The following is a 72,089-nucleotide window of genomic DNA, read 5'->3' as shown; positions in this document are numbered from 1 at the left end:
CTCAAAGTATTCTTTGGTTGTGGGATGGTTTTCAACCAGTTTTTGAATATTTTTATCGTCAACATCAAGATGTCCACGAAAAAATGGATGAAGGTAATGTCCTAGTGCAAATGCGGGTAATTTACGGCCTTTGTCTGGGAATCTCTTATTTAGTTCTGATAATAAATCCTCCAAAAATTTTTCTACTAATTTGTTGTTTCCATGAGTAACATAATTATTTTTTTCTTTCTCGATGAAGTTGATGAGTGCTGTTACTTTCCACAGTGACATGTCAATTCGGATCTCTGTGTCAGAAGATAAAAAAACTGATAATTCTTTGACAGATTTAAGCACTGGAACAATAGCTTCAAAGAGTAAGAACTGTTCATCTGTAGGTACGGTTTTCTTCCAATCATCACCTTCTGTATCGCGTAAGTATATGAGTGGAACCTTCAGTCGAAGCATGACGTGCAGCATATCGTAATGGCTGTTCCATCTCGTGGTTACTGTGGAGGGTATTTTGAGATAACTCACATCTAACCTAGAACAAGCATCTTTCAACGAAGCACTGAAGGCTGTAGATTTGTGAAGCCTGGTAGTAAGTGAGCTGGCTTTAAGAAAAGCATCTTTCAGTTCCGGGGTACCCTCAACTGTTCTTTGAAGTGCAGTGTTGAGTTTGTGATCACTGCATGTAACAGAACCTTCTTCTTTAGTTATTAAAGACACACTGTTGTTTAGAGCACATGCCATATTTGATGCCTGATCAATAACACACAGTTTATTAGGTACTTTTTTTAATGATTCAGGGTATGAGATTGTGTTATCAAGTGCTTTTGCAATGTTGATACCAGTGTGTCGCTCTTTAAATAGGCACACTTCTAATGTAAATTTTTTTAGGGCAAAGTCTGGCGAGATATAATGTAATGTCACGGACATGTATGAATCATTTGCCCTTGATGTCCAGTGGTCGGTGGTTATGGCAACCTGATTAAGATCTATGAGCTCTTTTTCCATAACTTCATGCATTGCTACCTTCAGTGTATGGTAAAGCTGAGGGAGTTTATTTTTTGAGAAAGTCGTTGAATGTTTTATTGTGGCATTTGGTAATATTTTGTTCATAAACCTCTTAAAATTTTCAGAATCAGCAAAACTGAACGGCAAGCACTCAGTAGCAATCAAAGTAATGATGTCATGATCAACTACTAATTGACGCCGATCTTGAAGTGGCCACTTTTTTGTAATCGCTTTTTTCGGGAGAGTGAGAGTTTTGAAGGCTACATCTTTTGCGGATCCAGAAGCACCTGCCTCGATTACGTTTAGTTCTTCATCTACTTGTGATCTCCTCTCGTCTTCTTTTTTTTGAAGTTCGATGAATAACTTCCCATGTTGTGTTTGAATATGCTTTCGCAAGCCAGTAGTATTTGCTTGCTTTGTTGCAAGCTTATTTCCACAAGTTTTACACAGAGCAGGTTCTCCTGAAAATGTAAAATACAGTTTAATAACAAACAAAATGATTTTACTTTTTTATTATTATTTTATTTTTATTAAAAACAACAGAGCCGGGACGCTTCGAACTCACTTGTGGCCTGAGGCAAAATTAAGTTTTGGGGGTATTTACTGTAAATTTTACCTCTAAAAAATGTCAAAAGAGTTAAATAATTTCAAAAATATTATTACCAAAAAAAGACCCTTGATTAGGTGTGAACTTAATTTATTTTTTTTACAATTAGTTACTAGGTATCTTTATATGAAACAAAAACAAATTCAGAGTGGGCAGGCATACAACCTGGCCATCAATTTAGCACACTGTGCTTTGCGATTTATGAATTATTGCTCCACCAATTAAATTAATTTTTTTTCAAATCTTAATAGTTAATAAACAATAATAGTTATAACGTAAAAATGTAGAAAAAAACCTGCATTTTTAGTTAAAAAAAAATTAAAAAATCTTATATTCTCATGAACCCAGAACTCCGCGCGTACGACTTGAACCCAGAACTCCGCGCGTACATGCCATAACTTTATCCGCTTGGCCACGCAAACGTACGAGAATGACAGTTAAGTTATTATATGTAGCAATAGTTCTGCCAGTAATTAATTTTAGAATTATTTCCCGAAATTGTCGGCAATTAACTTTTGAGATAAAGTATAAAAAATACTTAGTAAGTAGTGCTTACCTATATTTTTCTTGAAATAATCCCAGATTAAAGATGTTGTAAAAGGCATAACGAGTGAAGATTAGTTTTCTTTAATAACTAAAGTATACTTATGTTTAATTGTTTAAAACTAAAATTATACTTATGTTTAATTGTTTATAACTAAAGTTTAGTTGTTGAATGTTGAACACAGAACTAAGCGAGAATTACAATACCACGAGAGATTTAATTAAAGTAACTATACCAGAAGAGAATTTAAAATATGAATGCGATATTACACAATTAATTAAATTAAAATAACTGTAGTGACTGTTACGAAATCAATTCCCTTTGAACAATCATTTCTAATAAGCGTTTAGAATAATTATTAACGATTGCATCACAAGCAATTCCCTTTGGAGAATTATATGAAAAACTCTAATTAATGATAGTTACAAAACTAATTCCCTTTGAACAACCATTTCTAATACTCGTTTAGAATAATCATTAACCATTGCATCACAAGCAATTTTCTTTCAAGAATTATATGAAAAACATTCTTTAATGATTGCAAAACTATTCCCTTGGAGATTATATCCGCACAGAAAATTTTCGCTTGAATGGAATAAAAATTCGATAGAGTTGGAATAACGACATGGAAAATTACACATTGCAGGGGCTGATCCAGGTCATTGTTCTAAGGGGGTAGTCGGACCAAAAAAAATATAAAAAATAAGGTTTGCGTTTTTTCAAAATAAAACAACAGTTTCATTTGATATTTAGAATGATTTTAGAAAGGTTATAAGATAGTTAGTAATAATAAATATATTGAATGGTTATATAAATTTTTTTTAATTTTTTCTTATTTTTTTAATTTTATCAATAATATTTTGAAGTTTGGCTTTTCTTAAGTAAGGGAAGGGGGTAGTTACCCCGAATACCACCCCCCCCCTCCCTTACCTTTTTGTCCGCCTTTACACACTGTTTAACGTAATTTAATAATTTGTAAAAATTTCATATAAAAATAAATGTTGAAAAAATCTTTTCTTTCCTTTTAATCACGGTAGAAAAAGTTGTAATAAGGATAACAGATAAGAAATTAAAATACAGAAGTGATACCACACAATTAGTAAAATTAAAACAAAGATACCAGATGAGAAATTAAATGATAAACATGATGTCATACAACCAGCTTAGAGAATTTTTTTTTATAATAAATGAGCCATATATATATTTCATTAATTATACGAATTTACTATTTCAAATTACAAATCGTTTATAAAAATAACATGGAAGTTCTCATGATGACCTGAGTTGCAATGCCAAATGATACTATCGGTACCAAACAATACCAACATAACCGATAACTTTTGATATTAGTATCGATATCGATACCGTAAGGTATCGCACCGAGACCAAGCGATACCAACATAACCGATACTTTCGATACCAGTATCGCGTGATCTCGATATCTAAACTGTATGGTATCGCAGCGATACCAAACGATACCAACATAACCGATACTTTCGATACCGGTATGCATGATCTCGAAGTCGATACTGTAAAGTATCGCATCGAGACCAAACGATACCAAACAGTACCAACATTAACGATACTTTCGATACCAGTAGGGGAGACCGGGGCTAGTTGGCCGCAGGGGTAAGTTGACGAACTGCGTTTATCTTTAGAGCCTTTCATCAGAAAGTGACAAAAATTACTCAGAAACTTCCTCATTGACCATTTCATCATTCACTGTAGTATTGTCAGGATTTGCACATGCGCATGGGAGATATTGAGATTTATACGTTTTTTGAACAAAAACGTAACTTTTAGAACATCGCTTCCTTTTTACTCTACAAAGAAAATATTTAGTCGTATGAAAAAAAAATTATTGTAAAAGTTCCAGTCACAATTGGTTTACTATATCCAGTCAGACTTTTTTTTCAAAGCTGCCGTTTTTCAGGATCTATAGACTGTTTATTAAAAAAAAAGCTTTCGGGGTAAGTTGAGAAATTTTTTACGGGGTAAGTACTATGGAAAAAAATATTTATTTTTATAAAATTATTTTTTTTTATTTTTTTTATTTTTAACAATATTGAAAATATTTATTCTTACAAAAAAATTAAAAAAAAATTTTGTTTAGTTTTTTTTTTCCACAGATAAAAGGTGGGTTACTGTTTGGCTTTTATACGGACTAATATTTGGTACCAGCTAAAAGTAATATTAAATTTTGGGATAAAATTGATGCAAAAATTAATTTTAAAAAAATTTCTATTAATTTTGCACTTAATAGTGCATTAATAATCATTTTTATAGTTTGCGCCAACTTACCCCGTGGTGGGGTAAGTTGGCGCAAATTTTTTTTTTTTTTGAGGGTCCGGAAAGGCCCCAAGAATTTTTTTTTGTAAATGAATGCAAATTTTATAAGATACCCTAATCCATACTCTTTAAGACTACACTTTATTATTTTAAAAAAATGTACTGTTAGGGCTACAGAGCTCATAGAATAAAAACCGAGCCAACTAGCCCCGGTCTCCTCTATCGCGTGATTTCGATACCGATAATGTATGGTATCGCACCGATACCAGACGAGAAATCGAGACTCGAGACCGATTATCTAGTGTCTAAATAGAATGACATTTTAAAACAATTAGCTTTTTAAAATGATGCACGATTTCCGTAAACACCACATCAGAACATGCGCAGATTTTTTCTGGCACATGTCTTATGTTCATATTTTTAAAATTTAGTTTTATATACAGTTATTTTATCTCACGTTTGTATTAAGTTTATGTATATAATCTAATATAAATGTTTTAATTTATACGTATAAACTTTTTTTTTGTTCAATTATATAACATTTGTATATATAGTGTATTATAAACAAAATTTTATATTTGAGTTTATCCTCCAGTGCAACCCAGCCCTCAAATAAACCTTCGTTTTTAGCCCATTCCATATATTTAATTTTCGAGTTTTTTTTTTTATACAAACCAGTTACCCAGCTAACACAAAACGTTCTAGCACTTTCGACGAAGTTTGTGATCATTTCAGCACGTTTTATGAAAGTTCTGTAAAAATTCTGGAAAACTGTGTATACACAATTAACATTCAACGTTCAAGGAACATTGCCATAATGTTCATAAAGGTTCGCGTAATATTCGCTGCAAACGTTACACAAACCCATATGAACGTTATGGAAATGTTTCTTGAACGTTAATTGTTTGTTTTGTTTTCTTAAAATATTTTTTGTATGATTGATTAGAATTTCAATAGTTAAAACTTCTTTATCACCGTCAAAACACTTAAATCATTCCTAAAGCAATGCACAATCTTTACATAGATAAGAATTCCACCATCGCATTTATTATTTTGCTTCTCCAAAGAGATTAATTCAAAGTGAGGAAGATGAAAACTTGTGTTAACAAAACTTGTCGAATTAATCCAACTTTCAGTTAAACAAATTATATTAAAAAAGTTTTTAGTTTCTTCAATAAGATATGCTATATTTATTTTTCAATGTTATCAAACAGCTAAAAAATAAAGATTGAGTTGGTTCTCTCAAAGATACTTTAGGCAAAAATATTGAAACTCTTCCTAATATAACAAATCTTCTGAACTCTTAATTCAAATCTACGTTTACGCTTTAAAGCTCTGAATTAAGGGATTGTGAGAAAAGTTGGTATTATATTCTGATCGGTATTAATAACCAGTCATTCCGAAGTTATGATATTGAATTTGAAAGTAAGTTTTTCAAATATCAACACTTTCAAAAGTTCGGTATTTAACAGTATCTTTTGAAAGTGTTTAATAGTGTAAACTTAAATTATCACCACTATCAAAAGAAAAACACCTCTTTTAGTTAGCATGCCTACAAAACAAAATATATTATCTTAAATGATTGTTCATATTTTTTACAACACTCCACCGTTTTGAAATTTTTCAAAAAAAATTAAGATTTTTAAATTGGTTTTTATTTTCCCAGAGACATAATACGAATCAAGGCTTGATCAAAATTACATTTTTTTTTAATATTTTATTAGTAAAAATAAATATAGTTCAAACTCAAGTCTCCAACACTTGTGAGAAATATATTATCAACTCTTGGCATTATCAACTCTTAAGATGTCACTTTCTTCAAAATAATAAAACAATGTTATTCTCACAATTAATTATTTAATTTTATTACCAATTTTTTTTTTAATTGTTATTGAGTTTGGTAGTGGCAAAAGGGACTTCGGTAGTGATGGGAGCAACTTCCGTTATTGGAAAAATTGTTTCCACTTTCAAACACTCGATATTGAAATTGAGTTTTTTGATATTGCACTTTCAATATCATTACTAACGATAGTTCGGTATTTTTTGATACTTCAATAGTTCGGTAGTGATATCGCAATACCCTACTCTGAATATTTTCCATCGTTAAATAAAAGTGATATTAAACCTGAATGAACGTAGGGTAGAGCGGGGCATATAGGGACACTTAAGAAACAAATGCTAGTTGCGGATAAACTTATCATAGATAGCACTGTTTTTTATAAATTTTCATAAAATTCATTGATATAAAAAAATTAAAAAACAAAAAAAATTCCTAAAAACAAGTCACGTCAACCAAAATATCGAAAATCTAAACCAGCAAAACTTTTACATTTTGAAGTAGGTGGGGCAAAACGGGACAGATAAGAAGCAGCAGTTATTCGTCAATTTTAAAGCTTTAAAAATGATGAAAAATGAAGGCTATCTATTGTCAAAATATGTTCAGACATTAAACTTTAAAAAAGTAACATACCCATAAAAACTACACGCCCTTACACCCATATACCACAAAAAAGAAATAACAGTTGAAATAATTTTTTTTGTGTTTTATAATAAAATGTCTCCGCCTTACTCTAACCTATATATCATCAAATTGCTAACTACAACTAAATTTGAAATTAAACAAAAAATTTTATGGACCACATAAATCACACATAAAATATCCTGAAATTATTTAGCAACATTTTTGATGAGCTGGCTTATTAGTAATATGCCAATGTAGAGCAAACTGAAATATGCTATATATATCAGCAGCTTTTCTAGTTCTAAGTTCTTTTTTACTCACAGCTAAAACTGCATTTCATCCCATTTTGAATGATTGATCTTTCTTATATCATTTCTTACCTTATTTGTTTACATTAAACACTATTAATAATCGAAGTTAAGTTATAAAAATAAGAATTTCTTTGAATTTTTTACTAATAATATTTTAGATTAAAAATAAAATCATCAAACAGTAAACAGCAAGCAACTTTCGTGAAAAGAGTAGTAATATATTCAATTATAAAAATAACTTGTTTTCCCGATATGCCCCACCGAAGTCATTTTACTGAAATAAATACTATTCAAAAAGTTCGATTCCAAATAACTTTTTAAAACCAGATTCTAAAAATGGATAAAAGATACTGTCTGAAAAGTATAAATTTTTTATAAATAAAGTAATAGTTCAAGATAAATCTTTTGTCGTTGTATCGCTTAGGAAAATACGCAAATTTTGTTTTTCGCAAACTTACTGATGCATTTTGGTACTTTTAATGCATTTTGCTATTTCTATAAGTAATTTTTTTTACAATAATAAAGCACAATAGTTTAAAATGTTTTATCAAAAAAATTTTAAATAATTTTTAGCTTAGATATAAGGCTTCAGGTATAACTGTCCTGTTATGCCCTGCTGTCCCGATATGCATCACCCTACCCTATAATGACAACTTGGATTTTTCTATTTCAGATATTTTTAAGAAAACATACTGATCTAAGTCCCTATGAATCTTTTTTCCAGTAACAAAAATCTTTCATAAATCCTCTGAAGTACCATTCTCACCAACTCTAACCACTCTCTGGAAATTAACGAATTTTAGTTCGGTCTATAAAAAAATGGATAAAAAAAAGATAAATTACTTGCTTATAACTATCGATCTATTTCCCTAACCTCTATTGTCTGCAAAAATCAAAAACTTGTTATAAACAAAATCCTAAAACACATTAACAATAATAACATGTTTGCTACAAACCAACATGGCTTTCTTTATCATAAGTTGTATATCATAAATACAAACTGTCTATTTAAAAACTGATAAAACCTTAGCTCAACGTAAAGCAACAAAATAGGGTTCCAGCTAGAGGTATCTTTAATACTGAGAAAGACTAAGAAGATTAAATCTACCATCATTGAACAAGTATTTGGGTTGGGTCAGCGACAAGGTTAGGGTCAGGGGATATTTTCCGCACTTAACACATTTTCCCGCGTTTTACGCATTGAAAACTTCCACATTTTTGCATTTTATTCGTCTCCGCAACAACATGTTGTGATATAAGTTGCTCAGTCACAAATATAACTGCAGCACTTATGCTATATTTGACATTACATGTTAGCATGATGACTGCAATAAGATACTTAAGAACATTAAAAAGAATTTAAACACATGTAAGGACAACAATGGCGCAAATCATTTTGTCTGCACTAAACCTAATAGGTATTGAAGCAGAAACAGTAGCACAATTAAATTTAAAAGGTGTTATAGACCAATTTGCAGCTATGAAGACAAGAAAAAAACTTTCATTAGATTTTTTACTTACCAGACTTAATAGTATTACATACTGTTTTCTATTTCATTGAATTAAAATTGTATTTAAGAACAAGGTATTTTTTACCATGTATAATTTTTGTCAAGGAGGGGAAAGTTATCATTACTTAATTGTACAACGACAAACTAATGTAAATAAAAAAACAAAACAATAAAAAAAATAAAAATTTTTAAGCAGCAAACAAGCTTTATTTTTAAATTGCGAAATATTGCGAAATATTTCGGAAAGATTAATTGCGAAATGAATATTAAGGATTGTAAACAATATCGTTTAATTCAGTTTCCTCTTTACTAAACCTTCCGGTTAAAAACTCTTAATTATATTTCTTTTAAAAAATGTAGTTTTTAAAACAGTTTATAAACCCCGTTTTGTGTGAAAAAATTAATCAATAATTTTTAATCCCTTTGTAATCAAAATTAAAGGTTTTTTCATGGGTTAGAATGGATTAGTGTGGGTTAGATGGACCTTAGAAGGCACTCGCTTTTAACTTCCTTATCACATTAAATTAAGTAGATTTATGTAAGAAATATATGAGAGTAATTTAAAGTACACAAAGCATCTGGCATTTTGTTGAATGTAAAATAGAAATCCTTCAGCATGCTCATATTACTTAAATGCTCATATTATACCAATCTTCTCTAAATACTTTTTATACGTTGTTAAATACTATATTATTTTGCAATACTTAACTATATGTTATTCTAAACTATATTCAAATCCAGTTTTGTGAGTTTAACAGAAGTTTTTTTTTTTAAGTTTATATTTGCTGTTTATATTAAGCATCTGCGTCTTCTCGTACCCTCTCGGAAATTTGGTTTGACAAGGCACAAAACGACAACTTTAGTTTCGTGCCGTTTTTACGAAAAAAAATATCATATCGTTTTGTATCGTATTTTTACGAAACAAGTAAAGCTTGTTTCGATCTGTACTGTTTTTTTCACGAAACAAAAAAAAATTTGTTTCGTTTTGTACTTTTTTTTGCGAAATTGTATTAAAATTGTTTCGTTTCGTACCGGTTTTATCAAAATAATACTTTTTATCGTTTCGCCTTGTAACGCTTTAAGGCGCAGATGCTTAGTTTATATAATAAGAAATATAATTACAAAGAAACGTTTACATACAAAAAAAGTAGATATATAAAAAACAGACAAGGACGGATGACTAAAGTCACCACAATCTTTTCATAGAGCTCATAGAAAAACTAAGAATAAATTCATTTCGAAAAATCAAGAAACTTATTTATCTAACTAAATTTAAAAACTTCATTTTTTATTACAAACTTAAAGAAATTTGACGATTTTACCGTATTTAAAGTTTTTGTTTTTTGAAAATTGTTTCATAGTTTTGGTTCACGGTATGATATTCCATATTCAGAATACTACTAATTCTTAGTAATTTATAAGTATTCCATTGGTTTATTCTAACAGAATACTTTTTGTATACATTTTTTGTAAATTCATCATTAAAGTTTTTTGGAATCAAGCTGTTGCTACATTTATACATAAAAATTAGGTGTTGGTAAATATTGATTTCATATATATTCATCATATGCATGTCTTCCATTAATGGTTTTGCATGTTCATATTTTTTCTGCTTATAAATAAGTCTGCATGAATGTTTTTGTAGAGAAAATATTTTTTTAAGTTTTGTCACTAGCCCATGGGCTAAAAATGATTTTTACCAAGGCAATTTTATACTCATTAAATGTTTGACACTAAAGTTACTGTCGTTTCCAAAAATTATTTGTTATCAAAATATCGATTGTTTCATAAAAATTTATTTAAGCAAAAAAAGTTTATTACTCGGAAATTGTATGTCGTTATAGTTTTTAACTTAAAACACTACGACAATTAGATTTAGGTACAATAACACTTGCTTAACCGGTTTCCGTAAAAAAAAAAAAGTTTAAATTGATGTGTTTCTGTCGATACTATTTCTTTTTATAATTGCAACAATTCAAAAAATTGCAAAAAAAACTTAAGTTAATTAGAACCTAACGTTTGGTAACAAATCAACAACATTGGTAACATCAAGTTAATATGAGTGAGTAATTTTAATGTGTGTGTGTGTGTGTGTGTGTGTGTGTGTGTGTGTGTGTGTGTGCGTGTGTGTGTGTGTGTGTGTGTGTGTATATGTATATATAAATCGCTACAACAATTTTAGTTCAATCAAATAATTCAATCAAAGTTTACTGAAAAAGCTATAAATAAAATACTTAGGTTATTTGGATCTACTCAATTTTTCGTAAAATCATGTTGCGCTATATAAAAAGCTCTGTGGCTCATTCACAGAACTATTATATACGGTGCAATAACAACAATAAATCTTTATTAAAAAAAAGTTAATTAAAGGTTTACGTCGTCAAAGAAGTTGATGCTGAATAATAGTTTTACTCGGCTATTAAAAATTAAGTTTATTATGATTACTAATATTATTTTTATTCTGAAAAGTTCATTATGCCATCAATCGAATGGATAAGACCGATTAAATTTCTATTTTTGACTATTTTCCTCTTGCCCAATTCGTATGCTCAAACTGATGCGCTGTGTCTCTTGTAGTTCTGCCTTGTTCCATTGCACGCAATACCACTTCTTTAACAGCTAAACTTGTATATTTTCGTTTTGTTATTTTTAAAATCTATTCAAAACATCCTTTATTTAAATTAAAAATACTTTTTTATTTAATTATTGTTTTTAAAAATTAAATAAAAGTCTAAAAAAGTATTGGAATTATATTATTTTAGTTCTGCTTGGATACTTTTTCACGCGCATATTTCAATAAAATGAACTTTACGATTAGATTACTTAGGTTTAGTAAAAAATCATTTGTTTTTAGAATTGTAATCAATTTTTTGACATTCTAGTAAAAATTTGAAAGATATTGGGTCTTTCATCTCAATTAATGCGCTTGTCCGGTATATATATGTATATATATATATATATATATATATATATATATATATATATATATATATATATATATATATATATATATATATATATATATATATATATATATATATATATATATATATATATATATATATATATATATATATATATATATACAATATATATATATATACATATATATAGGTATATATATATATATATATATATATATATATATATATATATATATATATATATATATATATATATATATATATATATATTGTGATTACTATGGTGCTCCCATAAATCCTTAGGTAATGTAAATATTATTACAGTTCGTGTATATTTAGTCGGATATTTGGTTACCGACAACATAATTTTCATATAATTTAACAGAATTGCATGAAAAATACTTTGTACGCAACTAGTGGAATAAAAAAAAAAAACAATTTTGCGACCTATTTGAAAGCGTTTTGCGCGTTTACAACTTGGTTTAAATTATATATAATAATAAAAATATATTAATAAAAATAAATTTCGATTTGTAAAAAGTTGGACACCAAGCATTTTTGTTTAGACAGGGACAACCGAGACCCAAAAGCGTGGTTTGAAAAATAAAAATGACATCAAGTGAAGTTGACACTGTATCTCAAATTGTTGCAAATCAACGTGAAAACGAGTCAAAATTTAAATCTATTGATGTTTTTAAAGAAGTAGATCCAGTTATAGATCTAGGAAATCTACTATTATTAGATCTACAACCTGTTAATTCAGACGAATTAAAGTAAGATTTAAAACAACATTTAAACAATGATTTAAAAAAAATGTATCTGATACATAAAAGTTCGTAAAAATACCTGAACTACGTTTTGTATATCACAGGATATTGACTTATACATACAGTTTTTTGTTTTATAATACTATAAATTCTGTTACTATAAACTTTATAGTAAAGTATGTATAAATAGTTTACTTTAAAGTAAACTATGTATAATATAAATAACGTAATTTTTGGCGCTTCTTGACTTTCTCTTTTTTCTTTAATTACACAGCTCGGTTTTTATTGTTGTTATAACTGAAATTTATGTAGTTTTTAATTGAAATTCATTTGAATATTTTAATGTATTTTTATTTAAAATCTTTTAGACATAGCTTTTTAGATGTACACACATGGACTGACAAATAGGGATTATGGCAATTACATGTACATACATCGACTGACAAATAGGGATTGGCGTAAACAAAGCTACATGTTTAGGGTCAGGGTTAGGATCAGAACCAATTAGAAACTAATGGGTTTTGTTTTAAATAGTTTTAATAAAAACAAAATGTTAATAAAAACTGGGTTATTTTAAATTTTACTAAAAAAAAGAATCTAATCATATTCGAGTATGAAGAAAATGGCATATATTAATATTTTTTGTGTAATTTTTTAAACTTCAACATTGAATTAGAGTGCTTTCCTCAAATACTACTGAAAATAACTGTTGGCTTTGCAATGGCATCGCAAATGGTGGAAGTATTTTTTCAATGGCGAAATGCTGAAAAATAGAAAAAAGAAAAAAAAATTGTTTAGAATAGAAGATTTACAAAAAACTAATGAAGTGAAAACAAATAAAATATTTAAAATATAAATTGAAGAAAAATATTAAATAAACAGAACATCTAAAAGCAAAGTTAAAAGAAAAAATGTTCTTGAGATAATCGAAAATAAAAAACTTTAATAAGTTCTTAAAAGAAAACAAACAAAAAAAAAAACAATTTTCAAGTTTTAATAATTTATGTTGTTTGCATTGTTTATATTGTTGTGTATTTTTGTGTATTCTTTATATTGTCGTTTATTTCTATTTTTGTTTATACTGTCATGTAATTTTGTGCATCATTTATATTGATGTGTTCATATGTGTATTGTTTATATTGTTGTGCATTTATTTTTTATTTTTTTTTGTGCGTTATTATTGCTAATTATTTTTTATTATTGTTGCGTTTTACATTTGTTGCTATTAATCAAGTGATTTCCTTTTTTTTTTGTCTCATCATAATATTTAAATATATCTTTTTGTTTGCTTTTTTATTTTCTATCACCCTTCTGATTGTTTTATGTTGTGTTATCTCATTCATTCATTATCTCTCATCTCTGCTCATTCACTTTTTCCTTTTTTGTTATTAGTCTTGCTTTTTTTAATAGTTACTGTTCTTCTTTTTATTATAATTATTTTTAATCACTATCTATATTATTAATTTTTGTTGTTTGTTTGTTTTTTGCTTTATTGTTTTATTTTATTAAGGTGTCACACTAATGACTAGTTTTTAACTATACGAGTGACACCGAACCTAATTTTGTAAAATTATAAATTAACCTGTAATTTTTTTTAATTTTATGGTTTAATAAATGGATAAAAATAAAATTGTAAACAGTGCTACTGAAACAGTGCCAAATAGTTGATGGAAGTATCAACTTTGGAAATAATCTCTGGAAATATAAAAAAAGATTATATATATCATTACCTATATATATATAAAAAAAAGATTAAAAAAAATGAGAAAATCATCAGCTTAAAGCTAAATTAGGACAAAATATAAGAAAATAAATTCTTGATTTTTTATCAATTTTTTATCTGTTATATAAAATGGATGATCAATTTAGATGACATTGTTAACAACTCAAAGTTATTGAGTTTGAGAACAATTAAAAAAAAAAAAAAAATGGCTTGGAATTAAGGTTTCTTTAAAATATTTTTGTGTTCCTGAACTTAGTTTAAAAAGTTAAAAAAAAAGCATACTTAGGTATGTTATAAGAGAAGAAATTTGCTTAATATTCTAGAAGGAAAAATTATATCTGCTAACATATAATCTTTTGTAAGTTTTTGCATTTAAAGGGAGATTTAAGTCAAACGAAAATCTTTATTTGCAAATTTAGCTTTTATCTCAAGTTAAATAAAAAACCTAATTCTTCTGTGCAGTCCAATGACCGTTTGCCACAAAAATTTAAAAATCTTACCGAATAGCCAATTGTTTTATCTTCAGAATTAATTTGGACAATAAATACTAGGTTTCACTTAATTTTGTGCACTTTTGATCCAACTTGTTTATAAGTCCTATTAACCTTTAGGACTTAAAAAATCCAATTAATTTTTTGTTTTCAATGTATTTTCTCTTGCTTTTTGTCTTTCTTTTCTCCATTTTGTTTCATTTTCTTGTCTTCAACAAAAACGAATGTGATGTTTTTGAATCTTTTCTGCTTATTATAATGTTTTTAAAATTGTGAGGTAGTTTTAAATGAAGAATATTCCATTCTCAATCTGAACTAGTTCCATAACTACTAAAGTCAAAGCCCTCCACTAAACACCTTTGGACATTCAGACATAGTCACATAAGTTTACATGGTCTAAATTATAATGAGGCTGTGCTCTTGGAAATTTAATCAGAGGTTTTTAGTGATTTTTATCTTTGTCTATTCAGCTAGGTCAGTATTTGCTAGGTCACTATCGCTGATAGGTTGTATTTTACTTACAAAATTTGTATGTCTGTTAAATAACTTGCCAAATATAAAATTAAAAAAACTAGTTTTAACAAATTGAACATGCATTAAACATGTACAAAAAAAAAACATAAGTCAATTGAAATTAACGGTTTTGATTTTGTGTCATTACTTTATTTTGCATTTAGAACATTTGATAGAGTAATTATTTACATTTAAATCAAAAATTTAATTGGTAAAGTATTCACAAACTGAGCTATGATATTTCTTTTTATTTCACTGTTTATTTAATGTTCTGGTACATATTGTTTTTTTTTCTTGTCTAAAATGTTTTGCTAAAATTGGTACTTTGTTTTGACAATTACCATATCCTGTTTTCACTGCTTTAGTCAAAAATCCTCTTCTTCTAAAGCAGGTTTACAACCTTTAAGTAAAACAAATATATTAACTTGAATCTTATGTAATTTTATTGCTAATGTAAAATTATATTTAACATATGTTATATTTTTACTAGTGTATAACTACTTAATACATTACTAAATTATCTTTTGTTTGGCAGCACCGTACCTGCCATTTTTCCTATTACTGATTACCTGAGCAGGTATGTTATAATTTAAGCTTACCATTCTTATTGACTACCTAGAACATTAGCAACACTGGCTATAAAAGTTTCCTTGTTGTATATTTAGTACTTCTGTTTTTTCTTGGAGTCCATAGTCACTTTAGAATATAAAATTTACACACACATATACAATTTATATCAGCCCTCGGAATTAAGGTTGGCATTTAGCAATGCTGACTGTGTTTAAGACTGCCAAACTGAAAGTGTTTAAGATCGCCAAATAATTACTGACCTCAATTCTATGTTTTATGGTAAGACCATTTTGTCAAAATTTTTTTGCCGACCTGATAAAAGTTTTTTTCTCCTGCCTCTAACTGTTCAAGGTCTTCATCAAATTGCCGATCCCATTTTTCCTGATTCCGAGGGTTGGTATATATAAAATTTACATATGTATATTTTATACTATTTTTAAAAATCATTATATAATCTTTAATAACTATAAATAATCATTATATAATCTTTTAAAATCATTTTATTGCTATATTATAAAATATGAATGACTTGAGCGGAATAAACTTTTTTAATGCAATTAATTAAAAAGTTCGAGTAAATTTATTGAAAAAATGTTTTTAGGATATTGAGCAATTGTTTTGAGTAAATTGATCAAATGCTTAAAGTTAATAAAAAAAATGTTTGAGTAAAAAAAATAAAATAAATAAAGTTTATTAAAAAATAGCCCTCTTATTTTGTTTTTCAAATTATAATATTGCTTTCTCCACTTTTCAACTCTTGTCAAATTTTAGCTCTTTTTTCAAATATTTATTTCAAATAACTCTCTTTTTTCTGGTTTTCTGGGGTTACATATCTTGGGATGCAATCATCCATCTGTTAAGTGCTTCAATACAATATTTTTGATGCTCAACATATCTTGAGATCTTTTTTTTAGTCTCACAAATATATCAATGTACCTAAAAATGTTTTTAAATATTTAAATGATTTTAAGCCTAAATTTTACATAGTATTTTTAAGAATAATTTTTTCAAAATATCAATTGACTATTTTATTCTATATTAATATTTCTTAAAATAAAAATTTGAAACAATTAAATATATATTTTTAATTATTTCGCTAATTTATATGTGGTAGTGGTGTAGTGGTAAAGCGCTCCCTTCATAAGCGAGAGGTTCTGAGTTCGATCCCCACAATGTCCCTGGTAGTACTGCGCTCCACTTGTTTCTCCCCGCAGCGGCCTTGTTCGTCAAGTTTCGTGTTTCGGAGTTATAGAGCTGAGAGAGGGTTATAACCACAATTAAGTAGCCTCCTCGTCTGTAGTGGCCTTTTGGGCCTTGGGGAGGTGAATTAACAAAAAAAAAAAAAAAAAAAAAGTTAAAATAATTTTTTTATCAGGCTTTAGCCAAATATATAAAAAAATTTATCCTCTGGAAACACTGTTCTTAAAGTTTAATTTTATCAGATTATCAAACTTGCAATGTATTTTTAAATTTTTATTGCAGGTTTTATTTGAAGTCAGAAAAAACTTTGTCTTACATGCTTTACTTGTTTTTTTTTAAACTTGTCAGACAATGTCAAACATTAATGCTCAAAGATTAAAAATTATTTACTATTTTTTCGAATGTAAATTTGCATAAGAAAAAGTTACTATTTTTAAAATTAAATTTTTATTCTTGGCAAAAACTTATAACAAGGTTGAACATTTAATGGGTCCCTATTATTAAAAAAAAAGTTTTTCAAAAGTATGTCTTTTTGGGTCTCAAATAAAGTAAAATTATATAAAAATTTCAAAAATAATAATCAATAAAATAATAATAGAGTTATATCTATAATAGAAGTTTTTATTTAATTATATATTAAACTCTTTAATGATGTCTTTTAAAATTTTAAAAAATAAGAGTCATTTTACGAAAAAAATTATTATTTTAGATTTTATTGCAATTGAAACATTTTAACTTAAAAATGAAAAAAGTGCAATTTTACAAGATTTGTTTAATATTATTTTTTTAATTGTAGTTTTTATAACATGATTATTATTTTTGAAATTGTTTAATGTTCAAAGGTCTTGAGGCACCCCTAGAAAAATTTTTCATTTAAAAAACTTTAAATTCAGTGTTATTTTATCATATAGAATGCATTTAATGTGCAAGTTGCAGATATTTTTCAAAAATGTTGCTTTTTAAACCACCCTACTTGAAATGCTTTTGAAATTAGAAAAATATTCGAAATTGTAATCACTGTGAATCAGGTCACTGGAAATTCAAATTTTATATTTAGAAAAGAACTGCATAGCATATCTCACATGTGCAAGTGCATCATTTAGATCAAAATCATCATCATGCAAATCCCAAACATGATTTGAAATTCAGTTTTTATAATTTTTTTTTATTATAGATCTTGATTCATGATCATTTGTAACTGCATAAATTGCTAAAAAAAAAAGTTGTCTTTATTACATAAAGAAATATTAGAAAATAAGTATTATGTAATTTAGATATAACAAATGAAAAATAAAATGATAAAAAAAATAGTTTATTTCAATGACAAAAATTTTTATTTTTATCAGATTTTAATGACTTTTAATGAGTAAAATTTTTAGATAGTTAAGTTTTTTAAAGTAAGATATTTTTCTATATTTTTTTACTATTTTCTATTTTATTATTAATTAGATTTCTGTTTTATTGATTAGTGTAAAAGAATGCTTTATGAGTTTTATTATTATTTTTAAAAATAAAAACTGTGTCATTGAATTAATTCCAATACCTTATTTTTCTGTAACAGAATTGCTGAATTGTTGCTCTACACTGAACCACTAAAACTAGTGTTTCATTCAAATCCAATGATTTATTCAATACAAATTTGATATTTTATTCAAAAGAATTAGTTAAGTAATTGCTTTTTTAAATATTTATTTCCAAATTCTAACTTGATTTTTTTTTAATTAGCCACAGTTTCTAGTTGTGACTAACAGTTTTTGATTTGCCATCTGCTTTTAATTGCTTTGTAAGTAAAAAAAAGATGATTTTTTTTTGAAAATTGTTTTTATATTATAATAGTTCTAAATAATGAATATAAAATTTTCTTCTCAAAATTTTATTATATTTAAAAAGTTAGGTGTTTATTCTTTTGAGTTTGTAAAAGTTGCCTCTCAAACAATCGTAGATTTGATAAAAATCTGAATAAAGATGCAAAATATTTTTAAAATTTTTAAATTTTCATTTTATTTTGAATTTGCAATTGAATTTTCATTCATTATAAAGTTCACTAAATAATATATTTATACATTCAAACTATATTATCATATATAAAAATATATAAAAATAATAAAAGTTTTTTGAAAAAAATTGGTACATAAAAACGAAATTGGTCATACCGCATTTTGGTAATGAACTCTTCATATTCACTTTCAATATTTGCAAATTTGTTTTAATGGGAGGAGGGGGAGGGGGCGTTTTATAAGCGCTCTAAGCATGTTATGCAAATATACATAGCCTAATGCTTTGCATGACTGATTATAGAATTAGTAGCATTTTGCCTTGACTTTCTGGTTGGTGTCAATAATATTGTTTCAATATGTAATTCATTTTTAATATTCATAGATTTTTTAATAATTTTGCATAATTTAATTTAGTAATGATTATATTATACTAATTAAAATAAATGTTTGAAATTAAATTAAAAGATTAATTAATAAATAAACTTAAATTTTAAAGCTAAGTACAAGAAATAAAACAATTAAACTAGATGCATGATTGATTGCTTTTATAATTTAAAAAATTAGAGTTTTTTATTTATCTATCTAGCACAAATAAATAACCATTTTTGTCATATTTAAATTACTTTTTTTTTTTACTGTATTCATCTCTCTAAGGCCAAATGGACGACTACAGTCAATGAGGCCACTTTTTTTTTTTTTTGCTTTCTATAACTTGTTTCTACTCTTTATCAACATGTTAAATTCAAAACAAGAACAAAGTCACAGCATAGAAAAAAAATTGAGTTCAAACTTACTTAAAACTTGTTTTATAATGTTTAATTGTCATAAACTTCACTTTTTATGTTGTAATCTTTGTTTTAACTTTCCTAATGATTAGGGAACAGTTGATGATGCTGTTATTTATTTTATTTTTAAGAAAACAGGTAAACAGTGAGTTAATGCAAAATAAAGTGTTTTTTTTTAATGGAATAAATTTTTTTTAATAGAATAAAATCGCGATTTGAATATTTTTTCTAGATCCAAATCTGAGCAGTTTTTAATTGAACTTGCACGAGATAATGCGCAACTTTTGTTCAATCAGATATGGAAGGTATGTACTTAGTAATAAAATTTGATTAAAAAATTAGTTTGATAATTAAAAAAGATAAAAATTTAGTTATAAAAAATATATAGTTTTTTATTGTTAGTTTTACAAATATTTTTTTAAAATATATAATTTAATCTTTATAATAATATATAATAGTTTTTTATAGTTTTTTTTTTAATATTTTCAATAAATAGATTCATATTAAATCTTTTTTGTGTGAGATTCTTACAGAATGTGTTTAATTTTGATTATTTTAAATTCATTGTTTATATGATATATTTATTATATAATCATTATTAGCTTCCGATTGAGCGTCTCGATAACATTGTCTTAGCAAAAGTAAGTTGATATAATTTATGTTTTTGTTACAATGTTTATTTATTCATATATTTCTTGATATGTTTGATTGCTTTATCAAAAAACTTCCCAGAATCTTATAAGAATTTTTGTTGAAGTCAGTCTCAGGCTTGGTCAAAAATCAGCCTTTATTTTTAAGCAAGAGTTATATAATATAATAAAAATAATAAAAAAAGAGTTTCAAAAAATATACACATCCACATCGTCAAAGAAAGCTACATTTGTGTTAGAGGTGAAGTGGATAAAATATATATAGAAAAATGACAATAAAATATATTAAAGTACAATTTTTATTAATATATTAATGTAGTTTAGCAATATAATATGAGTAAAAAATAATGTGGTTTATATAATTAATGTATAGTTGTTTATAAATAAATAATATATAGTTGTTTATATATAACACGCTGTAAAAATATGTGTAACAAAAGTTAAATAAAAAGTTTATTGGTTTTTAAGTCTGTTTTGTTCAACCTCAAATGTTTGTTTTGAGGTTGAGCTTTGCTACAAATGTGTTATCAGTTGAAAGAATATCTAAATATTCTACTTTTATAGTTGCAAATAAGTTTTTAACATCATAATAATATTAATTTGCTAAAACTTCTTTTATCATTAACTACACAAACTGGAATCATTACAAAAATTCCCAGTCATTACAAAAATTACCAATATTTGGCACATAGTTTGCTATTTTCATATTTAGTTCTTTTTAGTTGTCTATAATATTATCATATTTCCAGTATTATATCAATTTCCAGTAGAATCAAAACTGGTTTGAAACACAAAAAACCATCATCATTAAGTTTTCTAAATCTATCATTCCCTGATATTTGTGGTCTTCAAAGTAAGTTTTTTTCTGTTGAGTCTTATCTCTTGCAAAGTTCACCAGAACTACTTGCTCTTTGTGAGACTAAATTGAGTTCAGCTGTCACATCTTTTGATCTTAGTGTTGATGGTTATCTTCCTTTAATTCGTAAAGACTCCAATAATCACATGCTTGGCCTGGGCATTAACATTTGTAAGAATTCACCCATTTGTCAGGAAACTAGGCTTGAATCTACAGACTATTCTTTTATGTGCTTTCGTTTAGCACCATTTCACTCTATCACTTTTCTCTTTGTTCTATATCGCTCTTTCTGTGCTTTTGATCTCTCTCATTCTCTAATTCTCAGTCTTCTTCATCAGAATCCCCCTACCATTGTATCTCTTACAACTACCTTAAGGCTAACTGGGACTATTTCTGTGATTTTCTTTGTGATGGCCCTTTAGTAGAAATCTTTTATCTTCCTGCTGACAAATGTGATTATTATATAACTTCTTGGGCTCAGCTTGACATGCAATCTTTTATTCCCTCTCAACAATTCCAGGTCAAGCCTCATTCTTCTCCATGGTTTTCCTTTCGTTGCGCTGCTGCAATTTTCAATCATAACTATTATTTCCATATCTATTGCCAAAACAATTCTCCAGAAAACAATGTCTATTTACTACTGCTAGAAACCATTGTAAAAAAGTTTTGTCTAACGCCAAAGCCCACTATTCTCAGGTATTTTTATCTTTTTATTTTAGACTTTTGAGACTTCTGGAGAATCTTTAACAGTGTTTATAATAAGGGCAAATCTGTTATTCCTCTCTTACATGGTTCAGATTTTTTTACCTCACCTAAAGACACAGCTGAATTGTTTGCTAAGAACTTTTCATCAATCTTATCTCTTGATTCCACTAATCACATCCTACCTGATATTGCCAACAAACAGGTTGATTGATTGGTTGATATTCGTATCACTCAGCCTCTGTAGCTAAAGTGATTTCCTGCTTTTTCTTTTCTAAAGCTTGTGGTTCAGACAACATGCCTGTTGTAGTCTTGTTGAAGTGGCCTGGAGTGGTTGTCTATACTTTCAAAACTATTTAACAAGTACTTATCAGAGTCTTGTTTTCAAGCCTGCTGGAAAGTGGCATCTGTTATCCCTATTTTCAAAAGTTCTGGAGAGCAATCTGACTCGTCTAACTGCCGTCCCATTAGTCTTCTTCCTATCATAAGCAAAGTTTATGAGTCTTTAATTAACAAGCACTTAATCTCTCATCTTGAACCTAATAACTTACTTTTTGATCATCAATATGGATTTCAATCTTCTCATTCTACTGCTGATTTGTTTACGGTAATAAACAATAGGTTTTGATGTGCATTAGATAGATGTGGAGAGGTTAGGGCTATCACTCTCAACATTTCTAAAAGCTTTGATAAAGTTTGGAATACTGGTGTTCTCCAAAAGCTCTCTTTTTATGGTGTATTAGGTAAGATCTTCAAGACTATTGAATCCTTTGTTTCCAATCATAGTATAAAAGTTGTCCTTGATGGACAGCATGAATATTATTTCAATCTGACGAGTAAGCATTTGCCAGGTCTTACCTCCCTTGCAAAATAAATAAAACACAGCATTTTTTGCTATTGTAAAAAGCTTCTAAATTCTTAGAAAACATAGTTTTGATGTTATTTGATAATGCAGTTTTTATATAATTGGCTCATACTATTATTCCAGTGTATTTAGGAGCATATATATATATATATATATATATATATATATATATATATATATATATATATATATATATATATATATATATATATATATATACACACAATGCTGACCTTAAAGTGTTTGAGGTCAGCAAATGATTTCTGACCTTATTTTTCCTAATTCCAAGGATTGTATATATATAGAAATATATACAAAGCTTGGCAGGAATGGCAAACTATAGTTCTCGCTCGTGTCCAGGTCCTCCTAAACTGATTTGCACAAGTTTTTTATGGCTCACGCAAAAGGAAAAAATGATGAAACTTTCTTCATACATTAAGTTCATTTATATCAGTTTTCTTAAACTGTGGTCGTAAAATATATTTGATATTAAAAACAAAATTATATAATTATATAAATTCATTATATTTAATTAATACCTGCCCAATCCCTCAATTAATGTATATACTGAAGCCCCCACAGTTTCCTATTTTAGTATGAGGTCATTGACTACATTTTATACTAGGCTAAGTATGCAAAGATATTAATAATGGCAAATGTTCATAAATGACAATTATGTTCATAAATCATTCTGATGTTCATAAATGACAAAATTATATTTCAGAATTAAACAAACTAACACAAATTTAAAAATTATATTTTTAAATTTGTGTTAGTTTATTTAAGTAATTAAAGATTTAAAAAATTTTTAATTTAAAATTAAAATTTTAATTAAAAATTTAAAATAAGAATTAGGCTTTTTTTGTTTTAACTTAATTCTGCATTTTTTAGTTTTTATTACATCATTTTATATTTATAATATTTCAAATATATTTTTCTCTTTTCACTGCTATTAACTTTATACAAATATATGTAGAAAACATTTAATAGCAGTTTCTATAGAAATTAATTTTTCTATATTTCTATTTGTTATATTTACTTATTTCTATATGTTTCAAAAAATTTTTTTTCAAGAATTTTTTCTGGGTTATTTTAATTGATATTCTTAGTTGACTTGATTAAAATTTTTACAATAGTTTTTAGTTTTAAAAACATAATAAAGTCTTTAATTTATCAATTTTTAAAATATCTGGTATCTAAATAAGTTTTTTAATATTTAACTTCATCCTTTCTTTTAAACTTTTTCTTTTTTTTTTCCTTAAAATAAAAAAGTTGTATTTGTTCACTTGTCCAGTTATTAACATTTACTCTCAATACCCAATTTTTTAATGAGCATTTTTTTTTTTTTGCATTATTTTTAACAGATACCAAATCTTTAAAGGTAGTTCAAAATTCTATTTTTTTTTTAATTTTTGTTTCAGCTTCCAGAACCTTCAACACTTTTACCAAGAGAAAAACCAGTAAGTACAAATTTTAATTTAAACTAATCAGTTAAACACTTTTTTCTTTCTTTCTAATATTATCCCTTATTTAAATTATTATCTTCAGATTCCCAAACCTAAGCCACCTACAAAATGGGAAATATACGCCAAGAAGAAGGTTAGTTTTTAAAATCTTATTTGTTTTAAAAGTTTTTTTTTACTTTTTGTAAAAAATAAAAATAAAATTTTATTACTTTTTGTATTCAGGGTATTGAAAAAAAAAAAAGAAGCAGAATGTTGTGGGATGAAGAATCTAAGGTAAAATTCTAACTTTGAACTTAAAAGGTATTGTTGTCACTTTATTGTGGTAATATTCTTGAATATTATTTAAAATATTTGCTAAAGCAAATAACCTATGCCAACATTGGTAAAGTAACATTCATATAATTTTTTATTATGGAAAGTTTTTTTATCTTTTCCATTCCCTCATAATTATATAATATTCATAATCTCATAATAACATGTATAAATGGATATTCATATAATAATAGTATATTAACACATAATATCTCACGTATATGTTATGGCATATTCTTATATTGTTATGGTATAACACATAATCTTCATTTGATTTTGAAAAAATATATAACAACTTTTGTTTATTTATTGTCATTATTTCATTAAATTTTTATCAGTCGCTTAGTTTTAAAGTTTGCCTTTTTTGCTCTTTACACAAAATTATGTTTTAATTAACTGAAATTTGTTATAAATCAACATTGAAAACATTAAAGCTTATTAAATAAGGGTTTAAAGCTGTGTAAAGGAAAAATCTTTTAGTTGTTGGGAAGCAATAGGCAATAAAAAATATAAGGGTAGAGTAGTTAAAAAATTGTTATGGTTTACTTAAAAATGCATATAAATTTTATTTGGATCTTGTTTTTGCTGTGTTAGAAATCTTATTTTAATGCTTTTAAAACTAAACGATTTACATCGTTTTTATGCTTATTTATGAAATTGAAAGTTAATAATCAAGCTAACCACTTAGTGTAAAATTAACAAAAAAAAACAAGATTTTCTCATAGCAACATCTGAACACAAAAGATTAGTTGTTCAGCATTATTATTTCATACTTTCTATGAGCTATAGCATATGTGCTAAAAGCCAATAAGCTAAAACATAACATTTTTTTGTTGTTGTTTCAAAAGCCCTGTACCCAAAGACACAAAGACAGCCGTGTGCCCAAAGACATTGGAATGAGCAATAATAATATTAAGTTTATAAATAAACTCTGTTTGGCATTAGCAATTATAATAGAAACAAGTAAAATACTAATATAAAGTAAAAACTAATGAAACAATATATTACCTTAACATATAAAATAAACATTTGATATTGCAAATATCAGCTATATATAGTAGAATAAAACATATATAGTATAATAAATATAATAAAATATAATATAATAAAATGATACTGACCATGACTAATAATGATAATGCAAATTCTAACTTATACGAGAACTACACTCTCTGTGTACCTATAATTAAATCTCTAATGACAAACAGTATTAACACATAGTTATAAAAATTCACAGAAAACTAATTAACAATAGTTAAAGTAAAGAAATCAAACAGAGTAAATAAGAAGCAAAGGAAAACTTGTTGTTAGAACAGTAAAAACAAAAAAATTTTGAATGGCAAAAATAAATCTAAGTTAACAGTGAGTATAATAATAAAATTACTGTGTATTTCAATTTGAAATACACAGTTTTTAATTTAAAGTAAGTAATTAATTTGAAAATATAAAAATTATTTCTCAAGAAAAGAAAAGAAATGCCATACTTTGCTAAAGATCATAACGAGTTTTTAAAATGCTTTTGTATATGATGTTTGAAAAGAGGCAATGATTTAAGATGCAGTCAAACTAAATGCAGTAATTCATGCCCACAACAAGGAAAAAGTTATGAAAATCTTATCAAGAGATTTTTTTAAGAATTAATGCTAATAATCAGAAACTTATATAGCAATTATAAATGAAATGAAAGGTTATATTAATCTAATGTAACCAGTTCAAGGAAATTGTATAACTAAAAACAGGTTAATGGCAATAGCAAAACAGAATAATTTTGTCTACAAAATAAATAAGAAAGATGCTAGGTTGTGCAATGGGAGTAGTATTTGCTAACAAATAGATTTTTTTTTTAAACATGCATGCAACCACTAATTAGAGTTGGAAGTTACTGGAAGAGAAAAGATGAAGATTGTAGAGCAAGATAACAATTGACAGACAACTTGGATTGCAAATTATATAAATCAGGAAAGCAAGATGAAGGAAGCGAATTTCAAAGAACTGATATTCGAGGAAAAAAACTAGAGGAATAAGAGTTTTTGAGCACTTAGGAACAGTCACAGAAAAAGGATGAGACTTAATTGAATGACGAGTAACACAAGAATGAATATTAGTAGATGGCACAAGAGACACTAGCTCTTTAGAGCAGTCCCCATTATAGTAATTTTTTACTTTAAATTTTCTATTCTCATTGAGACGAAACGTTAAATAGTAAACATTCTATTCTAACTGTTAGCAGTTATGACTTCATAACTTTCCATTCATTGTTTGTGCAAAACAGAAAACTGCATTCTAATTTAAACTGAACGCGTGATTTAATTATTATCAAGTGAATAATCTTTTATATACTTGATTATATACTTAATAAATATACAATAGACTTATACTAATATAATATATATTATTGTAAGTATATATATACTTATTCAAATATAATATATAAATAACTTATATACTGACGTATATTTTGAGAAATGCATTTGTGAAAATAGTGACGTTACATTTTTTCTTTTGTTGTTTGTGAGCATGCTTCCAAAAGTTTCAATTCAAAGTTATATAACAAATATATTTTTATACATATTGTTTATTGAAACTTTTTCTTTTTAATTTTTAGTTTCGTTTAGCTTTAAGTTTTTTAATAAATAGACTTTAATATAAGCTTAACCGACTCGAAGATATCAATAAAAGTATTTAGTTTGTTTTCTTACATTTGACAAAAAATATTTGATATTCCAACATTTTAATGTTTTTGAACTTTAAATATAATAGTCATTAATTAATAGAATATGATCAAACCTATATGAAATCGAAGCTATAAGTGAAGTTTTAGTTTGATAAATTTTTTACGATAGATATTTATTTATAAGATATTTATAAATGATACGCTAGATATTTATTAATATTATAATAATTTTTTACCATTTATGTTTGGAATATTCATTGAAGTGTTGCAAGTTTTGATATTTTATAACATGGACTTTAATGCAATTCAAAGTAAAAGTTCTAATTAAGCAAAGTTTTTTGTTAAATAGACAGTAAAAAACTGTACAAGATGGCGAATGGTTTGACGATAAAGCGGATAATATGATAAATTTCAACCAGAAATTAAAAAAAAAACATGCTGAATATAGCTTTCAAATAGTAGAAATAGATCATTTTTAATTTGAGCTTATGCTGTATAAATTAAAATTAAAGTACATTGTGTTTCACATGTGCGGAGCAATTGCTCCCGCTTTATCACAAAGCTTGATTTTGGTTTAGATTCTGATACATTTTACAATTTTAGACATGGAAACCAAGACATGGGTACAAACGAACTAAAGATGATACTAAAGAATGGTGTATTGAGGTTCCACAGAATGCTGGTATAAAACATTGTTTCATTTAGGTTTTGGTATATAATATATGGTATATAATATTTTTACATAAATTATATTTACTTAAAAGTAAATAAAGTTCATATAAAAAATTGTAATTTTTATAATAAATATTTAAGATCCAAATGAAGATCAGTTTGAAAAAAAAGAAATTGCTAAAAAAGAAAGAGTTGCAAAAAACGAAATAAAAAGACTTGGTAACATTGCCAGAAATACAAAAAAAGGTTTCAGTATAAACAAGTTGTATTTTTATATTAAGATTTGTTTAATGGATCTAAAACTTGATTTTTGTAAACAATTACTAAAAACTTTATAATTTAGACAACTATTGTTTAACATTTTTTAGGCACAGTCTCAAGCTTACAATTTAAACCAACACTTGAAAAAGACAAAACCAGGGTAAGTTAGTAACAAAAATATTGAGTACTTTTATATTGTATTAATGTTATTAAGGTTTTGTTTTTACAGTACCAGCACAATTTTTTTCTGTTACCAAAACAATTTTTTACTGTGAAAAAATGTAAACTTCTGGTAAAATAAACATTTAAATTAATTCTTCTTGAAATATCGTTATTTATTTTTCAATTTTTTTATTTAATTATTAATGAATGTGTTGTTTAATTATGTATAATTATTAACAAAAGATTGTTTGCATTAATAAGGTTTCAAAAGAAATTGATGTTGCTAAGTTATCTACAGCGTCCATGGGAAAATTTCAACCAAAATTGGTAAGTAAAATAATTTACAAAAAAAGTTAAATGTTTTACAATGCATTTTAAATATTATTTTATTAAGAAAAAGATGTTGAAAAACATTTATAAGAAAGTTGAAATTTAGACGATTTTAAATTACATTACATTTTCTCAAAAACTACTTAACACATTTTTTTTTTAAACGATGTGTACATTTTTTATTTCAACAAAAAAATAATAGTTATAATAAATCTTCTTGATATGCAAGTAGTTTTCTTGCAAGACATGCAAAACTTCAAGTAACTTTCATGATATGCAAGTAATTTAACTTTCATGATATGCAAGTAATTTAACTTTCATGATATGCAAGACATACAAAACTTCATGATATGCAAGTAATTTAACTTTCATGATATGCAAGACATGCAAAACTTCATGATATGCAAGTAATTTAACTTTTTGTAAATTACCCCTAGGGTTTGTAATCTTGTGCTATATTTTTATCTTGGGATTTCGGGATTACATTTACTTATTCCTGGAATCCCAGGATTAATCCCAGGAATTTTAAAAACCTGTTTTTGAAAGATTTTATTGCATTGTTTAAGTAAAGTTTTGATAAAACTAATAACACATTCAAACAATTTTTTGAAAAAACTATTAAGATTAAGCCAGGGATTCACTTTCCGCTAGACTTATGTCTATTAATGCCTTTTGTATACAATTTTCTAATAAATAGACATGCTGAAGCATTGCAAAAGACTATTCCATCTAGTCTTTTATTAGAGTTATTTGCTTCTCAAAATTAGCCACAATATACTTCTGCAAGATCTCTTTTTTTTTTCCTAGTGATCATCTGAACATTATTATTAATTTTTAATCACTGGACCATAACTTATCTCAGTAACATCATTTTGTGTTCTCGATGCCTATTATGACTAGCATCTAGATCGACCAATTCATTGTTGTCAGAAAAATCATCATCCTTGCAAGAGTTTCTCTCTGAAAAAAAGAGTTACTCTTTGTTCTTCTTTGTCGAATGCTGATCTATTTTATTTTCTATATCCTGGTTTTGATATAATACTTCAATAACAGCCAGTTGCTCATCATGGGCAAAACATACCTGTTGATTTACAGATAATATTCTTCCAACTTTTTTCATCATTCCTGCTCCGTTAGTCTTAAGTCCAACTTATACAATTTTATGCCAATATTTATACATATCTTTTTTCACCTCTACATTACTACCAGGGATGTGGTAAAGATCAAACTCAGAACTTCTCACTTATGAAGCAATCGCATTGCCATTACAATACTACCGCATAATTATGTGTTCATTTTGTTTTTTCAGTTTTTAGTTAAAAATTGAGATCAATTTGATGTAATTTTGACGATAAACAACATCTTGTTCAACAAGCAATTTGGTTTTAAAAAAATCACTCAACCAATCACGCTTTGACCGACCTAGTAACCCATGTAATAAATGCCTTCAATGATAATTGTTTGACATTAGGAGTTTTTATTGATCTGTCTAAAGCCTTTGACACAGTCAACCATGTCATTCTTTTTAAAAAACTCGGACATTATGGAATAATGAACAATAATTTACTCTGGTTTAAAGAATATTTATCAAGCAGAAAACATTTTATGCAATATGAAACAGGTAAAACGTCCAGAAATATATTGACATGCGGAGTTCCTCAAGGCTCTATTTTAGAAGCGCTATTATTTTCACTTTATCAATATCTTTTTGCAAATTGCCATGTTGTGCAAGCTTTTGTTCTAATAGCTCAATACACTTATCTACAGACATTGATCCTATATTAAGTGTTAGCTCCAGAATTGACAATTTCATGCATATAAATTAATATTCATGTAGCAACGGTTACGTAGTGATGTCCATTTATCAAAATATAAAGAAAATCTCTCTCCTACACCAAGTTTTTTTGCATCTGAAAACCTTAATTGAGCATTTAACATGTAGATGTACATAGCACAAAACTTGATTACTTGGTACATAGAACAAATTTTAATTCTTATAATATATCCAATCTAATTATTCAAATATATGATTGCAAGAATTTCGAATTTGTAAAGTTTAAATTTGATTGCAATCAAACAAATAAAAATAATTCAGGAATTTTCAATATGAAAATAGTCACATCTCAACTGAAGAAATTTGAATTTTAAAATGTTCAACCAAAAACTATTAAAAAAAAAATCCCGCGGTTAAATGCTCAATTAAGGTTTTCAGAATCCTGGGATTCCCAACCCTATTTACCCCCCATCAAATCCACAATTTGACTTTATATCAAAGTATCACATTTTTTATACTGTTAGTGTGCAACATCATAAATTTAAATGTTGAGCAAAATTGATGTTTTGTTTTCTTTTAGTTCTATGAGTATTGCCAAAATTTTTTTCTAATTTTTACACATTTTTGTAAGAATTGAAAAATCATTTTATGGATATAGTTTGCCTCTAGGCTATCAGTGACCACTAGAAATTTTCAAAAGATTCTAAAATAGCTTTAAAATGAGGGCAATGCACTGTGTCATAATTTCATACAAATGGGTGGCCAAATATAGTTTTGAAGAAAATAATAACTTTTATTTTATTTTTTTTATCTTTTTGTCATTTAAAAAAACAATTTATTAACTTGTTTAGTTCAAACACCTGGACGGCGCTATGTTTTGACCCAATTTTAAAAGTTTTTGTAAGATTCAAGTATGTTTGAAATTTTACAATTGCAAACATACTTGAATCTTGACTGTCAACAGAATTGGAAAACGTCTGGTTGTACAAAGCTTGTCCAGTAGATCCATACCCCAACTGGTTAATATCAACATATTTTCACTTAGTTTGTTACTGATATCCAAATAGTAAATTAATTCTTTTTGCCTCATTTTTCACTGATGTGACTCATAAGTGCTTGTAAATCTACTTTGACTCTTAATTCACTGACTTCCAAGTGATTATCCAACTGTTGAATAAGATGAATATCTTAATTTATATGCCTGTTGTATTTGTTTATAGCCAGATACGCTAAGATCTACATTAATTATTATTGCAGTAGCTTCTTTAGCTATCATTTTATTGTTGTCACATGCCAGTTGAACAAACATATGATGTGAATCTTTGATTTTTGATGACATGTGTTAACACACTGAACAAAAAAAAATCTTTTTGATTATATACTTTTTTTTTGGGCTATAAGTAATGATTTTTCAATCGAATAAAAATTTAATCAGATTTGCAAATAGTTATCTTGTTAAATGTTAATTATCAATAGTAAACTATCATTTTCAATTAATTATTGAATACAAAGTCTAATGTAGACTTTAGATCAATTATCACTTGGGAAAAACAAAAAAATTAAAATTTGCTATAATCCAGATAGCGCAAACTTCAAATAGAAATTTCTCTCAGTTGCACTAATTTTTTAGTTTCTTAAAAATACACTCTATTTCACATTATTTAATAATAGTTTGTTCGGTACCTTTTGATACCGTTTTTTAGTGAGTTCATGGAAGTTGGAAATTGCGATTTAATCTATTTTTTCGGCTTACAACATCATGAAAATTGAAAAAGTTTTTTCTTTTTGTGAGTATTTTAAGGCATATAACTTGATACTTTTTAACACAGGATTAACCGGTTTAAATCACTTCAATTTAAATCAGTGATTTAAATCAAGATTTAAATAAAAATATTTTTTCGGATGACTAATGATTTAAATCAAGTTTTTCTTTTATGCTTGATTTTTGAATAATAAAAATGTATTTAAAAACTATTTTTGTCATATTTCAAAACAAAACGAATTAAATATAGCAGAACTATGTATTTATAGAATTAATGACTCAAAGTATACAATAAAAATAAATAAAACAGGTAATGCTACAGTGCACAAAACAAATCAATAAACATAATTATCAATTACAAAATTTTCTCCTGTGTGCAGCATTAAAATTAACCATCAACATCAAAGTGAATATGTTTCTGCTGATTAATTGAAGAGAAACACAAGCTTATCAGCTTTTTCCGTACCCAATCTCGTACCCAATCTATTTCTCAGTTTTGAATGTACCAAGCCATAAGAGGAGAACACGTTCAACTCCTGCAGACGAAGCTACCGCAGTCATCAATTGCAAAATTGTATTTAATGTTTTACTTTCAATGTTATCATAGTGTGATCTCCACCACTAAATAGACAATAATGCTGTTAAAACCTCCAAGCTAAATTCAAATTCCAGGAATGGGTACGACTTTCCTCTAAATTTTATAACAGGGTTTTGTAGATTGGCATATTCCAAAACTGTATTTTTTTCAATTTCATTCAACATTCTACATTGGCAATGAGGGTGAAGAAGATTAGCCAGAAGATGGGATGGTGTCACTGCCTTTTCATATCTTTTTTTGAATTTCTTTTGGATAACTTTCTCACTTTTACACAAAAGTTTGATTTCTAGATTTTTCTATACTTTCACTACATCTGCTATTTTGCATTTGTCACTTTGTGCTTTATCAAGTGCAAAAGCAATAAGTTCTAAGCGAGCAAGTAGATCTTCTGCAGATCTCTTAATGACTAAGTTAGAGACGTTTTGTTGCACTGTAGTGTCAATTATGGCCCGGTTAGACTCACAGATTTTTAGCAGAGTTGACCAATTTGCAATATACACTTTTAGACAGTCACACATGGTATTCCAGCAAGTAACTTGAGGTAATACAAGTTTTTGTCCGTCAGCTTTTCTATATTCTGCCAAAGTAAAATGGTGGTTCCTAAAATATTTGACAATTTTAATATATGATCTTTAACATTGTCAATTTCTAGGTCATGTGCTAACAAATTCATTAAATTTGCAGAGCAACCATATGTAACTACATCAATATTTGATCGAGATTCAATATTATGCCTCATTTTTGATTGACATTCTTCCTACATGACACCCAAATTCAATATACTTCCTACATGACACCCAAATTCAATATTCTTCCTACATGACAACCCAAATTCTATATAATACATGACACCCAAATTCTATATTTTTAATTGATGAAACTGCTAGTTCTTTAAGATATTTGGGAGTGTGCAAGCTTCCGGATGTGTCAATTGTGTCAGCTAAATAGACATCACTTGTTTCAGTTGTGACTGTAACACAAATGATAGGCTCCTTGTGAACGTTTGACGAACCATCCAGTGCTTTTTACAATCTCTCCATTTAGAGCGTCTTTAATGTTACCCTTTTCTTTATCAAACACTATTGTTAGGAGTTTTTCAGCTACGTCCTTTTTTGTAGAGCCACTATAACCTGGCCTCAACATCAACATAAGTTTTTGGAATTCTGGATGTTCAACTAACTGAAATGATAAATTTGTTGCAAAAATCATTCTTGCAATCTGCTCATCAAATACAGCTTTTTGACTCAGACTTGTTTTAACAACATGTGCCAATAACCCAAAACTTGTATTTTTATTTATTGGACCATTACTATTTATATTTTCAGTCCGTGATTTTTTTGCTGATACATTTAAATAACATTTTCCTGCTAAAACAGATGATTCTGAGGGTTGCTTTGTAACATCAAATTGAATGTTGGAAGAAGTAGTTTGAAATTTAATTTCTAAAAAATTAATTTGAATTAAATAATACTAATTACAAAAAAAATTAATTATTATAAAGTGTACATTATATTACCTTCTGCATTGTTTTTGTGACAGCATTTATTTAAGTGTACTTTCCTTCTTGTCACCAGGCCCTGCAGTTCTTTTTTGCATATCCTACATCTTGCTTTAGATCCCTTGCCACTTTTTGCTTCAAGTTTTTCAAATTTACACCACACTGTGTTAGATCTTCTTCCAGACATTTTTTTATTTTTGTTCAGTATGTTTTAAATATTTTTGTTTCTGCAAAAATATAGCTAGATTTTTAAACCATTTCAGAGTAATATCTTTAGTTTTGACAAACAATCAATATTAAATTATAATATAACAATATTTAAAACAAAACAAACTTAATACAATCTAAACTTTATATAATAAATATCCAGAAAATCCTTATACAATTGCATAGTGTGGATAGTTTTGTGGAGGTTTAAAGTTAAAAGAAATGATTTTAGAATCCTGATTATACTTCTGACCTGTTTGACCACTGCATTATGTACAAAAAACACAGTCAATCAATTTCATATTACTTTAAATTATATCAAAAGTCCATCAAAAATATTTTATTTAAATCAAAAAATCTGATTTTTTTTATTTTTTTAAAAAAATTGTGATTTTTTTCAACCCTGTTTTAACATATTAAAAAAATTAACAAAAAAAAAAAAATTATTCATGAAACACTGCAAGAAAAACTAAAACATTTTTCAAAGAAACTTAAATTTTGCAACCATTTTTGACTTTTCTAAGGGACTACTATCATTAGAGTAAGAATATTTTTAAAAATATATTAAAAAAACACATAGTGCGATGCATTTGACGTGGTCCGCGCACTTATGTATACGATGTGGGGAAATAAATAAAAATGGTAGCTTCTAAGTTTGATAAAGTATCAACAAGTGTTCTAGATCCTAATATTTATACTTTTTCTGGCTAGATTTTTAAAATGCTTCAATTGTATTGTGTTTCTGCTTTATAATAATTTTAAATCAAAAGATTCAAATGGTCTACTTTAATACCATCGTTTACCAAGATTAGAAAGTGTACAAAAAACCTATATGAAGTTGTTTAAATTAAGTTTATAAAAAGAGAGATAAAATACAAACGATTTGCCAGACATTATTATTCCAGTTGAACAATAAGAAAAAAAAGCAAAAAAAACAACTGACTAGCTAAAATAAAACTTGAATTAATCATAAAAACAAAGTGATATGCTGAAATAAAAATACAATTCAGCATAGAGAAAATTACAGGTATAAAAATTAAAAAAGGAACCCTTCATATATACAAGTTCAAAAATAAAATTTTCAAAATGTTAAAGTTGCTTTTATCTCGAAAAAATTACAATGGGAACAAACATTAAGTTTTTTATAAATTTTCCTAATGGTTTGAGCATAACAAAAGCATGCTGCAAAGTTTGACTTTTAACTTAACAAAATTAGATTGCAAAACTTGATTTCAAGATAATTTTGTTTTTTCACTTTCTTCCCATCATATATCAATTTACTGTTTCTTCAACAGCTACTAATAAGGTATTATTTTGTTTAATTTTAAAATGTTTGATGTATTGGTCTCTAGCAGGTATGATTAAAAAACATAAAGTTTTGCATCTGTAGTTGGCATTGAACATAACATTGAGGAAAATTTTCTACTTGTTCATGGCCCAACACAATCAACACAAACTTGAGTTTTCTAGTCTAACAAACTTCTTGATGGACCTAATTTATCAGGGCTAAAACCATATTTATTGTTGATTAAGCTAATAAAGTATAGACATTTTTCAACTTTTGCTTTAAAAAGAGGTTTTCAAATAATTTACCTTTTTGAATATTTTCTAAATGGCCTAGGCCTGGTGTAGATCCTATTTTAAATAACATTCCAATATGATATAAAACTTTAAAAGTTTCCCAAAATAACCAAGTAAATTAGATAGTCAACCAGCTGTAATTTTATTTTTCTGTAATCATACCACTCATGTGTTTTGTTCTATGCTTACGTAATTAATACCACATCATTTTGGAGCCATGCAGTTACTAAGGTAATATTTAAAATACCAATATTAAAAAGCTCTCTATTAATGAGAAATATGCTATGCCTTTTAAACCATCATAAGTGCTTTGTACATCAGTATTTTCAGTGTTATTTGGGATGATATTAGTGAAACTTATTTATTGGTATTTTTAAAAGTGTTATTTTTTCCTCAAGTATTATTATCATTTAAAACCACTGTGGGTTTATTGATATAGAAGTCAATGTTTTCAATTTTAGTGTTATCTATGTGAAGTATAGTTGGATCAAATAATGAGGTATTAAAACAAATATAATCTGATAAAACAAATTCACTTCGTTGTGAGTATTTATAAAGTAAATGTTGACCAACAGATGATTTGCGTTCAAATTTTAATTTCATTAGTACAAAATAAGTATGTTATAACTAAACAGACATTTTTTTAAAGTCTTATTTCAATTTTTAAACAATAAATGATATATATTATTTTAAATAGTTTAGTTCTGGATCCGCTGAATAGCAATTTTTGTCTCTTTTATTTTTTATTTTGTAGTTAGACTCAGTTAATTTTAAAAAATGGTTACACTTTGTAACTATTCTGTGCAAGAAAGAGCACAGAACAGAGCAAAATCTTTTTTTTTTAATTTTCATTGTAGTTAGTATTTTATCATTATTGTGTTTTTAAAAACACAAAGGTGAAAGTAAGCAACCCAGTACACAACCTACTAGAACTAACAGGACAACTGCAATGTTCTATTTCCTGAATAAATCAATCAAAAAGTAAACAACTGATCTCAAATAGTTACTATATAATTTTATACTCATAGATTTAATGCATGTAACATTTAACCAGGTAACTATTTTATTTTGCAACTTTGTAGCATTTTTTATGCTTTTTCAGGAAGTCTGCAGTTCCCTTTTTTATAGTCACAATATCTGTAAATGATATCTTCACTAATCTTCTTATCGTAAAACATCTTGTTTGATGACCATTCAGCTATAATTTGAGGTATTTTAAGTAAGACTGCATTGAAAATACATGTTTGCTATTCAATAAAAATATTCAATAGCCTATTAGGCTTCAGTTTATTTTTTAGCTTTAAGTATTGTAAATACATTTACATTTTGTTTTGCAATTTCTCGAAACAATAAACATCTTTTTTAATCATTTACGCTCTTAATCATGATGTATTAGGAACTAATAGCACCCGTGACAGTATTGTTTAGTTGATTTTTTTAATAACAAAGTTACATTCTTTACTTTTTTCCCTACATCAAATTAATTTTGAGACCATTCTTCTGAAATGAATTTCGCTAATGAAGCACTTTTTTAAATAAGATATAATAGTTTTTATTCTAAAGCCCAAAACTGTAAATCTAATAAAAAATCATCACTAGCTTCTATGTAATTTTATTTTATCTCCAGATTTAAAATATTTTTTTATTATATGTTCATAACTGATCTCTACTTTATAATCAATTACAATTCTAGAAAAGCTACCCCAAAGTTTATTGTTGATGTAATTTTTTTTTGTATTTTTCTTTTGACTCAAACTGTCTTTGTCTTGCTGTCTTTGTTCCATTAACGCTCTGTTATTGCTTTGATCATTGATCTTTCTAAAATAGTTTTTGAGTTGAGCCCAATACATTTCTTTAGGGCTAAGCTCACAATGAAACTTAGGATTATTTTTATGTCTATATTGTATTTTTTATTGTGCTCTTTAACTAACTTATCTAACTTTGATCTTTTTATAAAAGCTAAATGAGATAATGCTTTTATTCTAAAGTAAGCAATAAAAATGTTCTGAGGTTTTCATGTGTAAATCAATAACTTTCAATTCTTTGCATAACAAGTATTGCCTTTAGATCAATCGATAACATTAAATCAATAACTTTCAATTCCTTGTGTAACAAGTATTGCCTTTAGATCAATCAATAACAGATTAAATCCATAACTTTCAATTCCTTGCATAACAAGTATTGCCTTTAGATCAATCAATAACAGATTAAATCAATAACTTTCAATTCCTTGCATAACAACCATTGCCATAAAAACAGTTAACTGTCTTTTTGACAACTTCCTTAATCCATTTTAGTTACTTTACCGGACAAGCTGTACCAGGTGATTTACCAAACATACTTACATCTTCTAATGCTTTTGTATGTGTGGTTTTGTATTAGTTGCAGTTTCTCACTTACAGCTTTTTTCCATTCACTTTTATTTAAAGAAAAGGTTGTTAATTTTGGCTGATACACTATAAAATCACTCAACATTCTACTGAGTTTGAATGTTAGAAATGCTCCAAACGTATCCAGAAGTTGCTGTCTTCAATCCTCTTTCATGTCCATTAATAAATGGACAAGCTTTGTTACTTGACCAAAAAAATCTAACTAAAGAGTAAATTTTGAATTATTTTATAGATTCCACTATATATATTGAAATTAAATAAAAAACAGTGAGATTTTTTCCCTTCTGGTTCAATTTTTACAAAGAAAGCATGAAGCCATTAAAATGTAAAAAAAAAAACAGTAAGATTTTTTCTTTCCTGGTTCCACTTTTACATCATTTAGTTATTATTTAACGTTATTATATAACGTTATTTGATGTAAATCATCATTTTTGTTAATGATGAAATTCTAAATATGCTCTTTTAAATTTAAATTATTTTCAAATACCGAATGGCAATGGTGCTTACCTCGATTATTAGAAAATAGAATCTCTTTTTCTCCATTTATCAATTTAAAACAATTCTATGCTGTTGAATAAGATAATGTTTCCAAACTCAATTAAGTTTCGAAAGAATCCTTTGAAATTGACTCTTTTTTCTTATACCAATCCATTATTTTTTAGAATATTGGATCAATGGCAGATCTGGCCAAAATAAAATTGGTTGTTTATGTTTTTTAATTAGAGGGTGGGGTCATTTTTACATTCATTCAGTCATGTATAGATCTATTTTCAAAGTTTGATTTGTTATGAAAGGAGAATTTTAAAGCCAAAAATCTAAGCACTCAGCCAAACAAGAAATTTGCAAAGCAAATTTTTTAACTTAAATGTACTTAAATCTGTTAGGCTCTTTATAAAGTTTTGAATGATAATAGTATTGGTTCCCGAGAAACATTGAGTGAACTTTTTTACAGTAAATTTTATCGCTTTCTAAAATGTGCAAATTTTTTTTTTGTCACTAGTTAAAGCAATTTTATAGTTTGTTGAATTTTATTTTAATTTTTCAATACTCTTTGTATGAAAGACCACATTTTAAGTTTGTATGAAAGATATACCACATTTTAAGTTTGTATGAAAGATATACCACATTTTAAGTTTGTATGAAAGATATACCACATTTTAAGTTTGTATGAAAGATATACCACATTTTAAGTTTGTAGCTAAATCTTGTTGTGACTGAGTTGGATTTTGATCAATCAAGTCAACTATTGATTTCTTCTTTTTGCCAAAAAATTTTGATTTTCCACTGCTTCCCTGTTTAAAGTTTCTTTCCTTTTAAAGTTCTATTACAATTCCAACAGTTGATTTTGGAACCTTACATACTTTTGAAATTATCCGATATGAGCTTAATGGATTTTCTATGTAAAATTTCTAAATATTTTTCGATTTTCAGACTTTTTACGCAACATTGCAAAAACTAAATAGATGTTAACAAAACTACACTCATGCACAAAAAATTTCTTATGTGAGCATTTTTTGAAGAAAAAAAATTATTTAATTGAATGAGTGGTTTTTGAGAAATCTTAATTTAAAATGATCCAAATTTCAACCAATCATGGTGACATTAGTCTATGTACTGAAACTGTCACTCAAAACCGTAATTAAAATTTTTGAGGAAGGTTAAGTATAAAGCTTCGTAAAGCTAGCTTTCACTAAACTATACTATACACATGTTTTAACTTAAGGACTTAAAGGTAATGTATAAAAATTATTATGTCTTTTAGCCCCATGAAAAAGAAAACAAAAAGACTGGGCAAAAGCGCAAGGTATGCATTTATACAAACTGAAGTCATTAAGACATATTTATGAATATATACATACTTCCTTTTTTTTTTTTGCAACACCTAAAAAATGGCTTAATATTTTTTTTTTTTAATTTTCTAGCAAATTTATTTTTTATTACATTTTTTAACAAACATTTTTTAGTTTGAATCTGTATCTGGCAATGGTATAAATGAAAAGCAACGAGCTCTTGATATATTAAAAAAAATAAATAAGCCAGGAAAACTTGATTTAACTAAGGTAAGAAATTTAAATAAGATTTTAATGAAAGAAACACAAAAAATATTTTTTTGTATTTTTTAGTTTGTTTTTAGTTTTGGTTTTCTAAATTTTTTTATATATTTTAATTATAAATATGTTTATAGGCTGTAAACAAAAAAGTTTATGAAAATAAAGAGTAAGTTGGTTTTTGTTAATTTTTTTTTTTCTGTTTTTAAGTATTATTTGTCTACTAAATATTTACCTATTATCTCTAAATCTTTGAGTTTCGTCTGAATTTAAAAAAGCTTGACGGCATTTTTGGAACTTGTTTCTTTTTTATTAGGATAACATAAAATAAGAAATTTAATTTTTGTTTTTATTCAGAAGTTCTTCAAAGTTATCTTCAGGAAAAGTGAAGAACAAAAGATTCCGTAAAGGTAAACAAGCTACTCTTGATAAGATGAAATCGAGAACACTTGGAAAAGGCAAAAAGAGAAGATGATGATAAAATAACTTATGCGTTAAATATTAGTTTGTATATTTTGGTACACTTGATACACTTGGGTGATATTAGACATGAACTAAAAATAGAAAAACTTTCAATAATATGCAAAGAAAAGATTTAGTTGTTTTGGTTTTTTGAAAATGTTTTTTCAGCAAACTTGCTATCCCAAATCCAAACAAGTTCTTCTACTCTCTTTATGTTTATTGCATAAACAAGGACAGAGTCTAAGGTAGCGCATAATAAGTGGTTTAGCTGCTGAAGGCAGGTTTATAAAAGGTGTTAGGCCATGAGTCTTACTTGTTTAAAAGAATTCTTATCGAAGTTCAACATATAAAATTTCCCATAATTCTATTTGTTGTTCAAAAATACTTTTTTTCATAATGTGTAATGATTTATGCATGTATAGGCCTTAATTATGCATGTATAATTAGATATCTTTATATAATCAAGCATTAGTAAAAAGACTTTAATTTGTCCAAAGCTTTATATCAATTATTTAACTTGAAAGTGTTAAATTTTGATACTGTACTTTTTATTTTATTTATTGATTTTATTTATTGAGACTGATGAAGTCTTAAAAAATGAAAATTAATTTTAATTTTTTTCGTTTTATTATTTTATACTTTTTAAAGTTTTTTTTATTGTTAATTGTTGATATTTATTTTTATAAAGTTTACTAATAACAATAATTTTTTATGTTTATTATTTTTTATTGTTTATTTAATAAAACAATTAAATTTTTTAATTTAAACATTATAAAGAAATTTAATATTTGATGTTATGTAATACTTAAACAACATTTTAACCTTAATTTGTTTTATTCAAAGTTTACGATAAAAAATAGTTTTTGTGATAATGGGAGTGGGAAAAAGCGTTAATGTGGTTGAAGATGATCTTGATTTTTATGAGGAGCTTACCGTTATAAAAAGTATTTCTTCTAGTAAATGTGAAAATGTAATACGCCTTTATGTTTGCCCTTTTGAATTCAAAGCTAGTCAAGGAAGTTTTGAGAAAGGTTCCTGTCTGAATCCTTCTAGCTCGTTTGTTGTTATACTGATTGATCAGTTTTCACTGAAAAATTGTTTTAAAATCTACCAGACAGAATCTGCTCAAGATGCAGAAATCAATTTCAAGTAAGTCTTTAATAAGATTTTATTTATGTTAATGATGCCTATTAGGTTTCAAATTAGCACAAGAAAAAACAAGGTTTCCCTTTTTTTTTTTCAAATCTAGCCTCAGTTTTTTTTCAATTTCTTTCTAAGACCCAACCATACTTAAAAAGACATGAAAATAAGAACTATAAAAAAATAAAATATTTTAATCTAATAGAATACTTCAAAACCTTTTTTTTTTTGCCTGTATTATAGTATTGGAAAAAAGTTTAAAGAGGTTAAAATAGAATTTTTTTTTACCTTTTACAGTTATGGTGATAGCAATTAGGCAAAAATGATTCAAATTTAATTACTAGTTATAAGGTCTTTAATTATGTTTTGTTAATTCCTACTTAATCAATCTACATAGATATAAGTAAATTATCCTAATAAATATAAATACATGTCATAATTATGTTTTGTTGTTTCCCACCTACATCATCTAAGTAGGAATTATCTATCCTAATATATATGCGTCAATACTTATTCATGGTTTTTAATTTTTGATGTTTTTATAATAGTTTCGTTGTCAACTTTTATATGTATTTTTATGTATTATAAATTGATTATGCTGTCTTATGCTGTGTTCATTAGGATTTTTAAGAGAATAATTTTTCAAATGATGAATATAATCATCATTTAAAAAGATAAATTTTCATTTATATTTAGTGAACTTAGTAAAGTTTTGTTACCATTTGTTGATCAATTTAAAAGTATTTATACAACAACCACTCTGAGTTCATTAATAAAATTATGTCGTTCTAATCCATCATGGGATGTAAACAGAATTGCAGAAAGTTTGTTCCTTCCAGAGGTGAAGGAATCTAGAGATTCTTCTATGCACGAAACTAATGAAGAAGAGGTAACTTAATCGATTTAAAGTAATTTGTCATTCATTTTTTTTGTTCAAGTGGTATTCTTATTTTGTTTTTTGGATCAAATAAGAAGTTATAAAAGCTTATATTAAAAAGTCTGTAATCAGTTAAGTCTGAAAAATCATGGGTTAATTAAGTCTAAAGCATATATTTAAAAATCTGATGTTGGTTAAGTATTAACCCTTCCAGCCCTGAATTTTTTTAAACAATTAGTTTTTTTTTTAGTGTAAAATCTCGAAAGTGGTGGCAAATGTCACCAGCATGTCTAAATGTTAAAATTTACAAATAAATTTTTTTTTTTTTTTTTTTTAATATTTATTTGGTGTGAAATACTTTGAAACAATTCCTTGACTTAGGCAAGAAATGTAATGTACCTTGTCTAAATTTTTTTTTGTTAAAAACAAAAAAAACTTGAATAAGGTACATTACTTCTCTCATATTCTAGGAAGGAATGCCTTCCACAAAATTCTAATTTACATTGATACTCTTGTCCCTCGTTATGGATAGGCCAGTGACCTATGTTATCAAACCTAATGTCACTTATTGGGATTTTATGAAGCACTTTTCGTTTCGAAGGAGTTTGTTAGTTTGATCCACTTGGTCTGCCTCTTTTTCTTTTCAGCAAATCACTGGATCCTGAAAATCCCAATCCTTTTGTAATTCCTGCTGTAAATTCTAAAAAATCAGTTACAGATTTCTTTTATATCCCTTCACGATTTTTATCTGTTTGATATTCTAACCAAGCGTTGCAAACAACTTAGTTAAAGTAATGGGATATCACCCGAAATATACATTTTCGGGACCTGAGGAATATAAATGTGCAATTAATTAAAATTGGTTTTATCTACACCTCCCATGGACATGTTATAAACTCTTATAATTGCAGGATGCTTTACCATAGCATATTCTCCTTTCTTTCTGTCCTATCTTCTTAATTCATCCCTCGTTTCATGATTTCCTCGCCCATGAGACATTTTTTCCTCCTTTTTTTTTTCTTTATTTGTTTTCCCGAACAATTGTGATAATGGGATGTCATCTTCATTGTCCTGCTTTTCATCTAAATCTCCTTTAGTTTCGGAATCGGGTAGTGCTATTGTTTTTCTAATGATGTTTGCAACTTTCCTTAAATTGTTATCATCATCTAAAAAAACTTTAAGAATAAATATTTATATTTTCAAATTTTGCATAAAAACCTAGTGGTGGCAATTGAAGAGCATTTTTCTAAAGGTGCCAAGTCACATTTTTATTGTTTTGAGAAAAGCAAAAAAAACTAATTATCCAGCGAAGATTTTTTGAATATCAATAATTTTGTAATTGTAAATAATGAACAACTTTTTTATTGATACTAGCATAGTTAGATTTGTACATTTTTCAATAAAAAAATTTGATTGTTGAAAAAACTAAATTTTTGAAAAAATGGACTTAGTGTCTTTTAGAAAAATGCTCTTCAATTGTGTATGTTCATTTCAGAGCGTTATAACAAGTTTATGCATACACCAAGTGCTACCATCTTTCATTTTACTTATACTACAAATCTTACAGTTAGAAGTTGCTATATAAACTTAGCAAAGTCTACATATTACTTGAGTGTCCACTGGTATTTTAAATATCTATGAACTAAACTAAACAGCTAAGTATCTTAAAAATATGTTTCATTTATTTTTTTTAGACATTTGGAAAAGAAAAATACCACAAATAAAATAAATAATTTGCGACAATACTGATCAAGTCTAAAAATTGGTTTTTCAATATGATGTACATCGTACATCATATTGAAAAACCAATTTTTAGACTACATCGTATATTCTTACATATGTTAACCTCAACTGACATGGTTTTGCCATAAAGGCTAATCCATGTCAGTTGCAGAGAGATTTTTCGAGAAAATTTGAATGCAGCAAGGTTTTGATAAAAAAAATACTTAGATCTCAAGAATATAATATATCATAAAATATCATAAAAAGAAAATTCAAAAGTGATCCATTAATAGAGAAATTAAATTTGTCATTCAAAAAAGCTATATAAACTTTTGAATTAAGAAAACCTGTGCATAATTGAAGACGGTGAAGCATCGAAAAGCACTTATCACAATTGCTAAGCCAGCAATTGCTAAGCCATTGTTTATTTATGGCATTACCGCAATATTTTTATCAATCAAAAGGTAGATATGTGGCTGAAAAGTTAAAGTATATTCCAACTGAAAAATTGCTCCCAAGTTCCTTTATAGTGAGCAATTTTTTTTTGTGGTTTAAAAAGTACACAATACATTACTTGTAAACTTTAAACATGGATTTTTATATAAGTGAATGGTTAAAGAAACGCCTTTCTTTTATATAAAAGAAACCCTTTTTGCCATTTATTGAAAAGCATATGACCATCATATTTTTGCCTCAAGGCAAGATCCAGCATATAATGTTAAAATACTCAAAAAATATTTGGTTTCAAAGCGTCCAATAAAAAATTAAAAAAATTATTGAAATAAATAATTGAATTAGCTTCATTATATCGAAAGATTACAAAAATCTCTTAATTTTTCTTGAATAAACAATTTTTTTTATAACATATTTTTTACAATATATATTATACAGTATATATGTGTGTATACACACACATCTATACAGATATATGATAGTTACCCCAAAACTCAATATTAAAAGGTAATTTCTAAATTGAATATCATAAAAGAAATATGAAAAATATGTACACAATTTTTTAATTTGAATTTGATTTGTATCTTTTTTATCATATAAGCAAATGCACCAGCAAGCTACAATTGAGTTGATCCTACGTGAAGAGCCCAAATTTGCTCATGATTTTTTTGGTAGTGCACCTCTTCAATATTTGACTGTGCACCATCCAGAGCTAGTCACTAATTTTGTTTCAACAATTGATTTGTTGCAACAAACAGGTTTTTTTTTTTTTAAATATTTTTTATTAGTTTGTTGAGGTAGTGTCCCTTAGTCACTGAGTTTTTTTTTTTTTTGCTGCTTTTATTTCACCATTTATTATATTTTATTAACCTGTAATAAACTCGGTATAAAAAAGACATACAACCTCTTTTTTTTAGCTAATTTACCTTGATGTTCTCAATGACTAAAAAACTACTAATCTATCTCACACTGAGGAGTTTTTTACTGTAAATTTTTTTGCTTTGATTGCAACTAGTAAGCTTTATCTAAATCTTTCCCCAAATTAAAAATGAAATGATTTGAATTCTAATTGCCTATTTAAACAAAAAAATAAAATAAAAATCAAATCACTCAAAATAAAAAAAATAAAAAATAAATTAGTTGAATAAAATAATAGATTTGACAAAACATGCTATATTATAAATATTACCTATTAAATATTTAAAGTTTGTTGTTTCTAGTCATTATCATAATCTAGTCTCTAATATGTCAGTTACAACAACTAGAAATAATAATGCTTAATAGTAAAAAACCTTTTGAAATATCTATTCTATGTTGGTTCAAAGTAATAGTTTGTTTTTGTTTAAGAAAAAATAACAAAGCATATAAGACATTAACAAAACATATAAGACATTAGTAGAGAAAAAGATTATGATTAGAGCATGACAAACAATGATCATACTGCTTTATATATGCTTCTATTAAAGCTTCTGGCAATGTTAACTTACAATATTACAATGTGTTATCAATGCTACAATATTATTGCTACAACAATTGTTTTTCTTTTTGTATATTATGTTACAGCGTAGATGTTAAAGATTCTTGTCTTTATTAAAGACTCCAGTCTTTAACATCTAGTATCTTTCATTTCTGGTTTTTCATGTATAATTAATCCATTGCAAAATTATCATTAAAATTATCAAAAATAGATTTAAAAAAACCTCATGATTGATATGATGGAGCATCAAGCTTGATAGAAGCAACCTTGACAACTGCTCAAGTTATCTTTATCATGTTCATAAATTTTTACACAGGTTCTATTTTATGAATCTGTCTTATGAAATACTGTTGTCATATTGAACTGGATCTTCTAGCAATGCCTTTTTTCTTTTGGATAAGGTGAAAAAATGCATTTTAAACATGTTTAGCAGTCAAGTTTTGTCACATTGAAAGGTGAAAAAATGCATTTTAAACATGTTTTAGCAGTTAAGCCTCTGTCACACCATTGAAAGTTTTTATCTCTTTTCTGCAAATACTATCATGCTACTTAAATTAGCTATATCACTGATTTCATCTACCCAAATTTAATCATGTGTGACTTGTCATTTCACTAAGTCTTTTGTTGTAACTGTTGTTCAAAAATGGAATAAGTTTTATTCTATGAATTTTTTTCAAGTTTACTGTACTCAAGTTTACCATTTTCTTGCTTCATTTTTTTCAAATCATTTTCTTGCTCTTTAACTACTTTAACTAATTTATTTTAAAAATGGCCACCAGCCATTTTTAAAATAAATTTTTTTTTAAAACCTGGCTCAAGTAAACCTTAATTTATACCTACCCTTATATATAATAATGCTAAATACTTTTTCTTAATTCTAATATTTTTTTTTTTAAGGTAAAGACTTCAAAGGGGCTTTAGATAATATAACTAAGTATACAGAATCACCAATACATGTGGCCATTAGATTGTCCCAGGAGAGTGTACTTCAGTTTTTATTAGAGAGAGATGTTAGTACAACAACGTTATGTGGTCATGCATATCCTATTCATCTCACAATGAAGCATGAAAGTAAAGGGTGTCTAAAACTTCTGTTAGAGCATGATCAAGATTGTATTTTTCTTAAAGATAAGAAATATAATGGTTCTGCATTGCATTGGGCCAAAAATACTGAGGTTTTTTTCTTCATTTTTTGAAAAATATATATTTTATTCATTTATTAATTGCAACAAAACTAATAATATATAATATACATAGATGGCAAAATGTTATTTCAAAATCATAAATGTATTATGATTTTGAAATTGTTATTATTATTATTATTATTATTATTATTATTATTATTATTATTACTATATATATTATTATTACTATATAACAAATAAATTTAGCAAATTGATGTTTTGGCAAGTTATCAAAACATTGATTTTAATGTTCGTAATTTTAACAATGAAACTCCACTTCATATAATGGTGCTACGAAAACGTTTATCACCCTGTATAGCATTGATTTATAATGGTGCCGATGTTAATGCCCAAGATCAAAATGGTGTAACTCCATTACATCATGCTGTGTTGGTAGGTTTTTTTGTTTTTATAAGGTTTTTTTAAATTATACTTGTTTACTTTTTATTATTATTATTAATTAAATAAAAATCGAAATGTAAAAAATAGAAATGTAACTAAAAAACTAAAGAAAGAAAGAAGATTGGGGATGATCCAGTTAGAGCAAAACGTTTGCATAAACTTTAGAGTTATAGAATTGGTATGTTTTGAATACTTTTGAAACTTTCGATGTTCTATTAGTTAGCCAAGAGTCGACTGTTTCTCCTTGTATCCTCCTTCATCCTTACATATTCTCAAAGTTCTTCTAAATTATTTATGATTTCTCTTACTACTGTCAACTTTGTTTTTATTAGACTGTTATTGAGATATTACTTGTGTGAATTCCTCTATGATTTTATTAGTTACTTTAACTAGTAAACTTGTTATTCTGTAGTCGTAAAAAAAAGTTTGCTCAATATTATTTGTTGCTAGCAGGGATGCGGAGTCCCAAAACGGACTCCGGATTTGAAAGTCACAAAAAGATTACTTCATACTAGTTTTTGGTATCCAGGAGCTCTAAAAATATAAATAAGTTTATGAACTACTGATAGGAAAAAAATTAAGACTTTTAAGTTAGAGGAACGATCATTTTTTGAACCCGGAGTCCGTAGGTATAATGACGGCAAGGACTCCAGGACTCCGGGCTTAAAAACAATAAGTTTCAAGTCATTAAATCTCATGAATTTTTTTCTTATAGCAGATCATAAGTCAACAAACATGTTTATAGCTTCTGGACACTACAGACTTGGAAAAAGTAGAGATATAAAGCCGGAGTCCTTTTGGGACTCCGCATTCCTGGTTGCTAGTAAACTGTTCTTGTTTGTTTTTGTAAATTTAGTTATTGTTTTTCAAGCTTAAATTGTTTTTTTGTATTTGATTTATTTAGTTATAGGACTTAAGATTTATTTAGTTGTAGGACTAGTTGTAGTTTTTACTTATTCAAGTTTTAATTTTTTATAGGTTTTTAACATCTTTAATAATTTGATTGCAGATTTTTATCATGTCATATAAAATAGATTTTAAAAAAATCTTCAAATTTGCTCCATTTTTAAAACTGGCTATATATATATATATATATATATATATATATATATATATATATATATATATATATATATATATATATACTCTAGCGCTATTAGACAGTGATTGATTATTTTTTTGTTGAATAAAAATAACCCAGTATATTGAAAACCGGCAAATGTGTAAAACATTTGCTACTTATACACCTGTTTGAGCAAATTTTTTTTAATCTAAATTCTTGCATTCTGCGTCTTGGTAATAATTGGTAAGAACTACCTTCAACACTTGTTTGTTATAGCAATATACACCTCTGGCTAATGGTTGTAGAATATTAGATGAATAACAACTAATGAATAATGTGGTAGACAAGTCAAGATAATATTGTTTTCCCAACATAGCATTACAACTACCGCACTACTCTGAGGCATTTGTTCGTCAAACAAGACGTATGTCTGTCAAACAAGATATGTCCATTTAGATGTAAAATATGAATAGCATTAATAGCTTGGTATTCTGGTATATACACTTCCTTCAACCATTCTATAAATATATCATGCTCCATCTAACCAAAATCAAAAATTAAGTGAGTATAATGTTCCCACTGTTCGAATGTTTTGTGATTGCTTTATTAAAATATAACAGTATGTGTTGTATATAACTTTTTTCGAAATATAATATGTATGTTTGTTTTTGTATTGGTAATTTGAGTAACCTACAATATACATCTTCTATAGCATTCTATACCATGTAAGTTAGGGAAGTTGTTATAAGATTTGTTCTATAATTTTTATCATAAACTTTTCATTATTCTGGGGATTTTAAAATATTTAAATTTTGCATGTTAAACTTTTATATGGAACCCTTCCACCACTCTTGCATTTGAGAACCTTTCCACCACTCTCGATTTTGAGAACACTTCCACCACACTTTGAGATCCTTTTTTCACTCTTGTTTTTGAGAGTTTATATTGAATAAAAATTGTATTTGCTGTTAAAACTGTATGTATTATATTATGGTATTTTTAATTTGTTATAGCAAGATGATTTAGATATTTTAAGATGTTTGCTTTTTCTTGGAGCTGATGTTAGCATTAAAGACAATAGTGGTAAAACTGCAATGGATTACATAGACCTTAATCAAAAATGTTCCAAAGATATTAAAGAAATTTTTTCTCTTTTTGAAATTGGTAAGTTTTAATTTTTTAAATTGAATTGAATTTTTTTAAATGTTTTGTTCTTATTGCTCTTGTTATTGTTGTTCTTTTATATATGTTGCTATAATAGTATTGAATAAGTTTTTATTTTGAATAAGTTTAAAAAATTCAAAAGAAAAATTAAAAAAATTTTTTTTTTTTTTTTTTTTTTGTTCAACACTATTTGCTTTATATGAATTTTTATAGTGATTTTCACATTACAGCTTTTGCAAGTTTTTTTTTTTGTTGCAAATGCATGCCAATTTTCATATTTTTGCTTTTGCTTTTTAAAGCATAGTTTGACTTTTTCATAGCACTAAAATCTCTGCATTTTCTAAGGTATAAACTAGTTACTGCATAAACATGCTGCAAAAAAATTGAGTTAAAGTACTATTTGCTGGGAAAACAAACAATTTGGTAAAAGTTACTTGTTTGGAAAACAAAAATATTGAAGTCCTGTTGATAAATTGAATCTTGAAACCTGTTGCAAATACAAATATTTTCAAACTTATGTGGAAAAAAGTATTATTTAAACCCTATTTTTTACATTTCATTACCATCAAATAGCATTTTCTGATTACGTTTTAAAACTTTCATTAATTTTCTTCAAGAAACACAATTTATAATAAATAGTTTTAAATACTCTTTCAGTACAAATACTCTATATTTTTTTGTAATATCTAAATTCTTAATTTTTTAAGATAATAGCGTTTAATGATTATAATGTTCATTTTAAACCATAACATATGATTTTCTGCTGCCTAATCTCTAATGGCTCAGCAATTCTTTAACAATGCTTACTGTTCAGATTGGTTATCCAGGTCAATCTTCTCTTGGTTATCCAGGTCAACAATCTTGTACTCTGGATGATTATTGTTTTGCTTATATCTTGACCATTGTTGATGAAAATCTTGATGAACATTTACTTAAAAATGGGGATGCTTTTCAGATGAATTCTGATAATTCTTTAGCTTCAGTCAAAACTTTTATAATGCAGGTGATCCTCTATTCTACAAAAGATGACAATGGTTTTGAGTCTAACAAGGAAATAATTTTTTTTTATGTTTAAGTTAGCCAATTTTTATTTTAATTTGTCATTTTTTCATTTTAATTTGTCAATTTTCACTTAATCATTTGTCAATTTTCATTTTAATTTGGCACACAAAACTTACACCTCACAAAACAAATTTGTGCCAAATTAAACTGAAAGTTGGCCAAATTAAAATTTAAAAAATGCCAAATTAAAGTAAAAAATGTCAAATAAAAATGATAAAGTAAAAATAAACAAATTAAAATAAAAAAAATGACAAGTTAAAGTGAAAATTGGCTAACTTAAATGCAAAAAGGTTATTTGAATTTTAGATACTTGTCAGGCTTGATGATGATAAAATCTGATTTGACGACTCAGTGCATAAAAATAATTTAACCACAAGCATCATAACCACATATCATAACACACTAGTATCATAACCACATATCATAACCACATATCATAACCACACTAGTATCATATCACATATCATAACCACACTAGTATCATATCACATATCATAACCACATGCCACACTGGTAGCCACACTAAGTTCTGTAAAAAATATTAATTTGGATTTAAAAGGTATTGATTATAGGCCAACAATAAATTGAAATTAGATTTAAGAAAAAAATCCTAACCCCCTCTCCCCTACCTTGTTTGTTAGATCTGGACCAAGGCATTCTTTATAGAAAGTCTCAAAAGTGTGCGGGAATTTTTTTTAACTGAAGGCCGGTTTTAAATAAGGTCTTTCAAACCCATGTTTTGTTTGCTAAAGTTGTAAAATATTGGTTGCTGTTTTCAAAAAAATATAAATTTAATAATTTATGATGCCTTTAAAATGCCGCGTACTAAACTGTTGCTCAAATTATAAGTCTTAAGGTTGTAAAACATCTGTATGCAAATTTCCTCATGAAGTATCTGAAAAAAACAAGTGGTTTATGAGTATTACTTGCTTACACTGGACCATAACAAAATATTGCTTTGTTTTGTAAATTGCATTGGCCAGATAATGCAGAGTTTACTTCATGTTGTAGTAAATTAAAGTCAATTAATCCACCTTCAATTTTTCCAAATATTTTTTTTTTAGAAAAAAAAGATATTTGGAAAATATCTCATTTTTGGTGGTGAAGAGGGAAAAAAAGGTTTTTTTTCCTCTTCACCCCCACAAATGAGAAAAAGTTTATCTTCTTTAAAAAGAGAAAAAAAGAATCGGAAGAGTAAAAATATTTATTAATTTAAAATTTAAAGATGAAAAACATTTTAAATAAAAAAGATAATTTAAAGAAAAACATTTAATTTAAAAAAATTAAAAAACATTTACTAAAAATGATTTGATTACTTACAAGCAACAATTCTTTTTTCATTCAGTCTAAAGTATTTAATTGTGAAGTTCCACTATTTTTGCTGATAGTTAATCAAAGCTTATGTTTGAAACATTTCATTATGATTCAAAATGTACTGTTAAACCTCAGTCAGCAATAAACCTCAGTTAGCGTTAAACCTCAGTCAGCGATAAATGAAGGTCTTAGGTAAGTAAAAATTAAAGAAGAGGATTATAAAACCCAAATATTATTTGAGCATCTAAATGTTAATCATTTTGTTGGCTGTTTATTCTCCTGATACAAGAGCGAAAGATATTATCAAGGACAAAGAAAAATGTCTTTTTCATCTCACTTTGATAATATATTATAGGTCAATATAATAAATCAATAAATTTTACAAATTTATAATAAATTTATATATAAATTTATAATAGATTTATAAGTTTATATATAAATAAAATAAAGTTAAATAATATAACCAATAAAATAATAAATTTAAATTAATTTAAAAAAAAGACAATAAAATGAAAAATGTTTTCAGTAATAAAATAATAATTTGAGGTACATGATCCAAAAGCTGCCAAATCTTAAAGTTGTAGTTATTACCAGATCTGAGGAATGAAGAAGCAAATTTTAAAAAAATCATTTTTATTTTCATAAATAGCAAATTAAAATAAGTAAAATATTTTCATAAAATTTTTTAAATAAAATACCGTTTTAGAAAAATTTGTTAATTTCAAAAAAATTATTTATTTGTTACTAGAAATATTTTTACATAAACAAAAAAAAATTTAATAATTATTACTAATTCTGGCAAAATGAATTTTTAATGTTCTTTAAAAAAAAAATTGAATTTTAAACTTCATTCTGTTTGCTTTTTTTGTCTTTTTTTTTTGGGGACGCAAGAAAGAAATTAACAACTTTGTTTCTATGTCCACTTTTGTTTTAGTATCTGCATTTTTTTGCCTTTGGAGCAAGCAACCCAGTTTGAATATTTAACTATCTCTTTATTTAAATGGTTCAAGAAAATCAACTTTTTTGACAGTAGGTTGCTTTTGCAACTTGAACTTGTGCAAAATCCCCACAGAATATCCCCAGAGCTATAATTCATCACAGTGTTTGTTCACTTTAACTTATTTATTCTTTGCATCTTCAGTATAGTTGAGCACATTTATTTTTCACCTCTGTGAAGATGTGCATTTAGGTGGGCAATGACAACAACATTAATTCTATCAATGTTAAGTTCTATTAAACCATTATATCCAACTCAAAATATTGCAGCCTAGTATTTTTTATGGTAGTGATTTTTTAAAATTATTCTTGATAAATTTTAATTATTCTTTTTGTAGTTCAATTTAACTTAGATGTTGTTAACATTTAAGATGTTGTTAACATTTAAGATGTTGTTAACATTTAAGATGTTGTTAACATTTAAAATGTTGTTAACATTTAAGATGTTGTTAACATTTAAGATGTTGTTAACATTTAAGATGTTGTTAACATTTAAGATGTTGTTAACATTTAAGTTACTAGTTTTGAAAAAGATTAATTATGGCATAAAATACTTTTTTTCAATGCTCAGTAAACCAAAATGTAAATTATATTGTATATAATTTACATATGTATTGAAGACAAAATTAAATGATAAAATTTTTATTTGATGATAATTTGTTTTATTTGTATGCCTAATAAATTTATAATTAACTGCACATTATTAAATGATGAATCAGAGAGGCAAATAAATTTATAATTAACATTGCTGCACATTATTTAACCATGAATCAATTTTGCACATTATTTAATATAAAGTGAGTTGATGTTTTCGTATATTACTTAAGTCCATCTTTTTAGTGTTTCATGTTATTTTCGTAAGTTATTGCAGCTTTTAAAGTTTAGCTGCTTTTCCTTAAATTTTTTTGTATAAGTAAACAATAAACTAATTTCTTATTTTGTTTTAGACAAAGATAAAATTAAAGAATGTGAGAAACTCCAACCATCTAAAATTCCATCACGCACACAATCTATTTTGAAAATGAAGACAAATAAAGAAGCTGTTCTTTCATTAGATGGTGGAGGAATGCGTGGGTTAATTTTAACAGAAATATTGCTGACACTTGAAACATTAACTGGATGCCAAATATATGACCTATTTGATTGGATCAGTGGAACTAGTACTGGCTCCTTTTTAGCACTGTCAATAGCAAATGGTTAGTTTTCTTTATTTATTTTTTTTGCTATTGTAAATAGCAAATGCTTTTCTTTAATCTGTTTTTAGCACGGTCAATAGCAAATTGTTTTCTTTATTCTGTTTTTATCCCAATTACAGTTTAAAGAATATTCTGTTGATTAATGGTTTTTAAAGCAAAAAATTTATAGATGTAATAAAACATAGATAACTAAATAGTAATTCAGTATATATTATTTTTTTTTACTATTTATTAAATAGGTAAAAGTCTTCGGTATATGCAACGCGCATACTTACGTCTTGGTCGCAGTTGTTTAGTTGGAATTAGGCCTTACTCTACTGAGCTAATAGATTCATTTCTGATGAGTGAATTTGGTGAGGATAAAAAAATGAATGAAGTGGAATACCCAAAGTAAGTTTTTTGCATTTTTCATTATTATTTTTTTAGTTGCTATTTAATATATACTTAAAAAAAAAATTATTTCGGAATAATTAATCCTAAAAACTGAATAAATTTTTAAAAACTTGAATTAATCTATTGTATTCTAATTTTTTTGGAATTTTCTTAAAGCCTAGAAGAAGAAATTATATTATCTTTGTTTAATTTTATTCAAAATGGTATCAAGGGTTGAAATAAGCAGTTGCAAGTTGTAATATTTGGCAAAATATCTGGTTTTCAAAGTTTTAATTTATGCAAAACCATGTGCTTTGTTTTCATGGGGCGAAATAACTTTAATTTTAACTTAAATTAGCAAAAACAAAACAAAATTTCTGACTACAAAAGTAATAACACTGCAATCACTAATGTATTATAAAAGTAATAACACTGCAATCACTAATGTATTATAAAAGTAATAACACTACAATCACTAATGTATTACAAAAGTAATAACACTACAATCACTAATGTATTACAAAAGTAATAACACTGCAATCACTAATGTATTATAAAAGTAATAACACTGTAATCACTAATGTATTAAAAAAGTAATAACACTACAACCACTAATGTATTATAAAAGTAATAACACTGCAATCACTAATGTATTATAAAAGTAATAACACTGCAATCACTAATGTAATATAAAAGTAATAACACTGCAATCACTAATGTATTATAAAAGTAATAACACTACAATCACTAATGTATTACAAAAGTAATAACACTACAATCACTAATGTATTATAAAAGTAATAACACTGCAATCACTAATGTATTATAAAAGTAATAACACTACAATCACTAATGTATTATAAAAGTAATAACTCTATAATAATGTTATTACTTTTATAACGCACATATAGCTTTTAAAATTTATTGTTTGTCCAAACAATACTTAATTCAGGAATTATAAATATAAAAGTGATTTAAATAAGTACTTTTAATTAACTCAACTTTTAATTAAAGTAGAATCTAGAAAAAATAGAATGGGTATTTAAATAATATAAAAACTTCATGAACATGTATAAACAGTTTAACATTTCTAAACTGTTACAAGTGGTGCAGGAAAATGTTTTTAATACTATATAAAGTGGCCAAGTCTGGCAAGTACTGTCCTTAAGATAGCAGCTCCCAGCCAATTGCTTTGATTATATCCTGAACCAGTTTTGCTTTGTGTACAGGTGGATGGTGGTGGCCTTTGTTGTCTGTATTGATTTGTAGTTTCACAGTTTCGCCAGGTTCTAGAAGCTCATAATACAACACACCTTTCTGATTTCACTATACACATAACATTGCCTTTATGCAATCGATGTTGATGGTTCCAGATTAAACCATAATTTTTTCCCGTTTAGGATTCTTAAAATGAATTCATTTTTCATTGTCAGTAACGATTCAATGCAAAACGGATTTTCTTTAGTGTTTATGAAGCAAAATTCCACAAGTGTTTTTTCGGTTTTTCATCTGTTTTTCATTCAATTCATGTGGCACTCATTTTCCACACTTTTGGATCTTTCTCAAAGCTTTTAGACAGTCAGAAATTGTTTGTTGTGTAACTTTTTTAGTGATCTTGTGATGGTTTCAACGTTTAACTGAACCTTTGAAAACATTTTATGCATGTTGCTTCTGATAGAGCATGATCACCATATGGCTTGACAAGCATTTGATGTGAATTTGCAATACTTTTCTTCAAATGAAAATAAAAGATGTTTTCCGCAAATCATCACTTTCTGTTAAAAATTTGACATTTTTAACACAATAAAAAAGTATGTTGTTTTTTCAATGACTTGATGTATATAAGATATGTTTCACTGATATTAAAACAATGACCAAACAAAAAATATGTTTGACAAATGTTAAAATATAATATGTTCGACAGATGTTATAATAACTAAGCGAAAAAAATAAAAAGGTTTGTTCAAAATAAACATTTACTATTGACACAATTTTATATCAACGCTCACTTCCAGTACACTTCGGTTTTATTTCATTACCGGTATACCTGGTATTTATAGTTTATTTTATTTACAAATATGCTAATCTGTTATCATGCAACAAATGTAAATTTGAATACAAATAGTAACAAAATTATAAAGAGTAATTGTTGATTTTTTAAATTATTTTTTACGTTTTTTTTTAACAAACCATTCCCAAGTGTTCCGTTTTTAATAAGTTCTTTTATAACAGGTTAATTATACCAGCAGTGCTAGCAGACAGAAGACCAGCTATGCTTCATTTTTTTCGTAATTACGATGCTCCATATGATGATCATTATCGAATCAGAGATGCTAGATTTCCACGACCTCCATTACCTTCTGGTAATAGTTTATATATTTTTTTTATATTTGTTTAATTTGATGATTTTTATACATTAATTACTAGATAACTATTGATTTGACCAACAAATCTAATTCTTTTACCAAAGTTTTTAATTACCATAGATAGTAGTAAACATAGGGTAGTTAGACTATATATTTAGTTTATACTATTTTTAATATAATTTCTTTTAATTATATTTTTTTAAATTATTGAAAACTGAATAAAAACCAGTTCATAAATAGACCAAAGTTGTTAACAATTTTAAAAAGTTTTTCTTTCATAAAATCATTTTTTTCCCCATAGACCAACTGATGTGGTTAGCAACAAGAAGTTCTTGTTCAGCACCATCATATTTTCGATCAACTGGCCGTTACTTAGATGGAGGGCTTATAGCCAATAATCCTACACTTGATACAATATCTGAAATATACAAGTATAAAAAGTACCTTGGTAACACAAGTGAACAACAAGCTGCTAATATACGGGTTATTGTTTCTTTAGGTATGGCATTATTGTTTTATTGCAACTTCACATCGTTAAGGTCAAGGGTTTGAGAGCCACTACTACGGAAACTACTTTTTCTTTTATTGGTTGTTTACAGTGAAACAGGTTGAGCATACTAAAGCAGCGGGTGCTAATAAGTATGAATGCTTATAAGACCTCGATAAAACCTTAAAACAATGTTTTTTATTAATAGTAATTTCACTTAGGAATTAAGAGTTACTACAGTGGAGTAGTTATATTTGGAGTAAAATCGCCTCTATAGTGGAGTAGGTTATGACTGCTAATACTATTTGAGGGAGTGTTATAAATAGTTACTATGCGAATTCGATTTTTTTTTTTTTTTTAATGTTTTTTTATATAATTTATATGTAACTTTTTTTAATTACTTGTTTGAAGCAGTAGCTCATTATTATTCTCATTCTTTCATGCAAAAGAAATGTTTTTATACTCGCAGGGACTGGTCGATATGCTTTGCAGCCATTACGCCCTATAGATATATATCGCCCTTCGTCGTTATGGGACACACCAGAAATTGTAGACAATTTAAAAGGTTTTGTTGATCTAATGATAGACCAGGTAATTGAAATATTTTTTATCAAAAATATTATACCAGGAAATCGAAAGTTTTTGTCAATGTTGAATATCCTAGGTAAAAAATAAGTCGTAAAATTATGGAGAAATGTTGATAATCTTAACTGCATTTATTCATATTATTTCAAAGCACTTTTTTCATTGATAGGTGTCTGCAAGTGATGACCATGTTGTCGATCGCGCTCAAAGCTGGTGTGAAATGACAGGAATAAACTATTTTCGTTTTAATCCAACTCTTTCAAACAGCATTGATTTAAATGAAATTGACGATCGACTAATATTAAGTATGGTTTGTGATGTTAGGAAACTGATTGCTAGTAGGTTGGATGATCTCTGTAAAGTTGCGAATCTTTTATTGGGAAATGAATAGTTTTTTTTCTTCATTAATTTATTTCTTAGTATTGGAATTTTTATAGATTATTTAAAATTTCTATTTTGTAAAAATTAATTTATTCTCCATTTTGTTTATATAAGTTTAAAATTGTTAATTGTTAATACACTTCTTAAATTCTTAATTCTCATATACATGATTATATACGCTTTTTAAATTACACTTTGGCTTTATACTCACATAAAAACACAAAAAAGACAACATGTATCCTTTACTCCCTGTTTAGTAAGGTCGGCTCAGTAACTCTGTGTATTGCCCAGATTAAATTCTTGGCTTTGACTTTAATAGTCGTAGATAGGGCCGCGCCGGCCCTATCTACGACTTGAAATAACCTAACGAGAAATAACCTAACGAGATTCACCTTTCACAAAAAAATTGTTCAGATAAGATCTAGTGTCCACTATAATCAAGTCGTCAAGATCAATTTATTTATCTTTTCTTTGTGGGACCCAAATTTTGTGGACCTTGTACACTTGCTTGTGTCTAAATCCTGTATTCAAAAGCGAAATCTATTTCTAATTTAGTTGTGGATTAAAGGTTTTCTACTAAATGATCTTTCGGCCGCCGTACTTGTTGGTGGAAACGATAAATTTTAACTAGCAATATTTGGCAAAATTGGAGCTAATGAACAACATAAAAACATAAATAGCATTACAACAAGATCATCTAAAACATCTATTGCAGACTTACAAAATTTAATACTGCTGTAAAATAAAGTAGTAAGTAAACATTTACACTAAGGTAAGATTAACTTTGAAAAACAAAATTTCGTTTATATTTTGCGGCTTTTTTTTAATATTAGTGTTTAGATGGTTATAGCTTATAAATAGGGTAATTAACATTAAACTAAAAATGGGCATTGTATTAAATACGTATATTTGAAAGTATAATGGAACTGTAACTGTTTTTATTACATATTTTTTCAAAATTTAAAAAATAATAATGTATTACCGAATCTACTCTTATTGAAAATGAAATACTATACGATAACCGATATGGTTCTAAGAAAATAATTAAACCGAGTATGCTATTCTTTAATTTACGCGCTATATAACTAACTCTTTTAAAGATTCTTGTTTTACACGAGGAGTGTTTATTGATCCAGCGCATTTGAGACCGTCAGTAAGCAAATCCTGTTAAAAAAAGCAAATGTCATGGTATTAAGATAAACCCTTGGTATTATGGTATTAAAGATAAAACAGTCCCTTGGTATTATAGATAAATCTCTAAATATAGAAAAAAACTAAATAGACACTTATTTATCCACCTTTAAAAAGATAATCAGAAACTGCCCCATATTTTGCCAGACCTTTTAATTGATAATAAAAAGAGAAAAAATTACAAAGTTTCTCGGCGTATACATTGACGAAAATATATCTTGGAAAAATCATATTGATAATACCTCCAATAAAATTTAATAAATGCATCGGAATTCTTATTAATCAAGAAATATATTAAGTAAAGACCAGTTAACACAACTATTTTATTCATTCATACATTTATAAACTGCGCTAATATTATATGGGAAGCACACATAGAACAAAGCTAAAATCTCTTTACGTTTGTCAGAAACAACTTTTTGAAGAAATGAATGTTTTAAATGTATATCAACTAAATGTCTTTAATATTTTATGCTTCAATGTAGAAAAGTTTGTCGCCAAGTATTTTACAAAATCTTTATTGTCCTAAACCTAAAAACAAATATAATCTTCGTATTAATAACAATCTTATTGCCCCTTTTTGCCATAAAAGCAAAGACCAGTTTTTTGTTTCTTACCGAGGTTCTTATCTTTGGAACAAAATAGACTTACCAAATTTTGATTTTTTTACTAAACTGACTTTTGCTTTATTCAAACAGAAATTAGATTATAATAATTTGTTCTTTTATTAAAATTTTTATTAAAACTAGCCGAATCTCACTCTGAAACATGGAATGGCTGTGCTAACATACTCAAGAGTATTTTTAAAAACCAATTGGGAATTGCGGAGGACATAGTAATTGAAAGAACCCATCGAATAGAACAAGTAAAAGTAGACAAGCCGCTAACTATAATTCCAAAGTTTTTAAATTTTCATGAAAAAAAATATATATATATATTATCTTTAGCAAAAAAACTTAAGGGCAGTGGAATATTCATCAATGTAAAAATTAAAAAATTACGCAAATGAAACCTTAGAAAAACGAAAAAAGCTCTGGGAAGAAATAAAAAGACACTGAAAAGAAGGTAAGTTTGCAGTTATCAATTATGAAAAAAATTTTGTACGAGAGTTTCGGAAATAAGTTAAATGCCTAACCTCAATTTTGTAAAAATAAACTCTTAAACATGCACATTGTCTTACGAAACAATCGACTTTGAAACGAAATTTCGTTTCAAAAAAGTTTAATTGTTTCGAAACAATTAAACTTTTTTAAAACTGATAACAACATTTTACTTCACGACTTTTATGACGCAAGTAAACAACTTTTTAAAGGATTATATTTTAACTTGCAATACTTTGATATTAACTTTTAAAACGCAAATGGAAACAGATATAAAAAGTTTCATTGTGATACACACCAATATCAGAAGTTTAAATGGGCCGGCTCAACAGCGTGGCCAAGCACCACTTGCTCACAGGCGCCGCTTGAAAGAAGGCGCCAAAAAAAATAGAAAATTCAAAAACAAAAAAAATTAAAAATAAATATAAATTAAAATTAAAATAGTTTTTAGATTAAGATTTCAATTTTATAAAGAATTTTTTTAAAGAAAATTTTCCATAATTGTGGGAACTCTAAAAAACCAGTTGATACAGTACTACTGGTATAATCCACTTTGAACAAGTTTTTGCTTATGAAGCTAACTCAATTCAATGCATGTTACATTTTTTACTCTTTACAAATTTAAGTGAACAAAAAAATGTTTCAAAAGACGAAAAACAACCATCATGTTTGGAAAGAAAAAATTTTCAGGAGCTCAAAACCTAAAAAGAAAACAAGAAAAAGATGTTTCCCTGTCAAAGTATAAGGGAAGTTTGGAGAAGCATTTAAAAACTTGCTCAGAAGTTGTGTCAGAACCATCTATTAATTCTGAAAGTATTCAAAACATTCAGGTAAGAAAATCATTTAACAATTCATCATATATTAAATTTGACTAGAATATCATTAAAAATTTAAGTAATATTTAAAAATTTGATTACAGTGTGAGCCATCAACTAACCATCAACAATCAAATGATCTCAATTGTAATCATTCTGAAGCAAGCAACCAAATGGACGCCGTCATTGAATCTACAACAAGCGCAGTTTAACCAGAAATCTCCGATAATTACTTGGATGTTGGAAGCTGGCCTAAAAATACTATGTCATTGACAGATCTACTGGTCAAAATTGGTCCAATTCGAATAATAGATTACTGAGGTTTCTGGTAAAGGCGTATCAAAATGGAAAAACTTAAATAACAGATTGAATGCTTGCGAGACAAGTTTAGATCGTTTGAATTGTTACATGACCTGGCATGATCTTATTAAAAGGTTCAAAGGTTCATCTACAATTGATGCAGTTCAGCAGAGACAAATGGACGAAACTACAAAACACTGGCGGCATGTCTTAGAGCAACTTTTTCCATTATAAAATTTCATGGGTCCCAAAATGTAGCTTTGCGAGGGACTTCAGATAAACTTTATGATGACAATAATGGTTGCTTTTTGAAAATAGTGGAACTGCTTGGCAAGTTTGATCCTGTGATGAAAGAGCATATCAGGAGAATAAAAAGCAAAGAAATGTACAGTCATTACTTGGGTAAAAATATTCAAAATGAAATTATTCAAATTTTATCTAAAGCAGTCAAAGAAAAAATAGTAATTGATTTGAAGGCAAGCAAATACTACTCAATTATTGTTGACTGTACTCCAGATATTTCCCATACTGAACAGATGACAATAATTCTACGTTTTATGTCAATGTTGCCCACTCCAGATGAAAAGGAAAGCTACGTTGATATAAGAGAGCATTTTTTTAAGTTTTATTGACATTATTGATACTACAGGCGCTGGAATGACTAAAAAAATATTAGAAACTTTGGATTCTCATGGAATTTCTATGCAAGATTTAAGAGGACAAGGGTATGATAATGGATCGAACATGCGAGGCAAACAAAACGGAGTTCAAGCCAAGATCCTTCATCTTAATTCACGAGCCTTGTATGTTCCTTACTCATCTCATTCACTGAATTTAGTTGTCAATAATGCTGTTGGAAGCTGTTTAGTAACCATGAGCGAGACTTGGTTTTTTCAAACCGAGACGAGGCCGAGACGAGAAGTTAGTACTTCTCGTGAGACCGAGAACAAGAGGAGACGAGAAATTTAACAATTTTTGAAAAAAAATTTATTAAAATCCAAGTAAAAAAAAAAAAAATTTAAACATGGTTTTGACAAATAGACAAATTTGTCAAATGACAAATTATTTGACAAATGACATTTGTCAAATGTAAACAACTTTTTCAAATATTAATTTAGAATTTTTTTGCCAAACTTTTTCAACAAGACAATGTTTTCTCTGATTAAGATGATTTGTTCTACTTTTTCTGGGTGTAAGTTGTGTCTGGATGATCAGACGACATTTCTACCTGAGCTAAAAACTCTCTCTGATTTAGTTGAACTTTCTGGAATAGCTAAAATTTGTCAAGCTAATGAAGAGAGTTCTGGCAATGTATTTGAATGCAATTTCCACCAATCAAGAATCGGAAAGTCAAAATAGGATTCAGTTCAGATGTTGGCTCTTGTGTTTCAAGTCTGACGTTTAACTTGCGCTTCAGTTTTGAATTAGAGGGACAAATCTGCTGAAAGGACTCTGGCAACAGGTTGGCACTCAATATTATCCTTAACCTGTGAGGCTAACCATTCTTTTGTTGTTTGAAATTTTTTGAAGAGCTTCAAGTGAAGTCCCTTTAAAGCAGGATTTAAGTAGTTTGCTGCAGCACTCAATAAGTTTCCAGTGTGACAAAGAGGAAATCTTTTCTCAATGCAGCTTTTCAAGTTTTTTGCATACATGACACCGTAGCCATTTTTTCCATCTGTTTCAATAAATTGATCAATTTTGTCATGGATTAAATAAAGAGAATCGGCGACAGTGTTAATTGTTGGAATAGACTCAGCCGACCACGTTTGTGTAGCTTCTTTAAGTGGTGCTAAAATTTCTACTGCTCCCTCGATTGATTTTAACTGTGATGCACTGATGGTCTTTGAAGAAAAAATATCTTTATTTGCACATAAGCTGATAATTGCATTCTTTAGATGTAGGACAGAAGCCATGCAATCCAGTTCACTATTCCATCTTGTGTCAACAGATTGGCGTAACTGTCTAAAATTGATTCCTTGAGCGTCTGATTCTGATTCAAGCAACTCAGCTGCAACTGTTGACTGGTGAGTTAAAGAAGCCAAATCTTTGCACGTTCGCAACGCATCATCCATTCCAGCAGTCATTCCAAATGAGTCTCGAACTGCACATTGCAAAATATGATTGTTGCACAAGTATTGGTCAAGGCGCTTTGACAATTTGACTGCAAGTTTCATGTTTCTTGCCTGGTCGTTCACCCAGTACATTGGCAAATCAGCAGGCAAATTTAGTTCTTCTAAGAAAGAATTCAGCTTTCCTTCAATTAAGATACCTGTGTGTCTGCCTGGGAACTGTTGGACATGGGGTGTCCAGTGATGTAGTCTCCAATTTTCGTCAATAGCATGAAAAGTCCAAGAGATGTAGCTGTCCTGAGCTCTAGAAGTCCAAAGGTCAGAAGTAAATGCAGCACTTTTTAAATTTGGCGTAATCTCCGTTATTATGCTCTTCATTCCAGCTTGAACTTCTCTTGACCGAATTGAAAGCTTTCATCACAGAACAACATATTCATCACAGAACAACATATTCTTGAATATGTTGTTCTGTGATGAAGGCTCAGTTTAGGGTTTGCAATGTCAAACAATTTCTTGAAACCTCTTCCTTCGACTGCTGAAAAGAATGCCAGATCAGTGCAAAAGTAATCCAGCATTGCAGAGTCAAACTGTTTTTGAATGGAATTGTCTTTGTCATATTTGGACTTTGTTTCAAGCATTTCAACCATGGTTCGTTGTTTCTTCTTAGGAGGAGGAAGAAGAGAGTTGTCAGTTTTTTCAGAATACTCAACGTAATCTTGGCTGTGTTTTTTTTCGAGGTGACGATAAAGTCCGCTTATGTTTCCTTCTTTTGTTTTCAAAGACTTTTTGCACGCCTTGCATTCAGCACTGTCACTTGTTTTTTGAAAATATCTCCAGATTTTATTTTTTCTTGGTGACATTTTTGATCGTTGAAATGAGGCAAGAATATTTCTTTTCACTATGAACAATATGTGTCAAGTTGTATTCCACTGGTAAACTAATGAAATTAAGTAGAAAGTGCACCATTTTATACAAAGTTTTTGTATTTAAAATCTAAATAAAATATTTAAAATCTAATTAAAATTTTTTAATTAGATTTTTTAAAAAAATTTAATTAAAAAATCTAATAAAAAATCTAATTAAAAATTTAATTTGTTTTTGTCAAAAACAAATTAAATTTTTAATTAGATTTATTAAAATCACGGAGTCAGTAACATTCTTTGACATTGTGCAACATTTGTTTGTATTTTTCTCATCTTCAACTCAGCGATGGAACGTTTTACGTCAATTTGTCAAAGGTTTAACTTTGAAAGGACTTTGTGAAACCAGATGGGCAAGTAGAATTGATGCATTAAACTCATTAAGACATCAACTGAGAGAGATAATACAAGCTTTAGAAAGCTTCTGGAATATCGAATTACCTATATCTTCAGTAACAGAAACCAAAAACAAATCTGAGTCCAGAGCACTACTGCAGAAAATTGACTTTAAATTTGTTTGCTGCCTTATCACTTGGTATTATGTGCTAAGTCAGATTGAGATAACAAGTAAATCTCTTTAAGAAGTCAATTTAAATATTACTCAGGCTGTTTCATTAAGTTCTAACACTTTGGAGTATGTTAAAGATTATAGAACTGATGAACAACTTCAAAAGATGTTAGAAACTGCAAGAAAATTGTCTGTTGAGCTAGATATTTAGCCCGAATTAAAAAAAAACCGTGGTCGTACCAAAAAAAGAATGTTTGCTTATGAAAGTCAAGAGGAATTAATGACTGAAGAAGATAATTTTAAGATTAACTTCTTCAACAGCATTTTAGATCGCGCTATTGGATCTTTGCAGGATCGGTTTGAAATGTTATGCAGCATAATAATCAGTTCAACTTTCTTTACAGTTTAAATGCCAAGGACATTACTGAAGATGAATTACTAAAAAGATGCATAGATTTAGAAAAATTATTATCTTGCAATGAGTTGAAAGATGTTTCTGGAACTGACTTGTTTGAAGAGATGAAATATTTGCGAAATCATTATAAGGGAAACTACTCTCCAAGAAATATATTAGACTTTATTTGTTCAAACAATTTGAATGCAGCTTTGGGAAACTTATTTGTCTCTCTCAGACTACGTTTAACTCTACCTGTATCTGTTGCAATAGCAGAGAGAAGCTTTTCCAAGATGAAATTAATCAAAACGTATATTCGCTCAACAATGACACAGGATAAAATGGATGGTCTGGCAATGTTATGAATAGAAAAAGCAATTGCAAAAGAATTGGACTTAGAAGATATGATTAAATCATTTGCTATTGTAAAAGCAATAAAAGGTTAAATTGTAAATAAATATCGAAAGTTCACCACGAATGTCCATAAAACGATTTATTTTTATAAGGGGGGTGGGGAGGGGTGGGGCGGCGCCAATTGAAAAATGGCCACAGACACCATATACCCTTGCAAATTTTTTATTTAGCATGATTTGTCTCACAGAATCATGGTGTGACGATGAGTCATCTCAAAAGAATTCAAATTTTTCAGAGGATCTAATTACCTAATAATAGGATAATACCAAATTATCTAATAATAAGATAATACCTAATTATAAAATTACTTCGTTTCAGAGAAAAACACTCAAAAGGGGAGGAGGAATTTTAGTTCACATTCGTAATGATTACGATATCAAAATTAGAAAAGACATCTCGATCTCTAATTCTGATAGTGAGGTCCTAACAATTGAGATAATAATTAAAAATACAAAAAACATTGTAGTTTCTACTTGTTGTAGAAAACCACCTGAGGGCGATGTTATTCAATTTTCAAATTATCTGCAACAAACTTTTATCAAAAGCAATTCTGTATCGATGACATTAACATAGATAGTTTAAAAATAAACACCCTAATACTAAAATCTTTTTTGACAATATATTTAATCACGACATTTTCCCAATCATTAACAAACCAACTCGTGTTACAACAACTTCTATTAGTGCTATAGATAATATTCTAACTAACTCCTTTCTAGATAAGTCTATAAAAACAGAAATAATTAAAACTGATATTTCGGATCACTTTCCAATTTTCTTTTCTTTTGTTGAGCTTGCAATCATAAATAACAATTCTGAAATAAAAATCTTGAAATGAAAATTGAATGAACGTTCTTTGCTTAAATTTAAAGAATCTTTATCAACAATAAATTGGATAAGTATATACCAAGAATGTAACCTTGGACACACAAATTCTGCTTATAGTCTATTTCTCGATATCTTTCTTGAATATTATAACAAACATTTCCCAAGAAGAGGAATAGAAATTAAAACAAAATATTTTAAATATCTTTGGATTACATGCGAAATAAAAAAATCTTCAAAAAAATTATACATCAAATATTTAAAAAACAAAAACGAAGCTAATCTTAATGTTGATAAAGAATATAAAAATCTGTTTGAAAAAATAAAATAAAAAAATCTAAAAAAAGAAATTATTCTGAACAATTAAAAAATAATAATTGGAATATAAAGAAAACGTGGGAAGTTATGAAAAAAATTATTGGTAAAAATAAAATAGTTTCTGACATATTACCTACCAGAATATCGAAAAACGATATTGAGTACAAAGACAAAAAAGATATATCAGAAATATTCAATCATTTTTTGTAAACGCTGGTCTATACCTGGCGTCTAAAACTGGCAATAAAAGGCTTATAAAAATCATTTCAAAATTATTTTAGTGACATTGTGAGTTAATTGCTAGATAGTGATCTAAACTTTGAGGAACTAGTAATAGCAATCAAATCAATCAAAAAGAATAAAGCTCTGGTATTGACGACATCTCTGGCAATGTTGTACTTTATGCTTTTTCTGTAATAAAAAGGCCTATTTATAATATCTTTAGCTCTTCAATCAAAAACGGGGTTGTCTCAGACAAGTTAAAAATAGCAATAATTGTACCTATATTTAAAGGTCTGCAATAAGCAAATATAGACCAATTTCAAATCTCCCTATATTTTCTAAACTCTTTGAAAGAATAATTTACAGCAGACTGTATAAATATTTAATAGAACACACAACATTCAACGGAACATGCTATCTTAGATCCTATGAGAAATTTGTATTAGGAGTCTTTATTGATCTTACAAAGGCGTTTGACACAGTAGACCACTTAATACTACTTAAAAAAATAGAAAAATATGGCATAAAAAAATCAAGCTATAAATTTAGTGTTACGATAGATCACTTTTACAACTCAAAACAACTAAAAATCAAATGTAGGAGCCCTCAAGGATCTATTCTAGCTCCTCTCCTATTTTTAATTTATGTCAGCGACCTCCCTAAAGTCTCATCAAAGATTGCATAATTTTTAATTTATCTCAGCGACCTCCCTAAAGTCTCATCAAAGATTGCATAATTTTTTCCGACGACACTAATCTATTCTTCTAGCTCAACTTGTGACGTTTTTATAACCGCAAACTTAGAACTTATTAAACTTAACACAACAGAACAAATTAACAAAACATGGTTCAGAGCTAACAGTTTGTCATTAAACTTGTACAAAACTAAATACATCTTATTTCACTCCAACCAAAGTAAAAGAGCTACCCCGTCAATTTTACCAACTCTTAGCATAGACAACATAATTATTGAACGAACTCAATCATCTAAATTTCTTGGTGTGCTTCTTAACTAGAATTTATCATGGAGCTCCTACATAAATACCATTAATACAAAAATCTCAAAAAACATTGGTCTACTCAATAAAGCAAGATCTTATTTATTGTAAAAAAATTTAAAACTTTATTATTTTTCCTTTATACACAGCTATCTATCATACGCCAATATAGCATGGGCAAGTACCCGTAAAACTAAATTAATTTCTCTCTATAGACGGCAGAAACTCGCTTCAAGAACTATATTTTATAAATACAAGCTTTCTCATGCAAACCCATAACTAAAACAGATGAATGCTTTAAACATTTACCAATATGTATCAAAATATTTTGTTTAAGTTCAAAGATAAAATGGGAAATGTTCCAAGTTGATTTATAAATAATTTTTTTAAAACTAATATAAATTAATTTAGCACTAGAGTAACTGTAAACTACATAGTACCATTGAAAAAAAGAAAATTACCCCAATTCTCTATAGCATATCCATGGTCCTTACCTGTATATCAAATAAATTACAAAAAGTTCCTCAATGTCCCTCCTGAAAAATATAAATTCCTTAAAACCTAATCTTAAAAAACTCGTCTTAGATACAAGCAGTTATATGGAAATTTTCTAATATTTTATGAGAAAATAAAATACCTAAAATATGTCCATAAAAAAAATCCAAAACTTAAATATATAAGCAAGTATGTATATCCATATAAATATACATGTTATGTTATGCTTCTTCCTAATAACATAACAAATTATATTGAAAAATATAATAAGTAATGAATAAAATAGTTATGAGTACCTTATGAAATTATTAAAAAAAAAGGGTTCTCAACCACAAGACTTCACACTGTTTTCTGCGAGTTTCCCTTGACTTCATAACTAAAGATTTATTTTTCCTTTTTCAAGATTTATCATGTCTTTTCAAAATATAAACTATAAAACTATTTTAATTTATTTTATTATTTTGTACATCAAATATATCATATTATTATCTCAGTTATTTTTGAAGCATTTTGGTTGTATTTGTAATATAAGAAAACATTGTTAAAACTAATTGTAATAAAAGTTAATTGTTAAAACTATGCAGTCGTAAAAATATAGGAAGAAAAGAAAAAAACTTTACAAATACGTGATCATAAATATAAATTGATTCGTTTACAATGCATAAAATAAAATATCGTACATATAATAAGAACATTTTTCAGTCCAAGTAATAAATTTAGCACAAATAATACATAATACATAAAAAAGTAACGCAGTTAAAAGAACGCGGGAAACTTGCAGAAGACCATGCGGTCTTATCAACAAGAAACCGCTTTTAGTTGCGATATTTTTGTATACTTAATTTATTAGAAAATTTCAGTTTAGCAAAGTCTCATAGTGGCATTAGAGTCACACGTAAAAAGCTATTAGATAATCAAAAACAGAAAAGAGCTGTACACATACCCATAAATATATAGTTACATTGCTTTGAAGTAAATTTTTTAGGTTTTTTTTAGGTTTATTTGTTTTAATATACGTTCGTAAAATTGCTTATGTTTCGAACAAGTTTTTTTAATAGTATTCTCAGAGAACTTGGGTAATTTTGTAATTCTTGTATTTTGAAATATTAGTTTGTTGTAGAGGTAAGGGCTGCGATACAAAATAGAGAAACGTGATAATTTTGTTTTTTTATACGATAGGGGAAAGTCCGGTAACCCCGGACGGCGGGTAACTCCGGACATTTGATGTACAAAAAAAGCTATGTGATTTTAAATACTATAAAAACATTAATTGAATGAAAATATGATGTATGCAAAATATCTATCATAGTATGCCGAAGAGATTGGCTGGAAGCAATTGGCTGGGAGTGCAAGATATTATTTCCCACCACCAGAAGAACAATGTATCGTCATATTTGATTTGCATATCAATATACCTAACTCTTATGTAAACTTAAAATTTTTTATTGATTAAAGATTTTATTTACAAAATTTATTAAAAAAAAATTCGTTTAATACTTTAATTTAATATATATATATTATTCAAAACAACTGCAAAAAAGCAAAAGTAATATTAAAAAAACCTGGAACATATTGAAAGAAATCATAGGTAACCATACAAAATCAAATAGTTTACCCGATAAAATTATCGTTAACGAAACTGAATATATCGACAAAATTTCTATCGCTGAAGACTTCAATAGTTTTTTGCAAATATAGGCCCTAACATGGCTTCAAAATTTCAATGCCCTGATATCTCCTTTGAAACCTATATCACAAACCAAAATTTCTGTTCAATTATTTTCTCTGGACTAAACTATGAAGAACTAGAAATTGCAAAAAACTCGCTTAAAACAAATAAGGCCCCTGGAATAGATGACATTTGTATCTATATAGTTGTAAATGTGTTTCCGGTGATAAAACAACCGATCTATGAAATATTTAAATCTTCAATTATTACAGGATCGGTACCGAATAACTTAAAAATAGCTAAGGTAATACCAATATTAAAAACCGGGGATTTATTTACACTAAATAACTACAGACCTATCTCAGTGCTTCCTGTATTTTCAAAACTTTTGAAGAGAGTAATATACAATAAACTGTATAAATATCTAACAAATAACAAAATCCTAAATGAAAAACTGTTTGGCTTCCAAAAGCAACATTCAACCGAACACGCAAATCTTAATCTTATAAATATCATAAATGACTCCTTTGAGAACAAAAAATACGTCATTGGAGTCTGTGTTGATTTATCTATGGGATGAAAAATATGGGATGAAAGGTGTTGCACTAAACTGGTTCAAAAATTTTTTACTTGGCAGAAAACAATGCGTTATTGC

At 27.3% G+C, this 72,089-nt stretch overlaps 3 protein-coding genes across 3 annotated transcripts in view; 2 read left to right on the top strand and 1 right to left on the bottom strand.

Moving 5' to 3' along the window:
* Positions 1 to 2,269, bottom strand: part of LOC100204210 (polycomb group RING finger protein 3) — a 12,095-nt gene extending 9,826 nt beyond the window's left edge. The window contains exons 1-2 of the mRNA XM_065802663.1: positions 2,157 to 2,269; positions 1 to 1,454 (exon numbers count right to left, since the gene is read on the bottom strand). The exon at positions 1 to 1,454 is cut by the window's left edge and continues 592 nt beyond it. Coding sequence (XP_065658735.1) covers positions 1 to 1,454; positions 2,157 to 2,205 — 1,503 coding nt within the window. The 5' untranslated portion in view covers positions 2,206 to 2,269. The remainder of the gene's footprint in view (positions 1,455 to 2,156) is intronic.
* Positions 2,270 to 12,124: 9,855 nt separating this feature from the next.
* Positions 12,125 to 41,103, top strand: LOC100212297 (ribosome biogenesis regulatory protein homolog). The gene is made up of 14 exons (XM_065803483.1): positions 12,125 to 12,413; positions 19,919 to 19,991; positions 20,289 to 20,327; positions 24,181 to 24,219; positions 24,308 to 24,358; positions 24,448 to 24,498; positions 27,815 to 27,893; positions 28,025 to 28,129; positions 28,252 to 28,304; positions 28,568 to 28,633; positions 40,209 to 40,250; positions 40,411 to 40,506; positions 40,632 to 40,663; positions 40,852 to 41,103. Exons 1-14 carry the CDS (start codon positions 12,250 to 12,252, stop codon positions 40,967 to 40,969), a joined length of 1,008 nt encoding a protein of 335 aa, XP_065659555.1. The 5' UTR covers positions 12,125 to 12,249; the 3' UTR covers positions 40,970 to 41,103.
* Positions 41,104 to 41,772: 669 nt separating this feature from the next.
* On the top strand, positions 41,773 to 59,370 carry LOC100206457 (85/88 kDa calcium-independent phospholipase A2). Its single transcript, XM_065803481.1, has 12 exons — positions 41,773 to 42,105; positions 42,793 to 42,985; positions 45,750 to 45,906; positions 47,523 to 47,800; positions 48,017 to 48,202; positions 50,288 to 50,438; positions 54,758 to 55,006; positions 55,246 to 55,396; positions 57,611 to 57,741; positions 58,046 to 58,243; positions 58,701 to 58,822; positions 58,986 to 59,370. Exons 1-12 carry the CDS (start codon positions 41,828 to 41,830, stop codon positions 59,205 to 59,207), a joined length of 2,316 nt encoding a protein of 771 aa, XP_065659553.1. The 5' UTR covers positions 41,773 to 41,827; the 3' UTR covers positions 59,208 to 59,370.
* Positions 59,371 to 72,089: the final 12,719 nt, after the last annotated feature.

The sequence above is a fragment of the Hydra vulgaris genome, chromosome 08 (genome assembly GCF_038396675.1).
Source record: "Hydra vulgaris chromosome 08, alternate assembly HydraT2T_AEP".
NCBI classification, from domain to species: Eukaryota; Metazoa; Cnidaria; class Hydrozoa; order Anthoathecata; family Hydridae; genus Hydra; species Hydra vulgaris.
The sequence above is the reverse complement of the archived record's forward strand: the minus strand, read 5'-3'. Positions and strand labels throughout refer to the sequence as shown.

What these genes read in the sequence shown, in the direction of transcription:
- LOC100212297 (XM_065803483.1), top strand. Translation starts at nt 12,250, where the DNA reads ATGACATCAAGTGAAGTTGACACTGTATCTCAAATTGTTGCAAATCAA. An exon ending in TGCCAGAAATACAAAAAAAG is followed by an intron (nt 28,130 to 28,251) that starts GTTTCAGTATAA and finishes AACATTTTTTAG; the next exon opens with GCACAGTCTCAAGCTTACAA. An exon ending in AAAGTTTATGAAAATAAAGA is followed by an intron (nt 40,664 to 40,851) that starts GTAAGTTGGTTT and finishes GTTTTTATTCAG; the next exon opens with AAGTTCTTCAAAGTTATCTT.
- LOC100206457 (XM_065803481.1), top strand. Translation starts at nt 41,828, where the DNA reads ATGGGAGTGGGAAAAAGCGTTAATGTGGTTGAAGATGATCTTGATTTT. An exon ending in ACGACCTCCATTACCTTCTG is followed by an intron (nt 57,742 to 58,045) that starts GTAATAGTTTAT and finishes TTTTCCCCATAG; the next exon opens with ACCAACTGATGTGGTTAGCA. An exon ending in ACGGGTTATTGTTTCTTTAG is followed by an intron (nt 58,244 to 58,700) that starts GTATGGCATTAT and finishes TTATACTCGCAG; the next exon opens with GGACTGGTCGATATGCTTTG.